The sequence below is a fragment of the Pelobates fuscus genome, chromosome 1 (assembly GCF_036172605.1).
Source record: "Pelobates fuscus isolate aPelFus1 chromosome 1, aPelFus1.pri, whole genome shotgun sequence".
In the NCBI taxonomy this organism is placed as follows: Eukaryota; Metazoa; Chordata; class Amphibia; order Anura; family Pelobatidae; genus Pelobates; species Pelobates fuscus.
This window is the reverse complement of record NC_086317.1, coordinates 202,497,569-202,569,657: the sequence shown is the minus strand read 5'-3', so window position 1 is coordinate 202,569,657 and position 72,089 is coordinate 202,497,569. Positions and strand designations below refer to the sequence as shown.

The following is a 72,089-nucleotide window of genomic DNA, read 5'->3' as shown; positions in this document are numbered from 1 at the left end:
TGGCGGCGAGATTAAGCTGGTGTACCGGGGCTATACAGGTTTGGGCCTAGGAGCTCGGGTGCAGTGCGACCTACTCCATTAACTATCAGGCCACGCCCCCCCCCGACGTTTTGTTTTGATCACAACTTATACAACTGCCTCAGTCCTTAAGGGGTTAAAGGCAGCTAGAACTTTAGCTTCAACTGGCCAAGTGCCGCAAAACCAGTTGAAGATGTGGCATCAGTCCAAATAGCTGGAGGGGGGCCCGCCCCTTTAAATGCTGCAGCCGCCTGAGCGCTCTCTTAAGAGCGCTCAGGCGGCTGCAGCTTCTCACCTCCCCTCCTCCGTAGCGTGGTCGAGCTGCTGTCCGGTCCGCGATGCCCGGCCGGAGTGATAGGAAGGTGCTCAGTGTGCACCTTCCTGTCAGTCCGGCCGGGTACAGGAAACAGAAACTCCTGTTCCGCGCGGAACAGGAGTTTCTGTTTCCTGTACCCGGCCGGACTGACAGGAAGGTGCACACTCAGTGTGCACCTTCCTATCACTCCGGCCGGGCACCGCGGACCGGACAGCAGCTCGGCAACGCTACAGAGGAGGGGGTGGGTAAGAACAGAGAGGGAGGGGGTGGGGGGAATGAACAGAGAGGGAGGGGGTGGGGGGAATGAACAGAGAGGGAGGGGGTGGGGAGGAATGAACAGAGAGGGAGGGGTCTGGGGAATGAACAGGGAGGGGGGGAAGGAACAGAGAGGGGGGAATGAACAGAGGGGGGGAATGAACACAGAGGGGGGGAATGAACAGAGAGGGGGGGAATGAACAGAGGGGGGGATGAACAGAGAGGGGGGGAATGAACAGGGAGGGGGAATAAACAGGGAGGGGGGAATGAACAGAGAGGGGGGGAATGAACAGAGAGGGAGGGGAGGGGGGTAAGAAGAAAGAGGGAGGGGGTGGGTAAGAAGAAAGAGGGAGGGGGTGGGTAAGAAGAAAGAGGGAGGGGGGTGGGTAAGAAGAAAGAGGGAGGGGGGTGGGTAAGAAGAAAGAGGGAGGGGGTGGGTAAGAAGAAAGAGGGAGGGGGGTAAGAAGAAAGAGGGAGGGGGTGTAAGAAGAAAGAGGGAGGGGGGTGTAAGAAGAAAGAGGGAGGGGGTAAGAAGAAAGAGGGAGGGGGTAAGAAGAAAGAGGGAGGGTGGGTAAGAAGAGAGAGGGAGGGGGGTAAGAAGAGGGAGGTGGGGGTAAGAAGAGAGAGGGAGGGGGGTAAGAAGAGAAAGGGTGAGGGGGGAGAAGAGAAAGGGGGGGTAAGAAGAGAAAGGGAGGGGGGGTAAGAAGAGAAAGGGAGGGGGGTAAGAAGAGAAAGGGAGGGGGTAAGAAGAGAGAGGGAGGGGGTAGGAAGAGAGAGGGAGGGGCGTAAGAAGAGAGAGGGGGGGTTAGGAGAAGAGAGGGAGGGGATAAGAAGAGAGAGGAAGGGGGGGTAAGAAGAGAGGGAGGGGGAGTAAGAAGAGAGAGAGGGGGGAGTAAGAAGGGGTAAGAAGAGGGGGAGGGGGAGTAAGAAGGAGGTAAGAAGAGGGGGAGTAAAAAGAGGAAGGGGGAGTAAGACGAGGGGGAGGGGGGAGTAAGAAGAGGGGGGAGGGAAGAGTAAGAAGGGGGAGGGGGGTAAGAAGAGGGGGGAGTAAGAAGGGGGTAAGAAGAGGGGGAGGGGGGAGTAAGAAGAGGGGGAGGGGGGGAGTAAAAAGAGGAAGGGGGAGTAATAATAGGGGGGAGGGGGGAGTAAGAAGAGGGAGGAGTAAGAAGAGGTGGGAGTAAGAATAGGGGGAGGGGGGTAAGAAGAGGGGGGAGTAAGAAGGGGGTAAGAAGATGGGGAGGGGGAGTAAGAAGAGGGGGAGGGGGGAGTAAAAAAGAGGAAGGAGGATTAAGAAGAGGGGGGGTAAGAAGAGGGGGAGAGTAAGAATGGGGGTAAGAAGAGAGTGAGGGGGGAGTAAGAAGAGGGGGGTAAGAAGAGGAGGAGGGGGGAGTAAGAGGAGGGCAATTGCCCCCTCCCCTGTCCGCAGGCACCGTGCGGACAGCCGGCAGGGGAGGGAGGAAGAGAGGACCCGGGAGCTCAGCCTGCAGCTCCTCTGGGACCTTCTTGCACGAGCACAGATCGTTGCCGCGGTTACCACGGCAACGTTACGGCTCTTGCGAGAGTAAACTCTAGCCCTGGAGCTACGGGCTAGAGTTCACTCTCAACACTGTGACCACCAGGGATTCCTGGTGGTCGCAGTGGTGAGAGTGAACTCTAGCCCCATAAACACACTGCCCCCACACACCATACACATTCACACACTGCCCACCATACACCCACACACACCATACACATTTACACACATTGCCACACACACACATACACTGCCCACCCATACACACACAGCCCCCCATACTAACATTGCCACACACATACACAGCCCCCTCATACACACATTGCCCCACACACCCTACACATTCACACACTACACCCCCTCACACACACTGAACCTTTCACACACACTGCACCCCTTACACATTGCACCACTGCTCCTATACCCTACTACAGCCTCATATCCCAGCAGACCCCAGGTAAGTTGTCAAACTGTTCTTAAACGGTTTGACTACTTACTCTGAAAGGGGGTCCGGCCCTCCTGGCACCATAACGACTACACAGGGCAGTAGTGGTTATTGTGCATGGATTATTTCTTTAAATAATCTACAAGTGCCCCAGTAGCCAGCAAGCCAGCCGGCCAGCCAGCCAGCCAGCCCACAGGCCGGCCAGCCAGCCCACAGGCCACCAGTTAGGCTTACAGCCAGCAAGCCCACAGCCTGCCAACCGCAGCCAGCAAGCCACAGCCAGCAAGCCAACAGCCTGCCAGCCGCAGCCAGAAAGCCAACTGCCTGCCAGCCACAGCCAGCAAGCCCACAGCCTGCTGGCAGTAGCCAGCAAGCCCACAGCCTGCCAGCAAGCCCACAGCCTGCCAGCAAGCCAACAGCTTGCCAGCCGCAGCCAGTAAGCCCACAGCCTTCCAGCAAGCCCACAGACTGCCAGCCAGCAACAGTAATTAAGGTAAGAGGAGCTAACTTGGCCTAGGTATCAGCGAGCTATGTTGTGTTGCTATATAGGAACCAGAGTGTTGGAGAGACCCCCCTCCAGGCCCCATTAGACTCCATTGTAGTCTCTAATGGGACCTGGAGGAAATTCTTTCTAACACATTCTCTAAAGGACACTGAGATAGCCTCTGCTAGAATGCTCCCCCCCCCTTCATGGCCCATTAGCCCTCAATTGTAGTCTCTACTGGGGCCTGGAGGCGACTGTTTCCAGCAGGGACACTGAGATGGCCTCTGTTAGAAAGACCCCCTTCCAAGCCTATTAGACTCCATTGTAGTCTCTAATAGTGCCTGGAGGGGATTCTTTCTAACACACTCTCTAATGGACACTGAGATAGCCTCTGCTAGAAAGACCCCCCTCCATGGCCCATTAGCCCTCAATTGTAGTCTCTACTGGGGCCTCGAAGGGATTATTGCACTTTTGTTCCTTGTGTCTAAAGATTGTGTAGGGTGTGGCTGGAGGCGGTGCATGGAGGCGGGACATGGGTGGCGCTTGCTGCGGAGTATGGGTGGGGCCTGTAAGGGGGCCCTTGATTTATTTTGCCCGGGGGCCCTGAGGGTTCTCAGTCCGCCCCTGCTCTGCCACATATTAAGGTCTGCCATAGCGTGGGTATCTAAGACAGTTATGTTATCTTCATCAGGGAGTTTGGATAATAAACAGAGTAGCCTGGATATAAATGTATGGCCTTGAGGGATAATCCTCATAGCAAAGTTTAGGGAGCCTAGCATAGATTGAAGTTCCTTGCGATTGTAGCCTTGTTTAATAAGATTTTGGATGTTATCAAAGATGCCAGCAATTTTCTCTTTAGGGGGGCTGAATAGCTGAATACCTAGGAGCCAGAACTAGCTGAATTTTATCTGTTGAATTGTTCTCTATTGTAAGAAAATCATCCAAATAATGAATGACTGATGGACATCTCCATGTATTAAGTAGTAACCAGCATAATGTCTCTGCGAACATATCAAAAAGCATGGGGCTGCTCTTTGATCTAAACGTAAGCCTGGTGAAGAAGTAGTAGCTGTTTTTCCACTTGATCCCATGCAGATGCCATAGGGCTGGTTGAATGGGGAGGAGTTAGAAGGCATGTGTAATGATAGTTTTGCTTAACCATGTTCCGGTTCCTGCTGAAATAGTAGCCTCGATGGCATTGTCTATAGTAGTGTATTATAGTGAGAATTCTTTCAACGGAATTAACAAATTTAGGCTTGGCATAGTTGTTAAGTAAGGGGCAGTAAATCAATTTCTAAATGTCTTGTATTTAAAGTTTTTCCTATAGCAATCCCTACAGGGTTAGTTCGCCATACAGAAAAGGAGGGGACATTAAATGAGCCCCATAGGACACCTTGTTCTGATTCTGCAGGAAAAACAGACTATTCTGTTCCGGGAGCACCCACAGGTGGCCAACTGCTTACCACTTGGGCTCCCTGTTACACTCTATCTACTTGCGGCTCGCTGGGTCGCAAAGATATTAATTGCGGGCTGCGAGTTTGACATGCTTGGTCTACAGAGCCTCGTGTTGATGGTAGGCCTAGTATGGCTGGAGTCTTGGCCACATTTGCTGCCTCCAGTCTGTTGTTTATCTGGCCTATTGAAAACAGTACAGAAGACATCATGGCATGTAAATCTGTAAAAAATGTTAGAACTGGGCCCTTCCCCGGCATCAGTATTATCTGTATTTGTTTTTATAAGCAGCTTTCCTGGCTGTAGCTGGGAAAGGAATGTATCTCTTCTGAGTTCAAAAGTAATTTTTGGAATGGTCCAAGATCTAATGGAGGTTGAATTTGCTGATTCTTGCCTCCTACATGGAGTACAGGCCCTAGCAGGAGTGCCGGGAAGAGATAGAAGCATAGAATGTGACGGCAGATAAGGACCATTGGGCCCATCTAGTCTGCCCAATTTTCTAAATACTTTCATTAGTCCCTGGCCTTATCTTATAGTTAGGATAGCCTTATGCCTATCCCACGCATGCTTAAACTCCTTTACTGTGTTAACCTCTACCACTTCAGCTGGAAGGCTATTCCATGCATCCACTACCCTCTCAGTAAAGTAATACTTCCAGATATTATTTTTAAACCTTTGTCCCTCTAATTTAAGTCTATGTCCTCTTGTTGTGGTAGTTTTTCTTCTTTTAAATATAGTCTCCTCCCTTACTGTGTTGATTCCTTTTATGTATTTAAATGTTTCTATCATATCCCCCCTGTGTCGTCTTTCCTCCAAGCTATACATGTTAAGTTCCTTTAACTTTTCCTTGTAAGTGTTATCCTGCAATCCATGAACCAGTCTAGTAGTCCAGTCCAGTCTGAACTCTCTCTAAAGTATCAATATCCTTCTGGAGATACGGTCTCCAGTACTGCGTACAATACTACAAGTGAGGCCTCACGAATGTTCTGTACAATGGCATGAGCACTTCCCGCTTTCTACTGCTAATACCTTGCCCTATACAACCAAGCATTCTGCTAGAATTTCCTGCTGCTCTATTTTTGTCTGCCATCCTTTAAGTCATCAGAAATAATCACCCCTAAATCCCTTTCCTCAGATGTTGAGGTTAGGACTCTATCAAATACTGCCCTTGGGTTTTTACGTTCAAAATGCATTATCTTGCACTTATTCACATTAAATGTCAGTTGCCACAGCTCTGACCATTTTTCTAGTTTACCTAAATCATTTGTCATATGGCCTATCCCTCTAGGAACATCAACCCTGTTACATATCTTAGTATCATCAGCAAAAAGACATTGCTTACCATCAAGACCTTCTGCAATATCACTAACAAAAAATATTAAAGAGAAGCCCATGCTTCGAATATACTCCATTGACTACAACCCCTTTGTTGCCTGTCATTCAGCCACTGCCTTACCCATTCAACAATATTGGATTCCAAACTTAAATATTGCAGTTTATTGATAAGCCTTCTATGTGTAAATAGTGTCAAAAGCCTTACTGAAATCTAGGTAAGCAATGTCTATTGCAGCACCCTGATCTATTATTTTAGTTGCCCAATCAAAAAAATCAATAAGATTAGTTTGGCATGATCTCCCTGAAGTAAACCAATGTTGTCACTGATCTTGAAACCCATGTGTTTTTAGATGTTCAACAATCATATCCTTTAACATAGTTTCCATTACTTTCCCCACTACTGAAGTAAGGCTTACTGGCCTATAGTTGCCCGACTCCTCCCTACTACCTTGTGAATGGGCACAACATTCGCTAATTTCCAATCTTCTGGGACTACTCCTGTTAACAATGATTGGTTAATTAAATCTGTTAATGGTTTTGCTAGTACACCACTAAGCTCTGTTAATAACTTTGGGTGTATTCCATCAGGTCCCATTGACTTATTTGTCTTTACTTTTGCCATTTGAAATAGAACCTCTTCCTCTGTAAACTGAGGCCCATTTCCTTCATTTTCATCTGTAAATACTGAACAAAAATATTCATTGAGGCAGTCAGCTAGACCTTTATCCTCTTCTACATAACTTCCTTCTTTTGTTTTTAATCTAACTAATCCTTGTTTTACTTTCCTTTTCTCATTTATAAATCTAAAAAATGGTTTGTCCCGTCAAACATAAAAGATGTATACCTTATGGACAGCTTAACAGCTAGGGTTCGAGGGTCTATGTCACGATTTAAGAAAATGTGGGAACCTTGGACTTCTAGCGATCTAACCTAAGTGAGCATCAGCACAGATAGGGTGCGACCGACCTCACCCCAACCCAGTAAGAGATAGGCCTCAACAGGATCCCAATTAAAGTGGGATCATACAAAACACGCACCAACATTCTCCAGCCTGATGAACCCCCTCTAATACTTTTATCTCTTTCTTTCTTCCTCTCCTTTTCTTTCTATCTCTCTCTGTTGCTTGTCAGGTGGGTAACTTGGCCCGATAGCCAATTCCGAACGTCATGAATAAATATAGAGCCCCACCTATCCTGACTCAGCGGCAGCCGTAGAGGAGACAGGTGCCATGAGCCCTACCGGAAAAGTAGACGGATACATAGGCTTCCACAAGCACTGTTGAGAAGTTTGGTTACTTAGTTTATGAACTATCGTTACAGTTGTATATTACATTATATAAAAATATAAAAATAAAAAGCAAACAAAGGTATCTTGACAAACCGGAAGACTAGGCCATATATGACTGAGATGCACCGTGGCATGTATCAATACCAAGAAATCTGACTGTAATAACATAACTGTGGCAATGTATACTGTTCACTATGTATATGTCAAGCGCTTCAATCATAAATAAAGTATTTAAAAAAAAAATGTTTTGTCCCCTTTTTTACTGACTGTGCTATTTTCTCTTCTGTGTGTGATTTGGAAGCTCTTATAACATGCTTTGTCTCTTTCTGCCTAATCTTATAGATCATTCTGTCTTCCTCACTCTGTTTTTTTATTATTACTAAATGCTAACTTTTTGTTTTTTAGTATATTTGCCATATCTGCGGAGTACCACAGTGGTTTCTTGAATTTTTTGCTTTTACATGAAAGTGCAACTTTTAAAAAATCCCATTTCTCTTGGACTCCATTTAAATTGCTCCAGGCTGATAATGACTTTTGATTTTGTGTGGTATGACTCAATCACTGTTCTTATATTAAACCACACTGACTGATGATCACTGGATCCTAAACTTTTACCTACAATAATATCTGATACCAAATCTCCATTTGTTAACACTAAATCTACCAAATTCATACGTAACCCAAATGGACTCAATGTTCGCTTCACTAACTTTTATTAGGCTAGATTTTATGCTATCCTTCACATACAGGGCCACCCATCCCCTTTCTTGCCTTCCCTGTCTTTGCTATATAAAGAGTACCCTGGTATTGCTATGTCCCAGTCATTTTTCTCATTATACCATGTCTCAGTAACAGCGACTAAATCTACATTACCAGTTGCCATTATTGCCACAAGTTCATGGATCTTATTCCCTAAACTGCGAGCATTTGTAGACATGACTCTAAGCCTATCATTTTTTTATTTTTTTTTCAATTCTTTATTTTTGTTGTGCAGGTAGGTACATGACATTTCAAACGCCACAACAGCGTACATATATATTCATATAGATTGAGCAGTGGCATGAGTGCGCATTTTTTTTTAAATACAAACAATAAGAGTAAAAGGAAGAACAAACATTGCAAGAGATCACAATAATGCTAATAATGCATCATGAAGCACAGGTTTAGGTTAGATATGCATGAGTAATCATCTGATGAGTAACGAGATATAACGTGCGTAGATGCATTGTAAAGTTTAAACACAACAAACCAATTAAGCATAGGGTATGAAGAATAACCACTAATTGTAAAGTTTGATATCGAGAAAACACCCTTAGCTAGGCTTATTAAGTATGATAAACGCGGTAGGCATGGTTTAAACAGTATGTGTATAGTTACATGCTATGTATACAGAAGTGGCTGCGTACACCACTGGGGTCGAGCCCTACACCGCAACGGTATCTATATTATTCCATTTCACACAGGTGGTATCCAAAACATATATGTTTAGTTAGACACATATTTCCCCGGGCCCAGACACGTCAGTGTAACCCTCCCCTGCCCCAATTTAAGGTACAGCATTATCAGTGACAGATCCCCGCAGTCCCGGTCTTAGAGCATGTGAAAAACAGAGCAGTTTAAGTGCTATACAACGCCGACATGCTTGGTGATTCACATATGTGAAACCATATTTACACGTGGGATAGTCATTATAGAGTAAACCTCATGTTGGTCGTGTTCGTCTGGTAGCGTCCATGTAGGTGTCGGAGCTGACACGGAGTAAGGGAGCTGTGTTTTGCCCCTCTGCGGAGTCCTGTAAAGGCTGTCAGCCCACCCCGTCCTTCAGCTTTAATGGAGAGTCCATCTGTGTGGGACATTGGGCTAGTATGGCGTCTGAGTGGTGTTGTGGTGGGTAATCCGCTTTGGTCTCTGCTTCGTGGGTGTCCTCGTTAGGCTTAATGTGCTCTGGTTGCAAGTCGGTTGTCTCTGTGCCTCGTGGGCTTGTCGGAGCTGGCTGTGATACGCTGTACGGCAGTCTAGGAGCACCGCGCGGTGCCTTGCCTGGGAGACCCACTCCCCGATGCATCTGGAAGGTAGGTTGTTGGTTGCTGGGTGTCGGTTGGCTGCAATGCGCTGCGTTCTCTGGCCCGCTACCCTTCTCCTTTTTCCTATTTCGGGCCTGCCCCTGCTCTGGAGCCTCGATCTTGCGTTGCCCCTGGGGGGTTAGATGTCTCGCCTGGGTATCATGGTGGGTATTTGCTTGTTGCAGTGGCAGGCGCCGAGCCTTCGTGCGCCTGGTTGTCTCGTTGCTTGCTGCAGGCTCAGGGAGGGAGCTTTTCATCCCTCTGGCATCCGCGCACATGGCGTCCGCCATCTTGACTGGTGTGTTCAGGCCCCGTTTCATGGTGTTAGTGTTAGGGTCTGTCACAGCGGTTTCGGCCCCAGGGTGTGGACCGGGATCACCCCCACCGGTCCAGAGGGGGGGGAACAGGGCCGTGACCACACAAGTTTGGGCCCCGGGCTGGGTTCTGTTGGGCAGGACAGTGGGGCAGCGGCCGTCTTACCACCGGAGTAGGCCCCGATTGGGGCATCGATGCCCGCTCCTCCTGGGGACTGCAGCTCGATGAGCCAGCCTCACCCTGGATCCAGTATCCCCTTTGCTTCGGCGACCGTCGCTGGTGGTCGGATTTAGCGTTTAAGTGCATATTTTCAGGCTTAAAGTTTGGTGGCTTGCAGGAGCTGAGTGTATATGCGACCATCCAGCTTGGCGGTCCGGCCCCGCCCCCCTAAGCTTATAATTTTTTAACACACTTGCTACAGGCACCTTCTGTCCTTGTTTTGTGAGATAGATCTTCACCCAGATCTAAAGCGTGAGACATGCTACAAGAGAACCACAATTAGAATATATTAATTTGTACTAGCTTACTGACTAATTCCAAATTCGTGACAGGTGGGGCCCTGCTAGGTGCCAAGTAGCTTGAGAGGCTCTATGTGTTGCCTTAAGGGAAATTTGAGGCCACCAAACAATGTGGCAGGGTGTAGGCCTCTCAGTTACACATATGAACTGGCTATGAAACCAGTCGAGTGCTAGCTATGATTTGGCCCAATGGGCAAAATATGAGGATCTCTAAGCTAAGGCATGGAAGGCCTAGAAACCTGTACTATTGGGTACCTAGCTTTACCCTATAACTTTGTCTAATTATAGAGTAGGGGGTTGTAATGAATTGAATAAGTAGTATTAGAAACGTACCTGTAGTTAGGTTTATATTGAATTTTGCGTATGGAAGTAGGTCAATAAATTGTTTCTCTGGTCTGAAAAATGAAATGTATACATACCCTAATTATACCATAATCTACACTTTAACACACCTGTATTAACGTACAAAGAAATTAAAGGGACACTATAACCACCAGAACAACTTCAGCTTGTTATATTTGTTCTGGTGAGTCCCTTTAGGCTTTTTGCTGTAAACACTGTCTTTTCAGAAAAAAAAGTGTTTACATTACAGCCTAGTGATAACTCCAGTGGCCACTTCTCAGATGGCTGCTAGAGGTGCTTCCTGGGCCAGTGCTGCACAGTGATAAGTACCCCCATTCAGTGTCTCCACCCTCTGCATGCAGACACTGAACTTTCCTCATAGAAATGCATTGATTCAAGTCATCACTATGAGGAGATGCTGATTGGCCAGGACTGTGTTTGACTTGTGCTGACTCTGCCCCTCAACTGCCTCAAATCCATCTGGCTAATGTAGTAGTGGTAACTGGTTTGTATGGTTTGGTATATGAAATTAACATTTGTCCCGTTCCGGAGGATTGAAGAGGTGCTGTAACCTCCACATAACGGAGTAGCGTGTTGACAACACAGAGGCGAGGAACCGCCGGGAAAAACGGATAGGACACAGACTTAGAATCAGTCTTAGTCCTGCGGGAAACCGAAAACGTAACACCGACGGGGGTTATAGAGAAGCCATCCACGTAGAATGCCCGAACGTCCGAAACACGACGGATGGAGACCAGACATAACAGCAGTGTAAGTTTGGCTGCCAATTGACGGAGCGAAAGGGCCGCGTTGTCCGGCCAGTCACGGATGAAACGGATAACTACATCCACATCCCATAATTGGTTGTATTTTGGAGCTGGTGGTCTGGCTAATTTCATGCCTCGTAATAGCCGACACACTAAGGCTTCCTGGCCCACTGGGGCACCGTTAATAGGAACATGAGCCGCAGAGATAGCGGAGCGTGTGACATTAATAGATCTGTATGATTTAGGTTGGACAAGAAATTTAGTATGGTCGGGATAGGTGCAGTAAAGGGATCGAGGTCCCTTTCCATACACCAGCGGTCCCATATATTCCATGCTGCCATGTAGCTACGTCTTGTACCTGGTGCCCATGAATCCCATAGTAGGTCTTTAGTAGTTTGCTATAGGCCTGGGATTGCCCAAGATCCCCTGAAAGAGTCCAAACTACTAATTCTAGGCGTTCTTGCAGAATTAGTGGATGAGGTTCCCCTCTCGGGTTCGTGAGGAGCATGGGGAACGTTGGTATGACCAGTGGGTGATCCTGCGACAATGCCAGTAGATCTGGGAACCATAGAAAAACATGTTACTTGCGCTCTATCCTTTATGGTTTTTACTGTGTATTGGGGCTGATGTGTACTGTAGTCATTGCAGCCACCCAGTAGTGATGGGAGTTGAGCGCAGGACTTTTCTTTCTGCATTTGGATCTGGGAACCATGCCTGACTTCTCCATAGAGGTGTTATTAGTATCAACGATGTCTGGAACGTGCGTAGTTTGTGTAGTACCCTTGCCAGCATCGAAAACGGTGGAAACGCATATGCTCCGACCGGGGGCCATTGTTGCAGAAATGCATCTACTGCTTCGCTCTGTGGGTCTGCTAGCCAGCTGTAGTATCTTGGTAGTTGTGTATTCGTGCGTGAGGCAAAGAGGTCTACATGTAGAGGTCCTCTGACTGCTCTTACCCAGTTGAAGATTGTTGTGTCCAGGTGCCAATCGCTGTTGTCCCGCCAAGGACGTGAGAACCAATCTGCTGTGAGGTTGTCGAGACCCGGTAGGTATTCCGCTTTGATAGTTATGTTGCGGGGAAGGCAAAAACGGTATATGTCCTTTGTCGCTTCTGTCAAAGCTCGTGACCTGGCTCCCCCCAGGCAATTTATGTATTGGACTGCAGATATATTGTCCATGCGTAAAAGTATGCAGCAATTGGACATATTTTTGGCCAGACTGCGGATAGTGAAAGAGCCTGCTATCAGTTCTAGGCAATTGATATGTAATAGCTTTTCTTCTTCTGACCAAGGTCCTCCCGTGGATGCCTGTGCGCAGTGGGCTCCCCAGCCCCACAGGCTGGCATCCGATTCTAGAATGAAGTCCGGGTTTGAGCCGAATATGGCTCTGCCGTTCCAGGCCTCCATGTGGAGGAACCACCAATGGAGTTCTGACCGAACTTCTGCAGATATCTTGATCCGGTGATCGTAAGAGTGTCCTCGTCTTAGGTGGTGAGCTTTTAGTCTTTGCATGGCCCGGTAGTGAAGGGGTCCCGGGAAGATTGCTTGTATCGAGGCCGACAACAGTCCGACTATCCTGGCCAGGAGTCGTAGAGGGACCGTGTCTTGTCGTAGGAACCGTCGTATCTCCTTGCGAATGTTCGCAATCTTCGATTTCGGAAGGTGTAGTGTGCATGTGACCGAGTCTATCTCGAATCCGAGAAATTGGACGGTTCTTGATGGAGAGAGTGATGACTTCTCTCTGTTCACAATGAAGCCTAATGATTCCAGAAAGTGCATTATAAATTTAGTCTGCGATTGAAGTCTGGATGCTTCTTCGCAGAAAATCAGTAAGTCGTCCAGGTATATCAGGCAGCGGATACCCATGGTCCTTAGATGTGCCATGGCTGGTTTCAGTAGCTTCGTGAAACACCACGGGGCTGAACTGAGGCCGAACGGAAGGCATGTGAATTGGCATGTGCGTTCCCTGTAGTGGAATCGAAGGAAAGGACGGCTGGTATGGGCTATCGGGACCGATAGGTAAGCATCTTTTAAGTCCAATCGAGTGAACCAGTCGTGTTCCTGGAGCAAGTCTCTGAGAAGATGTATGCCCTCCATTTTGAAATGTCTGTAAGTGACGAATGTGTTTAGTTGTCGCAAGTTGATGACGGGTCGAAAATCTCCCGTCTTCTATTGGATTAAGAATATGGTGCTGATAAAACCCGTATCGTCTGGGGCGAATTCGACTGCTCCCTTGAGGAATAGGTTTTGGATTTCGTCGTCTATGAGCTTCACTTGCTTCGCCGACGTCCGTATCGGTGTTGGGCGACGTGTTTGGATGGGTGTGTCCGTAAAATCGCATATAGCGGCATTTGTGTTGTGCCCATTCCCGGATGTCGTGGGCGTCTAGGCTATTGCCTCTAGTGAGTGCTCCATCCGCTAGATATAAAATTCTGGCTAGTGGGCCCAGCATGTCCAGTAGCTTGTCTTGCGAGGCCTTGAGGCCCTTTTCAATGCCTTTACGAGGGTCATGGCCTGCTCGGGACATGAATAAAACCACAGTGGTATCGAATTCTGGGGTGTGTGCAATCTTGTCCGGCAGTAAGAGTCTCGGGCATTCGGCCCTTAGTCTTGCACGCACCTCCCTTTCCATAGGCTGTCTCAGCCAAAAATGGATGAATTGGGTCAGGTGGTCCGGCAGACCCTATTCTGACGACCTAGGATGGCGGATTGTACGGGGGTCGAACATAAGCTTGCCTTGGGGGTCTAGAAAAGAGCCCTCCTCCGTGTTATCTGCCTGCATGCGAGACTTTCTTAGCCCGTGATGGGTGTCTCGCTCATCGACCAAGTCAGACCCAGGGTCTTCGCGGGGCATGTCCTGCTAGTCCTCCTCCTCGGAGAGAGAGTCCTCTGCTCTCCACTCATCCATAACCTCCATTGAGGGTGGAGGAGTATGTTCCTCCTCGTTGGAGGATGTCATTGGAGGGGTTGAAGGACCATTTGGGTTTTGGACCAATAATTTGGCTATAGCCTTCTCCATCGAGGCTGCCACCGCTGAGCTAATCGTCGACTGAAAGTCGGGTGGGGTTGGTTGTGAAGATTCGCTCATTTTTTTATGGCCGTAGATTTCTCTGTCTGTGGAAGACAGAATAGGTTCAGGTACCGAAGTATGAGAAGTAATAGTAGTAATCACAATAATGTGGTTTTCCACTTACGGCTGGGGTTCACCCAGTGTATTTAATAGACCCAATCTGGTGATTGATAGGTCTGTCTGTGTATAGCACCGGTGCCTTTGATAATGGGATAATGAGGGGGTCACCCTCAGTGAGACCGGGATGAGCGATCATAAATATGGACAGAGTCCGTTTCGGCTGTATCGCCTTATAATGATATGGGGTTCACCCAATTATCATAGCCCAGAGGAGACCTACTGCAATAGGTTCCGTCTCCGTAGAGTAGGAGAAATTTACGGGTCACCCCAGTCGTAGTGTGGAGGGTGCCTGTAATTTACACGTGCAATATAATCTAGGGGGGTCACCCTGAATTGTTTATGGCACTGGTGCGAGTATAGCACACGTCTGGGGGTCACCCAGCGTAGGGGGGTCACCCCTTCAATATTAGTAAATAATGTGCTTATGGGGGGTCACCCCAATCAGAGGGGTCACCTCTGGAATAGTACACTCTAGAATGATGGCACTGTTAATTGATAAAGAGTGTAAACATTTGGTGCTTAACTTGAATGAGGGTATTTCACCCTATGCTGCCATAACTGGCAGCTCCTATATGGGCAAGCTGTAGCTGATGCTAGATTGATAATCACTATATTTGCGTTTGGCTGAGAGTAGTGGTACTGGGGATGAGCAAAATACATAGAAAAAGACCGTTTGAATCACGGTCTTTCAGCAGGTAAAATGGCCGACTTGGATCTCGCGGTCCGCGAGATCCAAGATGGCCGCCGTTCGCGCCTAAACTGAGGTGCGGTCCGCGATCGTTTGAAGCAGCGATCGCGGGCCACCAACGTGAACCCAAGTGCCCCTAGCTCCCACCACCCGCTCAGAACCCCCAGAATCACCAATGTATTCCCCTGAATAATATCGCGGAGGAAAGAAAGGGGCTGACCGGATAGAGGAGGGTGAGCAGACAAGAGAGCAGGGCAAAGATATGAAAATTAGTGTAAGAAAACACACATTAATATAAAAATTTAAGCATCTACTGAAAACATAATAGTAATAAATGGAAATATTAGAACAAGGTTAGAAAAAATTACTCTGACCTGTGCCTGGCTGGAGCAACAAAGAAAGAGGAAATAGAACGCCTGTCAGAGACTTATATACATAATGTGCTGGACTCTGATTGGTTAAAACTTTTTTCATTTGATTGATTGACTTGTGCTGCTGGAGGCATAAAGTAAAGAAAGTTTATGCAAAATAGGAAGCCTCCTGTCATGTAATAAAATTAAAGAGTGCATAACCTGTCATACTAAGAATGTTGTATCACTTGTCCATGCGGATTAAAATATATTGGACGCACAACCCGTAAGTTACATATAAGGATAAGTGAGCATATTTATAACATTGCTAGGGGATATGCACAACATCAAGTTTCTCTTCATTTTAAAGAACACCACAACACAGACAGCTGATTTTATTTAGTCTGGGACAGACAGAACTGAGGTGGATTTTTGAATTAAATACTCTCATTCCATATGGTTTAAATAACGATTTCGAGTTGTGCCATTTTTTTATAGACACATATACCACCTGCTTGACGTCTGTGACTTTAAACTATTTTTTAATACTATTTTTAGAATTTTGAAATGTTAGGATTTTAGTGCAAATATTTTTAAATACTTTTTATTGCACACTTTGAGATTATCTAAAATATGTTGGCAACTAGGTATAGAATTATATAGAGGATGTCAATATTTCCATCCTTTTTTCCCTGTTCTGTTCCCCTGTATTTTGCATTCACTTTTCTTATTCACAAAAATACTATGACTATATGTATGATAAAAGTAAAGTTGGTATATATCATCTGAAATGAACACTAACTATATGTTTATTTCTCCATGTTTTTCCTATATATTCATATTTGTTTATTTATTTTTTTACACTAGGTTTTACTATGTGTTTATGGTTTGTAGATAGATATAAATTGTTAGAGTTTTTATAAGGTCTATGCTAACACTCAATTTGAAGACATACACGAACTATGTAAATTTGTACTGCTGTTCCATCCAATCGGGTGCATTAGAAAGACGTTATCAATAGCTCTTAAATACCCACAAAAAACATGGTGGGATCATCACATTGACATCCTGAGGAAGCCAATAGGCGAAACACGTAGAGGCAGTGACGTAGCGACATAAGCTACACGGTGACGTAATCTAAGTGGGCGGAGTTATTGGAAGCCCCGCGGATTTTAATTTCTGCCTTTGTACCCACGATTGAAGAAATATCTTGTGAAGAGCACAGTGCACGTCCACAACAACTGAGAAGCTCGGTGAACATCTATCCGTGGAGGATTAGAGACTTCTGTAGTCGGCTGAAAGCAGCACACAGTGTTCCAGTGGGAACAAAAGGCGTTTGTGAGCAGCAGGCTTTCACTGGATATACTCACTACCATTTTCCTGTAAGAGGCTCCATTAATTTTTTTTTTTATTATTTTTTTTTTTCCTGTACATGAAAATTACAAGCTGGTGTGATGTGCCACAACAGCACGCATATATTAATCATCGAAATTCTCAATTTGGCACTAGAAAACTGCACTTTTTGTTTTTTGTTAACATTTTGGTACAAGCTAGACACATTTTGTATGCATATAGTGAAACGAGGACACAATAAACCTATGTCAGTACACAACGATAAAACAACAGGCTAAACTCTAAGTGCTCTAACTAAAAGCATGGGAGTGAATAGCCAAGGTGAGCATCTAAGATGTGTATGCACGTTAAGATATAAGATATAGATGCCTGCTTAACCAACAGTGGCAATGTAGGTATGTGCTAAGTTCACTCAGGGAACCACTGGGTCACATTTGTCTACAGTAGCACAAAGCTTCATGAAGGCCTGGTGCATAAAGAGTGCAAGGGGAGTAGTAATATGAGGTATCGGCAAGGCACAAGGTATTCTCCACATCGCGCCCACTGAAAACATGCTCTCAGTTCGCAGTGTAGGGCCTGTCTGCTGTGAGGCACAGTGTTGGGTGCTTTATCCTATGCCCAGTGCAGGAATGTCCCGAAGTTTGGCATTAGGGGCCTCTTCAATGGCACCTCTGTTCTGGGATTCAGCTCCGTCGACCCGGTTGGCGGCAGATGTCTGCCGTGCTGGACTCTGATTCTTGGGTCAGGTGAGGTGCGTGCGTGTGGGGCTTGTTTAGTAATCCAGCTCCTGCGTGTGTGGGAGCGAGTGCTAGTGCCGTACACCATGGTGCCGTTTTGCCGCCTTGTTGATCGCTTGTATTTGCGCAGCCGGATAGCTGCTCTGGGGGCTTGCGGCAGTGGATCGTAGTTGCGGTGCCGGGCGGCTGGGTGAATCCATGGGGCCACTGCTTCCACCGCTTGATAGTGACTCGCTCTGCGGTTGCGGAGTGCTGTCCAAAAGCTCCTACAGAGCCGGTCAAACGCCTCCATGGATTGCATTGGTGGCTGGGTGCTTGTGCTGTTTGACTTGGGCCTTTGCCCTGCCGCCATCATGGCTGTGCCTCGACAATGCGGTACCCCTGTATGCTGCATGGCCAGTAAATCCGTCATCAGGTTTGCTCAGTGTGGCTAGTGGAGACCGGGATAACCCCCACCGGTCCAAAGGGGGGTGGGGGGTAGGGTGTGTGCCGAGTCGCTCCGGGGTCATGGAAAGCGGCCGTCTCGTCCCGGTTCCAACTCCAGTAGGCCGCACCTGGTGTTCAGTGCCCCTGGCCCCGACGGACGTCGGAGTTGTATCCCTCGCTTCAGTGGTGCACCCCCAACACGGGTAGTGCACCCTGGAATGTCTGTAGGCTTCGTAGCCAATGCTATTTCTCCAGTTTTTGCCCGCCGGGCAGGAGCTCATGTAACCCACGTCCACTCCGCTTGGTGGTCAGGCCCCATTAATTGTTTTTTATACTACATATGAATATTGTTGTATTTATATAATAGTGTATTGGATAGTATTTATTTTTATATGCAAATGTAATAAATGCATTTTATTTATAAATGCATTTTATTTACTCCTATATTTGGTAGATTGCAACTCTCTATCAGTACTCAACTTTTGTGTCTCCTTTGTTTATTTTTTTTATTTATATGTGACCCTGAGCCTGTATATAAGAGTGATCTCAAGACAAAACCAAGGTCATTCATCATAGGCGATCCACCAGTATAAGTATAATTTGAAATTTGTATTTATGTGTCTGGTATTCGGGTAAGACACAGGTGTGAAGCTGCCTGATATTTTTATATTTATATCTATATGTATTATGGTGGTTGGGAAAGATATTTCCACATTTTTTATTTCCCCTCATCCTTCTTAGCGCTTTTATATTATTACTATTTTTTTCTTAATTAGATCTAAATTTGCAAGAAGTGTTTAGGATGGCCGTGCACATTACTTAAAGGGAAGTGCAACTAGTGCTGCATAAACCAAGTGATTTAATTCCAAAATGGCAGAGAATTGAGCAGTCTCACTACAGGGGCACTATCTATACACCCAAACTGCTTCATTAAGTAAAGCTATTTTGGTGACTATATTGCCACTTTAAGAATTTTGCTTGTTTCACAACTAATCTATTTACAGCAATGCCTTTAGGCATTTTTTTAAACCATATTTTATCAACCTTTCAATTTGAGAGATCACGGCATAGCTAGATAAGTGAGACATATTAAAATTAAGCTCTATTGATGCTAACATCTCTTAATCCATTTATTTATGTCCCCTTTAATGCCTGTGTATTTAGTAGTATTTAGTAGTGCTAATTATCAGGTTAGGAGAATATTTATAATAGAAAAAAAAAAAAAGGCCCATATGTTGTTCCAAAAAACTCTTATATAGACAGGAAAGCTCCAGCTAAACTTGATGTTGTGTAACTTTAAAAAATAACTTCTGTTGAGAAATCCTGAACAACTAGAATATTGCTGTAATCAGCTTCTAGATTATTTGCAGCTCTTTGAATACTTCATCTTTGAATTGGTATGAGATGAAATGAACATCCCTTGATAATTTTTCAGAGATGCCTTTTGGTTTAGAAAGTCTATGCCATTGGTTCATAATCGGATATTGTGCTGGGGAATATACTTCCAATTTGTTAAACAGATCTTCTAAAAATTCTTGTAGCGTTTCTTAAGTCACTTCCTCGGAGATGTTAAGAAATCTTTAATTGTGCCTTCTTGAATGATCTTCCAAGTCCTCTATTTTTAATTCAATGTCCATGAGCTTTTGTGCAAAAGCTAGTTGTGCCATTTTTAAAACATTATAATTATCATCCATAACACAAAACTTCTCTTAAAGAATATTTAATCTATCTGTCAATGCTCCAATCTCATTCTTTTTTTCAACTGTGCTTGATTTTTTTTCAGCCTTTAGTGTACCCAGCATAGAATACCCCAAAAATGTTCAATTCAACTGGGGAAACGTGTATTTTCAGAGTCAAATTGTAGGTTGTGGCTGATATTCGGAACTTTATGCTACTACAGAGTTCTCTCATTGTTCTTATAGAGCAGTTGGAGAGAAAAAGACAGATAAACTCTAATAATAAAAAATCTAATTTGTTAACTTTTTAAAATCTTTTTCAGACAAAAGTTTTTAGTCATAAAAAACGCATGACTGCTGATCCAGAGAAAAAAAAAACAACCCCCCGTTGCCCTCCATAAATAATAACACTACACCAGAGTTATGGGTAAGGGCAACGGCCACAGCTTTATTAATTTTAACACAGACCAGCTTTCCATCCAACTGCCAGCTGTTGAGAGACTTCTCCCAACAGGCAGATACCACTTATTTGTCTATAAGTTCATATCAGCCTGCCTACCGCCATCAGCCCTCGGCAGGCTGCGACTCCCCAAGTTGACTCATCCATTTATTTCAATTTCCAATGTGCTGGCCAGGAACACCGCCACCGCGATGTCGACCCTGTCCAGTCCCTCCTGTCGGCATCGCGCCCCCCGCACCCAGCGCCAACTCCACTCCCGATTGAAGTCCCAAATTAAAAATACCAAGCCCAATACTGGTTCAGTGGACCCCATCCTTCCGCATCAAATTCGTATTATCCCCTTCCAGCTCCATGTGACGAACCACTATGCCCCCGAGACTTCGAACAAACCTGGCAACCGTCATGTTCAATTTTCGCCGAGCCCGCTCAATCCACGGGTGTGCGGCAATGCCCGCCAACAGGGGCGCGGAACCATTTCAAACCAAATAAGCGTGAGGTCTCGCAAGAGCGCCATACATCTGGCCAAATCCTGCTTTATCATGCAGAGGAGATCCACCGTCCTAACCCAACCCAAATCATTACCTCCCGCGTGAACCACTAACGTAACAGGCCCTGAAACAAACCTCCGTAACTGAACACATTCCGAGAAAAAATGGCCCCAGGAGAGACCCCGAACACCACGCCACCGAACCCTGGCCACTTCAAAGGGAAAGCCTAAGTTCCTCCCGTAGGACCATTCCTCAGCTCTGCGAGCTACCCAATAAATATAGGAGTGACCCAGAATCCAGACAAAACGAGGGGAACCTACAAGAAAGAAAATTACAAAAGATGCGGCCGAATATATAACTTGAAACGACCCGACTCCCACCTGCCCAACCGCTTAATAGAGGCCTCTGACATCCCTAACATGCCTGCTTGAGTAGCTGCCCCAATCCGAAAGGAGTGCGCCGAGTAACCTGAAACGTCCACACCGACCGCCAATAAAGCCGCCCTAAGCTTAGCTGAGAACTGATACCGAGTTAATGGGGCCCCATCAGCATGAACCAACAAGGAGCCCACCCGGCCCGCACGAACTGCTAAGTACGATGCCAACAATCGCACCGGACAGGAGGGGCCGCTGGCAGCACGAATTCGCACCCAGGCACCCAACCCAGCACGGTCGGTTTTAGACCGACGAACCCGAAGATCCAGGGCCGAGGCCGACAGATGCACGTCCGACAATAACATAGGAGATAACGACCGTAGGTTAGGAGCCACCAGCTCCCCCACCCTAAACGCCCCAAAAAAACATAAAGAAAAGGCTACCCGAAAAAGTAACACCTCAAACTCAGAAGCACATACTTTCGGAAGAACTTTCAACAAAAACTCCAGCAGGTCCGCAGAGATCGGTCTACGACGATCCTTACCCCTTCGAAGTCTCCCAACACTTCAACACCCTCTGAATAATGAATTCTTTGGACAGATCCCTCCAACCCAGAAATCGAAAGAAAAAGGACAAGGCAGACATAGCACGAAACGCCACCGCACTGGACTTACCTTGAAACTCCAAAGAGGCTAGGAGAAGCAGAGTGGCTTCGAACCGGCCCTCCTCCGATAAAACCCCTTTAGTCCTATCAGCCAAGGACAGCCAGCGAGACCATACCTCCTGATAGGCCCGCCATGACCCCTGGGATAGCGAATCCGCCAACAACCGTCTCAGGCCTCCAAAGCCAGGTCCCATAAAGATGGAGGACAGGACCGACCCACTCGGTCTGCACCGGACGCCGCCTCTCAAAACCGGTCCCACTGAAACCGAGAAAGAGAGTCAGCCACCACATTCAATACCCCAGGAACATGACACGCCTTAACCCAGACATTAGAGCGTAAACTTAACAGCACTAAGCGCTGGAGCAGGGCCAACACCGGAGGGGAGGCAGAGGTAGCCCGCTTAATCACGTGAACAACGCTCAAGTTGTCAGTATGAAAAACGACAACATGACCTCGCAACTCACCACCCCAAAGTTCCAAGGACACCACAATTGGGAAGAGTTCTAAAAAGGTGAGGTTGCGCATGATATCCCTACCTTTCCAGCCCACCGGCCATGACTCCGCACACCACTGACCACGAAAGAACGCACCAAATCCCACGGAGCCGGAAGCATCCGTAAAGAGATCCAACGATGCATTGGATGCAGCCTCTCGGTGCCAACATGAGTGGCCATTGTAGGTGCCCAGAAAGGAACTCCAGACGTGTAAATCCTCTCGCATGCGATTGTTTACCCTGATGAAATGATGCGGTTCCCGAATACCGACCCATGGGCAGAACCCGACACGCAAAGGTCAGGTGACCCAAAAGGACCTGCATCTGCCGCAATTGAACCTTCTTAGCTCCTTTGACCCGGTCCACTAATTCTAGAAGAACCGTGAGCTTATCCTCTGGCAACCGAAAAATCATATTCACGGTATCGATTTCGATACCGAGAAATGATAGCACAGTCACCGGGCCCACCGTCTTATTTTCGGCGACTGGAACCCCAAACTCCTTAGCTATAGCCCGAAAGGAAAACAACAAGTCGACACATACTTGGGACCCCGCAGGACCCACAAACAGAAAGTCATCCAAGTAGTGCATAACTGAGATCCGACCTGATTGCTGAACAGTAACCCATTCGAGAAAGGAAGAAAACATCTCGAAGTATGAGCAAGAAATCGCACACCCCATGGGCAGGCACATATCGTAATAATAACTACCACGAAAATGGCAACCCAGGAGGTGGAAACACTCTGGGTGTACTGGTTACAGCCGAAAGGCAGACTCAATGTCTGACTTGGCTAGCAGGGAACCGGCTCCAGCGGCCCGAACCAGTTCCAAAGCCCTATCAAAGTATGCGTATCGAACCCGACACACCTCCTTTCCGATGTCATCATTCACCGATCCTCCAGCCGGGTAAGATAGGTGATGAATTAATCGGAAGGAGCCGGGTTCTTTCTTGGGGACTAAGCCTAGCGGCGACACGCGGAGATTGTGAAAGGGAGGAAAGGCAAAGGGGCCGGCCATCCGCCCCAGTTGAATCTCCTTATTCAATTTGTCCTGTAACCGATCCTCCATCCCGCGGACCGAGTTTAGGTTTTCCGCGAAACAAAAGGACTCAGACAAGACAAAGGGGATCCAAAAGCCCTTCAAAAATCCCCCTAACAGAACCGCCGCGGCACGTCTATTGGGATACCGGTCGAGCCACGGCCGCATCCTTGTGACGCTCACTGGAGTCCTCGCTCCTAGGTACGTCATCCCTACCGGTACCCTTCCCCGAGCTCTGTCTCCCTTTTTTAAAGCAGCGCATAGCGGGGTGTGCTCCTCCACAATAAGAGCATTCATGTCTAAAGCGACATGAACTGAACCATTTACACTGGCTTTCGTTGAACAGCCAGCAGACTCCTCTCTTGTGGCCTGCCGGCGTGCCACTGTGCACGCCGGCAGGCCCTGGAAAGGGAGATGGTGATGGTCTACACGGTGTCATCAGAAGTAGCCATAGGCTACCATCCTGCATGCTGAAGTCCATATCCGGGCATGCTGCCATTTTTTGCCTAAACTGTTGGTCATAGCGAAACCAACACTGGTCCCCATAAATCTTATAAGCCCCCCAGATTAAATCCAGATACCCAAATAGAGAGCTAGCCTTCTCTGGAAAACGACAGACTAAGATACTAGAATAAATATTAAATCCTTGAAGCCAGTTGCCGAATGTGCGAGGAATCTGCTTAGACTTTTCGCCCTCATGAGGATCCCCCCTACGGGGCCTGTCAACAGATTACCTGTCAGGGGGAACCAAGGACAAGAAGTCAATGTACTCTCCATTACAAATCCTGTCCTGCGTCTCCACGGGGATATGGACTCCCAGGGGGGATATGATACACCCAGGCAGACAAGGTCTAAACCCTCCTTGAACCCCCTTAGGTGCCTGCGCACTATTGCTCTGCGCCTGCGTCCCCCCAGACAACTGATCTAATACTGTGCGCAGTAAACTCACAACCTCCCTAGAGCTGCCCTGATCCCCAGGCAACGCACCCCATACGCTCGCGAAAGTCAACTCACCCCTGTGGCACAGGCGGCTCCTGCACTGTAGGCATGACAGCTTCTTCCTCCTCTTCTGTCCAAGAGTCTGCATCTGACTCTTCCCGAGCAGCACTTCTTCCCTGTGCACTCCTGCTGTCTGTCAGCAGAGTTGAGGATTTTCTGGTACTCCTGCCTGTCTCTTGCAGAGTTGCAGGGCTTCTGGCAGGGCTTCTGACCTCTCTTCTCTGTAGTCTGCCCCTCCTGCCGCTTCCGGCAGAGTTGCTGGGCTCCTCCGAACGGAACGAGGAAGTGGAGGCGGGGCCTGTGACGTGGCAGCTTCCGGCTGTGCCCGCGTCACGTTCGCGCCCCCCGGCGGTGCGTCCGACGTCACTCTTCTTCGCCCATGTGTCGGACGCGATGATGTCACTTCAAGTGTTACCGGAAGAGATGGCGGACTCCGTGACCGCACCTCCCTGCTGGCGCCATCTTGGGCCCTTGCCCCCGACACCATGACGGAGCGCCCGCGCCTGGCATGCACCTGGGGGGCCTCCTCTGCACGATCCGCACCGGAACTCCGCTCACCAACCCTCCGATCTCCGCCCCTGGTACCGGTTCTTCTCACAGGACTGGGGGATAACCGCGTCGGAGGCCTTGTCCTCCGGGCCCTCCGACCGTCTGCAGGGGGGGTCTTCAGCCGTCCTCTCCAACATCGTAGTACCCGAACTTCCAGCGACGCCGGCCATCACTGCATCCAGGGCGCCTGAGCCATGAGACTCCAGGTAAGCCTGCAGCATTGCAACCAGTGCCTCCTGGGACACCGTTGTTGAAGTAGATGCCATAGTGAAATAAGAACTACTGCAAACCTAACTAAAAACTGCTGCAAACCTAACTAAAAACTGCTGCAAACCTAACTATATTTAAATCACTAGGCCCTATGCTCTGGAAATTAAATTAGCAAATTCTCAATCCTCAATTTACTGAGCAACTGATAAGGCCCCTACTCTGCCCTGCTTTATATTTCATATTGCAACAAAGTATCCAGTATAGCCACCTCCCCCCCCCCCCCCCTTACTGCTGGCCTGCAGTCATGCCCTCTCTTCCTTTTCAGTCCAGGGAGATACTGAGATGGGCGAATATATATAAAAAACACCCGAAACTAACCTCTCCCTTAACCAGGATATCAGAGAGTGACAACAATAATAAAACAAAATGACATCAAGGAAGAAGGCAATATATATTTGGAGAGTTTGTGATACATACATTGTATTTATTTATTTCTTCTCAGTCTCTCGACTTTCCTCACTCTCCCCTCTTTCTTTTTGGTTGTTTTCTATCTTGTTTTCAACCATAAGTATTGGAAGTTATCAGAAGCATGCTCAAAAAATGGTGTTCGGAATTAAACCCCCAAACTCATTTTCCCCGGTTACATAATTCACAACAGAAGTGATTCTTCCAGAATCCGCAGGTAGCAGCACAATGTTTGTATTGGTCTCTGCTTTGCAGGATCGAGCTCCCTGCTGTTGCGGTCATGTTTCCCTCTTTGGTTTCCTGAAACAGCGAGATCTCAACATTCCCCACGAAAGATATTCCCCGCTCTGGTATCGATCCATCCACACCTCATGACTCACATGCCCCCTCTGGTTGAAGTTCCTAATTTTTGACAACAAGAACATTCAAACATATTGTGCACTTTGTACATCAGATGATCTTTTTCTTTCAAGTTGTCGAAGGCTGAACTTGAAGCAATCATTGTAACCTGTTTTTGTACATAAATACTAGATTAATGAATAATGCTATTGGAAAAATGCAAAGTATCTACCGTAATGTTAGTATATAAAGTTTTTATTCACTTTGATATGCTAGTAAAACACTTCAATTCAGCTGTGTATTTTGCAGTAATTTAATAAATATTTTGTCAACAAAAGATTAAAGACATAGATATTAGTACAGAGACTGGCCCTACATATGTTTGATTAGGGTTATCAGATTTCCACTGTTTACAAAACTTGCACTACATGTATGCTAATGGACAGAAAGGGTGCAAAAACCCAAGGGTGGCAAGGAGTCCAATGAATTTCAAATCAATCCGCTGACAGGTTTCCATCCATTTCTGGGATTTCTATGGGCACATCTTGAGCATCTTGGCTTACAGAGGAATCTAGTGTAGCTGGTGACTTTTTCTTGCACCATCCATTCATGCAAGATCTTACTATGGCCACGCATATGGCACAAAGTGTCAGCCCTATAGTACTGGAGTAAGGCTCAGTCCCTGACAGGTTTTCATCCACTTCTGCGATGTCTATTGGCACGTCTTGGGCATCTTGACATTCATTGTAGTCTTTTGGAGCCAGTGACTTTTTCTTGCACTCTCTATTCATGCAAGTTCTTACTATGGCCAACCATATGGCACGAAGTGTCATTCCTATAGTACTGGAGTACGGCTCAGTCACTGACATGTTATCATCTACTTCTGCAATGTCTGTTGGCACGTCTTGGGCATCTTGACATTCAGTGGAGTCTTGTGTAGCTGGTGCCTTATTCTTCCATAATCCATTTTTACAAGGTTTTACAATGCCCAAGAATACAGCACCAATTGCCATGCCTATGGCACTCGCGTAGAACGCAGAACCATAGTATTTTGTTTTGTCCACCAGCATACCTAAGTAAAAAAAGTAGAAACATTACTTTCAGCTATGTATTCTACTACAGGCATTTCTTGTATTTATATTAAACTAAACTTTTCACTCTCTCTGTACTTCCCTTAAAACTCCACAGTATTTCTGATCCTTCATCTTGTTACACAAGGAATAGTATCTGGCCTGATTTCTCAGGTGCCTACATTTATATCCGTCAAATATTAAAGTGCCTTATATTACTGGCATTTCTCATGACTTTTTAATCTGTTGTCCATTAATCCTCCACTGTAAGGTGCACATGCCATCAATACTTACAAAATATTTGGACCTGCTGACAGTTAGCCAGCTGTTTAAACAAACATTTCACAGAATTCTTAGCCTCGGTGTTGGTTCTATCAGCTCAAGTGATCCTGCTTTTTTGTATAAAAACAAGATATATAAAAAGTCACATCTTTCAGATTGCAGGACTTGCAGTGTTGCATAGCTCTTTCTGTTACTCAGAATAGGGTGACTCTGATCCTTGTAGACAATATATGATTCTGTTATCATTGCACCAAGAAAAAAGCGCAATGGAGACACTCCATTTTGCAGGTCATTGTCTCATCGTTATTATATATTTTGGAGGACAATGTTTAAAGCAGCACTGTCATGCCGAACGTACCTTTCTTTAATCGATTCCTCTTCTCTCCCTGTCTCAGGATCTGTTCTTCATTTCTTCCTGTCTGCTCTAGTTTTCTTTAAAACATAAGACAAAGTAGAGATTATTTGTCTTATGGAGGTTTCCTACACCTGACTATCTCTGAGGAACAAAGTGTGCTTCATTTCCGGTGGTCAGAGCAATTTTCCAACAATTTCCACCTTTCCTCCATGTTCCCGCGAACATTTAGACAGAACACCGGCAAAACTACAAAATTGCGTCCTAACAGAATGAGAACAGTTTCTCCATTCGTGTTAGGACGCAATTCGGGACTTTGTTCAGATTGGAATTTCATTTGAATGAATGAAATTCCGATCCTATTCGTGACACAGCTGCATCTTGCAGCCGCTTAGTAGATAACTCCCTAATTCCCACGGTATTAGGGAGCTATCTACCAAAAGGCTGAAAGACCTAAATTGTTTTTTCAGCCAAATTTACTAATACTAAGTAAAGGTTACTTAGTGTTAGTAAATTCTGCCCCTGCTCGCTATACCGCGAGTAGGGGCATGTCTATTAAACAGTGAGCAGCCTGTGGCCTGTGGATTTTTACTTGGCCTTTTTTGGGGCTGAAAAATGAAGATTTTAGAAAAAAGAAGACATCAAATGGTAAGTTTTATTTTTTTTACAGGTCCCCCCCTCATTGTTATTTAGGGCCCCCACCCGCCGCTCAGGGGTAGGGGCCGGGGGGAGGACAATAGGTCCCCCCCACATTGTTATTTAGGGCTCCCACCCACCGCTCACGGGTGGGGGCTGGGGGGAGACGCTAGGTCCCACCTTCAGTTTAATAGCCCCCACTCGCGCAGCACGGCTGGGGGCTCAGGAGGGCCCGTGACGTGCGAGTGGCTATTAAACTGACGGGGCTATTAAAATGACGGTGGGACCTAGCGTGTCCCCCCGGCCCCCACCCCTGTTTTTTTTGTGGGTTTTTTTTAACTGCGGTATAGCGAGTAGGGGCAGAATTTACTAACACTAAGTAACCTTTACTTAGTATTAATAAATTTGCCTGAAAAACCAATTTAGGTCTTTCAGCCTTTTGGTAGATAGCTCCCTAATATAATAATAATTCCGTGGGAATTAGGGAGTTATCTACTAAGCAGCTGCAAGTTGCAGCCGCGGCACGAATAGGATCGGAGTTTCATTCATTCGAATGAAATTCCAATCCGAACAAAGTCCCGAATTGCATCCTAACATGAGTAGGAAACTGTTCTCATTCTGTAAGGACGCAATTCGGTAGTTTTGCCGGCGTTCTGTCTAAATGACAGGACGTTCGGGAAAAGTGAAGGAAGACTTTGCGGGAACACGGAGAAATTGTGGGAAAATTGCTCTGACCATTGGAAATGAAGCACACTTTGCTCCTCTGCTGGTCAGAGATGGTCAGGCATAGGAAACCTCCATAAAACAAATAGTCCCTACTTTGTCTTATGTTTTAAAGAAAACTAGAGCAGACAGGAAGAAATGAAGAACAGATCCTGACAGAGGGAGAGAAGAGGAATCGATTAAAGAAAGGTAAGTTCGGCATGACAGTGCCGCTTTAAGGCTACTTGCCTTGCTTTTTTATAAACATTAGACACAGGGCTGGCTCTTAGCGGGTGCAGGAGGTGCACTGCAACTGGTCCCTCTCTTCCTTTGTCCCTGCTTTACCCAGACTGGCTAACATTGGCCGTTGCCCATTAGGCCACGATGGCCGTGGGCAGAAGCCCACAGGAGACATCAAAGGATCTCCAGTGCTAGCAAATGAACAGCACTTCATTGTCATGGGCCAGTGGGGAGATCAAGGATATATGATAACAAAAAATAAATTACCTACCTGTTAATGGGGGTCCCAACAGTGATATAAAACTTTGAATAAACACAAAGACTCCAACTGCTGATTCCATCTTCTCGATGCCAACAATGTCCTTTTCCCCTATTAGCGGGATGTAAGTCGCTGTAACAGCCCCCATCATGTAGCTGTAAAAGAAGCTACAGGCCATCAGTCCCAGAAAAGTATGAGCAAAAGGGATGGCAACAAGAGCTAGGCACAGCAGGATGACAAATATCAGTTCAATATAAATCTTATTAATTGGCTCCTTGTGCATGATAAAGCCTGCACTAATTTTTCCGAGGAGCTCAGCGATGGCCATGAGGATAAGAATGTGTGTTGAAAGTTCTTCAGCTATGCCCAGACTTACACTGTAAGGAATAATGAATAGGGGAGGTATAAAAGTGCCAAACACAGAAAATAATCCAAATAGTGTGTAAAATATAAAGCTGGTATTTTTCAATACAGAAAAATCAAGTAAAAGCTTGTCCTTCTTTTCAAGCTCTACTGGCTCAAGCATCTTCTCCTCCATGGACATGTCAATCACAATCTCTGCTTTTGTATTGGTTGCAGCATTCGTGCATGATTTAGATTTAGATATTTCGACTCCAGAATCTGTAGTGTCTATAGAAGTGAGCTTGTCTTTATTATCAAGCCTACAGGCAGAGTGCTTCTCAACTTCTGAAGGTTGTTTTGTTTTTTCTTCCGGTTCAATATTGATTGGCTGTAGCAAGAATCCACAAACCATGATGATAAGTTGCAGAGCTCCGATGACAAACAGGCAAACTCTCCAGCCCTTGTAATGCATAAGTGCAGTAAATGCTGAGAAGAAAAAGAAAAACATTAAAACAGTATGTAAGTGGGAAAAATGTAAATCTCACAATATGTTTTTATATTGTCAAAACCCTTGAAACATCCTACATATTAGCAGGGCTGGCCTTAAGCCTTTAGGCGCCCTGTGCGAAAAATCTTCACAGCGCCCTCCCCCTCTTCCCATCATTCATGTATAGTGTGTGTGTGTATAGGAGTGTAGTGATTGTATAGGGGAATTATTAAATTAATAATGATTTAAAAACAAACAGTTCTCCACCTCTTTTTCCCAAGAGCTTCAACAGCCGGCTCTTGCCATCAGCCCTTGTGCGGTCTGTCGTCTTCCCAACTCAACCCTCTTGCACGCTACGCCACGCCACGCCGGCATCGCGCCCACCCCCCCCTCCCCCCCCCGCAGACAGCGCAGCCTCAACTCCAACTCTACTAAACCCACGTTGAATATATCCAAACCAGTGGGAGACAAATGGACCCCGTCCCTCCTCATGACATTGGAATTCTCCTCTTCTAATTCCACGTGCCGAAAGACCAACCCTCCCAGCAATGGTCATATTAACTTTGCAACAGCAACGTTCTAAGGGCCTACCCATACCCGAAACCCACCAAGCTGGTCGAGGAATTATTTCCGACCATATGAGTGTCAGCTCCTGAAAGAGGGCGAAACACCGCGCCATGTCCTGCTTCATCTCGTGAATCAAATCAATTGACCGCCTATGGCCGATGTCATTCCCACCTGCATGGAGCACTAATGTAAACGGCCACGTAGCGACTAAGCTGAACGCACTCTGAATACATCTGTTCCCAAGACAAACCCCTCAAATAAATCCGCACTAAATCACATGGAAACCCCAGATTGTGCCCCATTGGGCCTAGCTGCCCAATATACATAGGAATGGCCCAGGTTCCAGACGTATCGGGGAGTCACGCCTGCGGAAACCGACAACAACAAGGACAACATGGAGAATAACAGGGAGTCGGTTACAACATATGAGGCCTAACATGACTGCCACCTGCCCAAGTGCTTAAGCGCATCCGACTGAAAACCAAACACACTGGCCTGGGTCGCTGCCAAAAAAAACATAACAAAAAAGCCACCTGGAACAGCAGAACCTCATACCCCGAAAAACAGACCTGTGGCAGAAAGTCTAACAACCAACACAGCACCTCGAAGAAGATGGGCTTTTCTTCCAACCCTTCAAGGCGCGCGCAACACAAAACACCTTTGTAGCATCCTGCCAACCAAAAAGGAAAGGGCGGCCAAGTGTCGATTTTTCGTGTGAGATTGTAAATACAGTTCAATACCGGCGCTGTGTATGGAGAGAGACAGGGATAGGAAGCTACATCTTATCCCTGCTTCTCTCTCCTGACTGAATAAGGTAAATGAGGCATGGAGGGGCAGCCTACAGATCAGGTAAGTGAGGCATGGGAGGGCAGCCTATAGATCAGGTAAGTGAGGCATGGGGGGGCAGCCAATAGATCAGGTAAGTAAGAGATGGGGGGCAGCCTATAGATCAGGTAAGTGAGAGATGGGGGGCAGCCTATAGATCAGGTAAGTGAGAGATGGGGGCAGCCTATAGATCAGGTAAGTGAGAGATGGGGGGAGGGCAGCCTATAGATAAGGTAAGTGAGGGATGGTGGGGTGGAAGGTAAAGCAGCACAAAGGTAAAGTAGAAGGAGCAGAAAGGAGCTGGAAAGGGTAGCAAGGAGTACAAAGGTAAAGTAGAAGAAGGAACAGCAATGAGCAGGAAGGGACATCAAGGAGCAGAAAGGGTCAGCAATAAGCTGGAAGGGGCAGAAGGAGCACAAATGTAAAGTAGGAGAAGGAGCAGAAATTAGCAGGAAGGGTCTGCAAGGGGCAGAAAGAAGCAGAAAGGGTCTGCAAGGGGCAGCAATGAGCAGGAAGGGTCTGCAACGAGCAGAAAGGGACAGAAGGAGCACAAAAGTAAAGTAGTAGAATGAGCAGAAAAGGATTAGAAAGAGAAAGGAGCAGAAGGGCGCAAAATAAGTAGAAAGTAGCAGAAAAGTAAAGGAGCAAAAGAAGCCAAGGAGGAGAGAAGGCAGTGTCAGAAGAAAAAGAAGACTGTGTCAAATGAAGGAGAAGAAAAGGAGATTGGAGCAGGAAGGACAAGTGAAGTGAAACCTCCACTTTATTCTGGACACCACATCATAAGGCTTTGGTACCTTGCGCCTGGCAGGGAAACTTTGGACCTTCTCATCTCACCAGGTAAAAAAAATATATCAGTGTTAATGTGTTCACTTTTATTCACTGAGTGTCAGGAAGCACAGAGTGCCGCTGGGTAGGGGTGTCGCTGATTGGCTAGAGAGGTCAGCTGGCACTCTAATGCAATCAGTAGCTCCCCATTCATAAAAAAGTAAAACATTTTTATGAACCGGGAACTGGCGATTGGCTAAGAGCGTCAGCTGACCACTCTAGTCAATCAGCAGCACCCATGCCTCACGTCAATCTTCACTTCCTAACACCAGGGCCAGATTAAGAGCCCAGTGGGCCTGGTGCTGACAATTATGATGGCCCTAATAACAAAATCTTATTGACCAAAAACACTAAAACAGTCCTACCTCCTAAGCGTCATATATCTGATGGAGATGGTGCTGGAGGGAAACTCATAGGATGCAGTTATGAGAAAACACATACCCTATGCTTATCTCACGCTTTCATCTTTCAAGTAATCCCATACCCCCTAACAGCAGTGTCCAGTAAAGCAGGAAGTCTATGGATGGGGTAAAAGGGTGGGCCACTGACACAAATCACACAACCAGAACTGCCGAAAGGGGCTAACATACACAAAAAGGGGCATGTCTGTGTCCCTATGTCTCCCAGTCCCATAGTGTCTGTGTCCCCATGTCTCCCAGTGTTCCCATGTCACTAGGACACTAGGGGACATTGAGAGACATTGGGACACTGGGAGACATGGGGACACTGAGATACTAGGGATCACTGGGAGACCTGGGGACACTGGGTGAGTTTGAGACATGAGGGGGCACTGGGATATATGGAGCACTGAGACACTGTGATGCATAGGGGACACTGTGATATATAGGGGACACTGGAGGCTTGGTTTTGACCTGCTTAAATCTATCACAGTGAGTGCCTGAGATTTTTTTTTTTTTATACTAGAAGACACTGAGACACTTGGGGGCCCTGTGAGACATGGGGACACTGGGAGACTAGAGGATTCTGAGAGACTAGGGGACACTGAGACACTAAGGATACTGAGACACTACGGACACTGAGAGACACCAGGGACACTGGGAGACATTGGGCACTGAGACACTCTGATACATAGGGGACACTGGAGACTTGATAAAGACCTAGGTACATGTTGAAACATTATGGTGTCCAATAAACCTGCTTAAATCTATCACAGTGAGTGCCTGAGATTTTTTCTTTTATACTAGGGGACACTGAAACACTGGGAGACATTGGGACAAAGAGACACTGGGAGACAAGGGGACTTTGGGAGACTAGGAAACACTCAGACACTATGGACACTGGCATACTATGGACACTGAGAGACACCAAGGACACATGGGGATACTGAGACACTAGGGACGCTGGCTGGGAGACATGGACACTGGGAGGGCCCCATGTCTCCCAGGTCTTAAAGCTGCCCAGTGTCCCCATATATCTATGTGTCCCCCAGTGGCTCTATGTCTCTCAGTGTCCCCTAGTGTCTCAGTGTCCCCATGTCGCCCAGTGTCCCAATGTCTCAACGCCCCCAAGTCTCTCACCGTCCCCATGTCTTGCAGGATGGAGCTGCTGTCTGGACTCTATGCAGAGCTGCTCCCCGCGGATCAGTGAGTACTGTAGTGAGAGGCAGGGAGGTAGATGCTGTAACTCCTTATCCCTGCCTCTCTCCACACAAACAGCGACCCCTAGCCTGGCCGGCGCTGGTATTGCAGAATAATCTCTGTTTATACTCAGACAGACATTTTTATTGCCGGTATTACTGCAATACCGGCACCGGCTAGACAGCCTCAAATACCTGAGAAATACTTCTGAGAAATACCTGGCAACGATAAGAAATACATGAGAAATACATGGCAACCCTAAGAGTAGTGGGGAGTAGGGCTGTAGCTCCATCAGCCCCAATGTTAATCCGGCCCTGCCTGACACACTGTTTCAGAAGCAGAATACCACTGAGCGACCTGGAGATCTGGATCTGGAGGAAGCCTTTGGGGTTAAACCATTTGAGAGCGGTTTAACCCCTTAAAGGAAAGAGAGCACCCAGGAGCTTCCTGGCATCATAGCCTTTTCATTTAGATGAAGTTGTTATGGTGACCAGAAGGTTCATTAACGTTAATTTGCTTAAAGGAACACTATAGTGTCAGGAATACAAACATGTATTCCTGACACCATAGTTGTTAAAACGCTATTCACCCTGGCTTTATGTGATAATGACTACGCCCCTTCCTTTTCATGACACTGTCAAAAAGGGACCAAGCATGGATGTCATTACAATTATATAGGGGGCATAGTGTGTATAAGGGATGTAGCGATTGTGTGCATACAGGCTGAAGTGTGTGTGTAGAGGATTCAGAGTGTATATGGGATCTAGTGTGTGTGTGTGTGTGTAGATTAGACGATCCAGAGTTGAGTAAGGGATCTAGTGTGTATCTGGAGCGCAATGTGTGTAGTGGTGCAGTGTGAGGGGCGCTGTTGGGTGTGCTGTGTGTAGGATGCAGCATGTGTGTGTCTGGTGCAGTGTGTGTGTAAGAGGGGTGCTGTGTGTGATGGTGTTCTTATCTGCCGTTACATTCTATGTTTCTAATTTTATTTGTCTGTTAACTCACTGAGGGTTATTTTAGATTTGATATATGTGTGTGTGCTGTGTGAGGGTGCTGTTAGTGTGTGTGTGTCTGAGTGTACCGTGTGTGTGTGTATATGTTTGAGGGATTGTGTCTGTGTAGAGGGTGGGACAGACTTAAATATATATATATATACAGTGGGACCTCGGTTTACAAACGCTTCGGTTAACATAATTTTCGGTTTACAAATGAAAATCCATTGAAAATAATGCCTCGGTTTACAAATTTGTTTCGCAATACACAATTGCACCTGGGAGGTTTATAGCACCGCCCCCTGCATGCTGGAGCCCGTGGGTAGCACGTGGCGTCGAGTGTGAAGGTATTGGAGCGGCTTTTACATCGAGTTTTGGTGTCATTCTGGAAATTGTTTGCAGTTGTTTTGGGACTTTTTGGTGCATTTCTCAAGCGGTGGAAAGGTAGGGAGCTGAGCTTTGTCGTTTGCATGCCTTTTATTGTGTGTTCTGCATTGTGGGTTGGTTTCCATGCCAGCTCATTTTGACTTATTTCTGACCTCCAGAACGGATTAATTGATTTTTAATGCATTCCTATGGGGAACCGCGTTTCGGTTTACAAATGTTTTGCAATAAGAAATGTCCCAGAGAACGCATTAAATTCGTAAACCGAGGTCCCACTGTATATATATATTTTAAATTAAATAAAAAACAACACTTTATACTCCCCCCTCCCATGTTACCTTTAGCCTGGGAGGGGGGGACCATGCTGCCATCCTCTAGTGGTGAGAGTGAACTCTAGCCTGCGAGGCTAGAGTTCACTCTCGCGAGATCTGAATGTTGCCGTCGTAACCGCGGCAACACTCCGATCTTGCGAGAGGAACCCGGCGGAGCTGCAAGTTAGTTGCTCTCTCCCTCAACAGCCGGCGGCCGCTTGTTAGTGCTAGTAAACTAGTGAGGGAGATCTTTGATCTCCCCATCGGCCAATGAAGGCACACAGCAGGGCCGGCGCTCGGATAGCGCAGGCCCTGCATGGACCGGCAAGAGAGATCCTGTGATTTCCACTGCCGACCTCAGCCCATGGCCATCGCGTCCCACCGGGCATTTGCCCAGTATGCCCAATGGCCAGTCCAGGCCTGGTGACCAGTCATCCATTTCAAAAAGTGTCTTTAAAATGGCCCTGTCAACTGTAAAGTGTTTTCATATAAAACTGATTTTACAATTTTGGGTCATAGAACCAATTTTCAGCAGACCGCAGAGCACAATTATATGGATAATGACTGAATGCTAGTGAATTGCAAACCTAATAACAAAAATAGCCAAGTTTTCACTATAAATTAGGTTTTCTTTTTTAAATGTAGTTTTCAATTTACTACAATCCAGAGTTTGGTGAGTAAACCCAACAACAAACAAAATCATTGTAGTGAATTCAGGATTAAATCTGCAAATTAGGAACAGTGTTCCAACTTAATAATAATCACAGTTTGGCTATTTTTTATCTAAACGCTGTAAATTCCGCTTCTATTTAATCATTGCTCCTTGTTAGTGAGTAAACCAGAAACGAATACTAATATGCAGGGCCGGCCTTAGGGGTGTGCGAGCAAGGCCCCATGGGAGCAGAGGGCGCCATGTGGCAGACACAGCTCACACATGGCTGGCCAGAATTCTAAAAAAAAAAATTGGCGACGGGGCTGGGGCTTACCGTGCGGCGCAGGTGGAGCTAAAAGTGCCGGGTAACTGCTGCAGCAGAAGCAGGAAGGAGTCCCTGCTTCCCCAACAAACAGTCTCCAGGAGCTGCATTGCCTCCACAATGAACAGAGGTAACTATGTGTGATTGTCTCCCTGTGTGTGTCTATATGAGTGTCTGTGTGTATGACTGTCGCCTGTGTGTGTGTGTGTGTGTCTGTCTGTCTGTGTGTATGGCTGTCTGCCTGTGTGTGTGTGTGTGTGTGTGTGTGACTGTCTGACTGTGTGCCTGTGTGTGTGTGTATATGACTGTCTGCCTGTGTGTGTGTGTGTGTGTGTGTGTGTGTCTGTGTGTATGACTGTCTGCCTGTGTGTGTGTGTGTGTGTGTGTGTATATGACTGTCTGCCTGTGTGTGTGTGTCTTCCTGTGTGTGTGGCTGTCTGCCTGTAAGTATGTGTGTGTAAGACTGTATGTGTGGCTGCGTGTGTGGGGCTGTCTGCCTGTGTGTGTGGCTGTCTGCCTGTAATTGTGTGTGAGTGTGTTTGTGCCTGTACCTGTGTGTTTCTGCCTGATCCTATGTATGTGACTGTCTGCCTGCGACATATTTTTATCTGAATTAAATACCCATCACACACAGCCAATAAACCCAGCACAAATATCACATACAACCAATACACGCATATCACACCACACACAGTTAATATACCCATTACAAATATCACACATAGCATACATATCACATACAGTCATCACACCTATCACATACACAAACAACACAAACATTACATCATATTATAGTGAGATGTATTACAGTGGAGCTCTGGTATAAAAAATGCACATTACTCTGTGTTTTATAGTTAGAGAGCTCGGTGATACACTAATAGACACATTACTTAGAGTCCTGATCTATAGGCTGCCCCCCATCTCTCTCTTACGTGATCTATAGGCTGCCCCCCCATCTCTCACTTACCTGATCTATAGGCTGCCCCCCCATGCCTCACTTACCTGATCTGTAGGCTGCCCCCCCCCCCATCTCTTACTTACCTGATCTAAAGGCTGCCCCCCCATCTCTCACTTACCTGATCTATAGGCTGCCCCCCCATTTCTCACTTACATGATCTATAGGCTGCCCCCCCCCCCCCATGCCTCACTTACCTGATCTGTAGGCTGTCTCTGCAGGCTTGGAGTTGCTGCTCCCATGCGGATTTAGTCAGGAGAGAGAAGCAGGGGTAAGATGTAGCATCCTATCCCTGTCTCTCTCCAAACACAGCGCCACCTACTGGCCGGTATTGCACTGTATTTTCAATCTCACACGAAAAATAGTAGAACAAGCTGAAAAATCCAGGACGCCCATGGACAGAACCTACCAGAGAGCACTGAAATCCTAATGTTGTATCCATGTTATATCCAAATAAAGTGTGTATCTTTCTAATGTAATTTTTCCTATTTCGAAATAGGTGAACTGTAAAATTCCTTAAAGGGACACTATAGTCACCCAGACCACTTCAGCTCAATGAAGTGGTCTGGGTGCCATATCCCTCAGGTTTGAACCCTTCAGATGTAAACATAGCAGTTTCAGAGAAACTGCTATGTTTACATAGCAGGGTTAATCCAACCTCTAGTGGCTGTCTTCCTGACAGCCGCTAGAGGCGCATCTGCGACGCTGGATATGAAATTTGCATCCAGCGTGAAGAACGTCTATAGGAAAGCATTGAGAAATGCTTTCCTATGGACTGTTTGAATGCGTGCGCGGCACTTGCTATGCATGGGTATTCCGCTCCACTCGGGAGCTGGTGTCGGCGGGGGAGAAGAGGTCATCAGCGCCGAGCGAAGCCCAGCGCTGGATTAAGGTAAGTAGCTGAAGGGGTTTTAACCCCTTCAGCGCCAAGGGAGGGGGACCCTGAATGTGGGGGTACCCTTAGGGCACTATAGTGTCAGGAAAACAGGTTTGTTTTCCTGACACTATAGTGATCTTTTAAGTCAGCAATGTCTTCAGTTCAGCTACTCTGGCATCAAATGTTTATTCACTAAACTATGAACTGTCAGGAACTCATCAGGGAATTGCACATTTAAGAGCAGAATGAGTTGGAAAAATAGTTGATTTTTTTTCTATTTTAGTTATTTTTACCTAAATATAGTAATTTCCTGGTCAATTCCTGTCAATACACTATTAAGTGAATAGCCACTGCCCCATCCCCTGCACCCACATCTGGTATGGTGTGGGAGACGTTTAAATGGTCCAGCTGGTTATTTTTCCACCATCCTACCTCCCACTCATGCATCAGGTGTGGAGTAATAATATAGTTGATAGGCAGTGAACAAGGCATTTGTACAGCTACACTATCCCCTTACCCATGGGCATCAAGTGGGGGCTCGCAAATAAAGTAAAAATACAAGGAGGAACATGCCATTGCCCCCTCATCCCCTTCCATTCCCGCTCGGTGCATGAGATATTGACAGTTGAGGAGCAGAAGCTGACTGCTCACCATTTAGCGGCTGTGCCCTCACCAGTCAGATGGCAGGATAAAAATGATCTGGGTGTCATATTGCCCTCCATAGTTATTTATTTATTTTTTACCTCAAACAGAGGGTGACAATATTTGAGCCTACAATGGCCTTTTTCAAGTGATAAATTCAAGTGTGCAATTGTTCCTATATTTACATAGTGCAATGATGATATAATGCATGAACAATAATAAAATCATTTAATTACAAAAGGCATTATCAAAGAAGAAAACCTACGTCGCCTGCAGTCACATGACTGCTAACATTGTCCCTCCCTATGTTCGCATAGGGAGGGATGGGGTAACCGGTCATGTGACTGCAGGCATAGTAGGTCTCACTTTTGATGAGGTAACGACAGCTGAGCAGTAGATGGCTGCAGGCCCTTAACAGGAAATTCCACAGCAGGAACATATAAGTGACAGATAAGATAAAAATCATATAGTCTGTTTGTTTTTTCCTGTGGTGGCTGAATGCTGGCCAGTCTCCAGATACATAAACATTGCACTGTCTTGGAATTTTTATTGATTTTAATGTTGACTACTAGAGCTGCAGAGCTGCTAGGATACAGCTGCCATTTTGTTGCACCCAGACAGGTTAAATAGGGTGGACTTTCAAATCGACTTGTAGGTTGTATTGCAAAATTCAGACATTGATAAATCATGTAAACAATGTCTGAATTTTACATTCCCCCAGCTGTTTGGTAATCTGATCTGGTCCATGTGCATCTGAATTTTACAATTGTCCTGTTGGTTATCAATACTTTAGGGAGGGCAAACACTAGTTAATTATAGATCTTACCTGTAACAAATACAATGACTGCAAAACATTCCCCTGTGGTTGCAACGGAAATAACCAGGGACCGGCGCCTGTCAAAGTACTTTAACAAAATGGTGAGGCTTGGGAAGAAACTTAGGCTGTAGCCAAGTCCTAAATGAAAAAAAATATATATGTTATCGAGAATTAACATTGGAACAGAACTGCTACCAACTAGCTGCACTCAGATTCTTGGTAGTAAGCTTAATTGTTACGGCAAACTAATTGTCCATTAATCTTTTATTTTTATATAATTATTATTGACCAGATCTATCATTATTACTGACTATAATACTTACATTTAGAATAATGAGACATTAGTTAGTGAGTATAGCAGTGTTGGAGGTTTCTATCTAGGAACTTTTCATAACATTTCATAAAATTTTCATAAAATTTGTCTCTTTCGGGGTTATTCGTTTAGCTCAAAATTTTTCACAAATAAAATCCAAATGGCAAACCGAGGCAAAAATAGACCTGGAAATATTCTCAGACTCCGCTGTAGTTACAGCCTCAGTTTTTCTATTTTGATTTGTGAATTTTGTATAAATTATAATACATTTCCTCATATATGTCTATAATTTATGATTATAAAACCTTTTATTATGTTTAATCCTGGCTGGGGCTGTTTATTTTTATTTTTTTGTCATCCAATCTCAAGGGGTCCTTGCAACTATTAAGTCTGAATGGCCCATACTGAATGGGACGAATCAATCTGATGCTATACAGGGTCATTTGGAATGAATAATAATTAATGTGATGACTGGCTAGCAATGGTTAACTGCTGCGCCAGTGACGTTTTTTTTTTTTTTTAACTATCTGCCCACTGATTGCTAATGCTGCCATCAGGCAAATACTAGTACTTCAAATTATCATTTACTTGGAAAAAGCAATTATGGTCATGGAAGAGAAGAGGGATCCAGGGGTGTTGTAAGCAACAGGCAAATTGAGTTAACTTCAAATGAAGAAAAAGAGAGGGAAAAGGTGGGTGGGTAGAGGGTTGAAGTAGAAGTGGGCTGAAAGTTGAAATCCTCCCGACACTTTTACTGTCCCGTTGTCCCTTTGGGTGTGAGTTAAATGAAGACCACCAAAGAATAAGGAGGCAGGGGTAGGACTGTCAGCTGGAGAGAACCATATTGCTGTGAAGACTAGACTAGACTATACTAAAATATGTTTCAGTTGATGTGACTGAATCAAATTAGTTTTACTCTAAGCCCGAATTAATCAATCCATCCAGGATTTATCTGTGAAGTTTTATTAATTTAACACGTTTACTAAATACCTATGTGTGGTTCAGGCACTTAAAACATAAGTACTAGATAAGTATCAGGATACCCCTAGGTTGGTCTTTCTCAGACTAAAATCACATGTCACTCACCATGTGTGAAAGGAACCCTATAGGGTCAGAAACACAAATGTGGATTCATGACCCTATAGTGCTAGAAAACACACAGCCCCCCCTTACACACACTGTCCCCCATACACACACAGCCCCCATACACACACTGTCCCCCATACACACATTGCCCCCAATACACACACACCCCTCCATACACACACAGCCCCCCATACACACACTGCTCCCCATACACACACTGCGCCCCATACACACACACTGCCACCCATACACACACTGCCACCCATAAACACACATAGCACCCAATACAAACACTGCCCCCTTATACACACAGCCCCCCCTTACACACTAACCCCCTTATACACACACACTGCACCGCTCACACAATAACACACTGCTCCCAATACACACTGCACCCTTTACACACAAACACACTGCTTCCAATATACAAATTGCTACCCCATACATACACTGCACCCCTCTGACACGTGCACTACCCCTCCATACACATACTGCGACCCTCACACACACTGCACCCCTCACACACATACACACTACAGCCCCTATCCCGGCAGACCCTGGGTTAGTTATCAAACGTTTTTTTTAAACGGTTTGACTACTTACTCTGGGAGGGCGCCACAGCAACTCCTGGCACCAAAACCACTATAGAGAGCTGTTGTGGGTATTGTGCCTGGATTGTTTCTTAAAATTATCTTCTGGATCCGCCACTGATTCCAGGTACAATTTTGTATGATTTGGGACTGGTGCTCTTACCTGACATAACACCAATTGTGATGCACATTATGTAAATATTAGTTGCAAATGCAGCTGCGATCATGCCAACACTAGAAAGAAATCCTCCAGCCATGACAACAAAGCGATGTCCAAATTTATTAGTCAGGATAGTGGCTATAGGAGCTAAAATTAAATAGATGATGCTTTAGTACCTGTAATTAAAAGTGTGTTCCATAACAAATCTAAATACATTTAGGGGGTTATTCACTCAACTGGGAATTGCAAATGTTAATGAAAATTATAGACTTTTTTTTATCTTGCAATTCCTTTGACAATTTTCCACCATTCCTAAAATATAATTTTCCTACATAATATTTATATGTTGGTTATTACCTTATCATTGAATTGTGGCTTGGCCAACCTTTCTAAATCATTCCTAAAGTTACAATAGTGAGTAATGTTGTATTTCCTCAGCTGTCTTGAAATTGTCACAATTCATTGGCTTTCTCACTTTCCATACTACCATTTACTAGAAGAGCACTTCCCAGGTCCAGTCCACATTAAAATCAGTCTTGGCAGTGGTGACCAAGATCCAAGATAAATTCACTGAACTAACAGGCACTCAGGACACAATTCAGAAAAAACAACATTATTAAAGGGAAAATCGAAGCATTAAAATGTAAAGGGGCACTCCAGACCCCTAAAATATTTTCACTTGCTGAAGTTCTTTATGTGTGTCCGCTTTTTTTTCATTTTACAAAAAGTGCAGATTTCAATAGAAAGTGACACTTTTAGAATTCACCTTGTTACACCCCTGTGGCTGTCAATCAGACAACAGGTCTTTTTATTTCCTGCTTGTTTAGCTCAGTGGAGCTAAACTCAAGAGGCAGGCAATAGCTCAGAGAACTTGCCTTTCAGTTACTTCTCATTGAGCTCCATTGGAAAGTCCGTTATTGGACAGGCACAGAAAATCTAGGTGGGTTTAGAAGGGGTGGGCTTGCAAAGGCTGCAGTCAATACATCAAAAGCTCTTCCCAGCGGTGTTTAGATAAGCCCCCAACAAAATAATGATATGCATAGTTAAATACATGCATGTTTTCGCTGGAGGTATACAGGGCCGGTGCAAGGATTTTTGCCGCCCTACCCCATATGTCCTGCCCAATATGTGACATCACAATGCTCTGCCACCCACCGTGTGCTTGTTAAGCCCAATTGACACCTGGTAATGATTTTCACCTCAGTGTTCTAATTGTTCGTCTGGGTGGCCGCAGTTTGTATGAACGACCACGAGGTGGTGGCCATCTTGTTCCCGCAAACACAGGCAGCAGTCTTTGGGTGTCGAGCTCATGGAACTAAAATTGGACACTGAAACACCCAAACACCACTGGACTTCCATCATCGCCTGCGTTCGTTTCTATACAAGCTGGAGGGGCCCTGTTCGGTGGATTCATTCGCATGGATGAGTTGAACAAGCTACACATTGTAATCATGGATTCGGTATATTATTCGTTTTTATGTTACCGAAGTTGACCGACCGCTAGCACTGATTTCATGAAACTATTTTGGGCTTGTGCGGTCGGTCAAAAACGGGACTTCCATTAAAAACCTGAATTCCCCCTCCCCTCCCCCCAGCTTAAAAATTTAAAAAACGCCCACAAATTGTTTTAAATGTATTTAGCACCGAGCAGTGTTTGTATTTTTTTTTAAATGTATGTAGCACCAAACAGTGTTTGTGTGTTTGAATGTAAGTATGTTTTTGTATGGAGTATGTGTGAGTGAATGTACGGGTGTGTTTGCACGTATTGGCATTTGAATGCAGGCGTGCATTTTTCTGTAGTGTGGTTTATGTAGTGTTGACATTGGTATGCAGGGTTGTATTTGTGTGTAGTGTAGGTGAAATGCTGAGATGTATGCACATATACACATATACTCATACACACACACATAGGTACATACATGCAGTTACATAGAAACACAGTCATACACAGATAAAGACAAACACTGACACACAGAGAGAGACACACAGGCACAGACACACATACAGATAGAGACACACATACAGACACAGTGATACAAACACAGACACACAAACAGACACACTGACACATACAGATACACATATACCAACACACATACAGATAGACAGACAAACAGATACACAGACACACATGTATAAGTAGTAGTGTGTTTGTATAGTGAATGCAGTGTGTGCTTGTATAGTGGATAATGGTGTGAGGGAGGGGGTGATGGTGTGAGGGAGGGAGGTGATGGTGAGAGGAAGGGGGCGTGATGGTGAGAGGAAGGGGGCGTGATGGTGAGAGGGAGGGGGCGTGATGGTGAGGGGGGAGTGATGGTGTGAGCGTGGGTGATGATGAGAGGGTGGGGTGATGGTGAGAGGGTGGGGTGATAGTGAAAGGGAGGGGGTGATGGTGAGAGGGAGGGGGGGTGATGATGAGAGGGGGTGAGGGAGAGGGGGTTGATGGTGTGAGGGGGTGATGATGAGAGGGTGGGGTGATAGTGAGAGGGAGGGGGTGATGGTGAGAGGGAGGGGGGGTGATGATGAGAGGGGGTGAGGGAGAGGGGGTTGATGGTGTGAGGGGGGTGATGGTGTGAGAGAGGGGGGGACGGACTAAATACCTTAATTCTCTGGTGGTCCGGTGGCCATAATATCTTGTCTGCAGCTCCAGTCAGCGCGCTGCCGTGGTAACCCGCAGCAACGCTCTGATTGATCAGATCTTGCAAGGCACACTGCGGAGTTGTAAATCGGTGTCTGCGATGGGCGCAGGAGGGGCATCGTGCCCTCCTGGTGTCGGGTCCTCGGTCAGTGACCCAGGACCCGACACAGTCTTCCCCGGGCACCCCCCTAGTGAGTGGCACCCAGGGCAGACCTCCCACCCTTTAGTACACAACCGGGCAGAGCAGCAACCATGGTGAGAGTGGTGTAGCATGGGATTAAAGAAGAGGAAAACATATTTTTTACAGTACTACATTTGCATTTTTAACATTAGAGTTCCCTTTTCCTTCCAGCCTATGAGCTGGTGTCCTTCTACCTGAGAGTGGTGCATAAAGGCCACATAAATGTCTGCAGGTAACATGCAGTTCTCAGGACCTTGTAGATCAAAGCATTTTCTATCCCTTCATATAAAAAGACTATTCCTTTAAACTACTTACCTGTGACTGTGAAGACAAATGCACAGATAGAAAAGATCCATGATACTTTGTCGTTACTTTCATGAAAGTAGTCTTTGAGTTCATCAAAGAAAATTCCAAAAGTATTGACGATTCCGTATGTGAAGGCTTCCACAAAGAAAAAGGCCACGGCAATCACCCAGCCCCAGCCTCCATCAGGCACCTTTGTATAAACATTGGGGCGCATACATTTCTTCATAGCAATCATGTTCGCCCTGCGGACACAAAGCCATAATACATCATACACATATTGGGAAAAATAGTTACATTTACCCATAGCATGTTATCTCTGAAGAAGCCACATTCTTTCGCTTTTCTAATCTCCATGGGCAGACATAGGATGGTTGTAAGACTAAATGGACACTCTAAGCACTATAATCACTGCAGATTATTTTAGTGGTCCGGGTGCGAAAACTCTACAGGTGCTGTCCATCAGTTTGCTGTCAAACCATTTTGGAGCAGTTAGACATAAATCAGGAATCCCTTTGCAGCCACATTGATAATGTAGAATTTATACTTCTGTAGCAGCAATGAGAACGTGTTATTGCCATCCAATGTCAGATAGCTTTGCAATTGATAATGCAGAAGTGTACTTTTTATATGATCAGAAGAGGCATGTTTTTGTCTCTATTACTCCAAAAAGGTGTGAGGGCAAATATGGAGACAATGCCAAACAAAATAATTACACCATTTATAAACAGCAAACCGTTGTAGTGGTTATGGTTCTTAGTGTCCCTTTAAATATACAAATATTCTTATTAATACTTGATGTTACGTCACATTAAAGTTTGTATGTTATTCTGAAAATACAGTAGTCAATCAACACAGATTTTCATTTTCAAATGATTTCAGTAAATGTACTTTGTGTAACATTCACACACTAATGTTCATCTTTCAAAGGTTACTGCCAGTGTGAATTGCCAGAAATGCAAAGTGATTAATTCTGGCAGAATTTTTATTTCCAATGACAGCCCGGAAATTTTTCAAATCATTACTATTGTGAATTTACTGGAATTCTCTAAGTAACATAACCATTACATTGTGCTTTACTAATTATGGTACCAGGATCCCTCCACGGTTACTAGTCGACTATGCTATTGCTGGGAGCTTCCATTTGCTCTTCTGAGTTAAACCCCGACATGTATGGCCAGCTCAGGCCTACAGCTTAGTAAGATACAGCTGAGTGCTTTATAGAGCGGGTTTAACTTTGTAAAAAGAGTTTCTGGCTTCACAGATGAGGAGACTGGCACCCAGGGCATTTCTGGCATTACACTACATTACATGACATTACATTACAGGGCTGTAGTGGTTATGATGCTTTCTGAGTGTTCATTTAAAATCCCAGGAATTCATACTTCAGTGAATAAACCTGTGAGTTATTAATTATAAGAGCCATTTATATATTAGCATAAAAATTAAAAATAGGAATGTTTAATACTAACCTGACCATTTAACAAATAGCCTCACTCTTTTCTCAAATCCGAGTTAAAGTTAATATTTACTTAAAAGTGATTGGTGAACAGGGTATTGAAGGCGTATGACCTATACACTGTGCAAGCAATGTGCAAAGCAAGGAGGAAATAAGGCTGTCTGCCCATGACATCACAATGTTTATGAGGTATGCAGGAAAGGCTGTCATAGATATGTTTAATATCTTCACTTTTTTCCAATGAAATGCTTGATCTTACTTTTTTCAAAGTCTGTATTTTATGGGTGGTCGTTGATACCCGGCAATTGTGTCATATGACCAATGCCCCTGATGTGAAATATTGTAATTCGCTGAAAACACGGTGCTAACAAAAACATAACTTTGATTCCAAATGTTTTTATTAAATTTAGCTTGTGTCATTTTCCTCTATCAGGATTATTCAGTAAAGTGTGAATTGTCAGAATATCTAAGTGAATAACCCTGATTACTGCAATTCTTCCAAAAATTAGGACCTACAATGTGAATTTTGGTTGAAATGGAGACTCTGAGCACCATAACGACTACAGCATGCTTTACTTATGGTTATGTTATGGTGCCAGGAGTATTTATTTAAATTCCAGGAATACATACTTTAGTAAATATCCCTCTGGGTGATGTTGAATATAATAGCCATGTATATGCCTGCGCTTCCAACATGTTAGCTTGACAATGTGTGATTGATATGGATCTGTATTTTACATACAGGTTTCTAAATAAGAATTAAATATCAAAGAAGGTTTAATACTAACCTGTACATTTGCAAATAGCCTCACTCTTCTCTCAAATCCGAGTTAAAGTTAATATTCGCTTAAGAGTGATTGGTGAACAGGGTATTGAAGGCGTATGACCTATACACTGTGCAAGCAATGTGCAAAGCAAGAGGGGAGGGGATAAGGCTGTCTGCTCGTGACATCACAATGTTTATCAAATATGTAGGTATAGATAGATATGTTTAGTATATTCACATTTTTCCCCAATAAAATGCTTGAGCTTGATGTTTGTATTTTATAGCTGGTCACTGGAACCCGGCAATTGTGTCTTATGGCTAATGTCCCTCATAAGAAATGTTGTAATTAGCTGAAAACAGAGTGCAAAAAAAAAACAGAACTTTGATATAAAATGTTTGCTTGCCTGGGTACCTGTCACTTTTTCAATGAGAGCTGGAAGCTGCAAGGAGCTTCCATTAGTTCTCCTGAGTTACATACTGCAGTGCACGGCCAGCTCTCTGAGAGCGCCAGCCGAGTACTTTCAATCAATGTCTTGGAGGAGGTGACTGACAGCTGACTAGCACAGTTAATTTGTCAAACTGTTAGCAGGCTTACATTGGGGGCAACCAGGGCACTACAGACACAATAACCACTACATTGTGCTATAGTGGTTATGATGCTTGGATGATTTGTTTATTTTCCATCAATTCATGCTCAATATATATCCTTCTGTGGTATGTTGAATATAACAGCCATTTATATGGCTGCTACTAATTGTCATTTCAGCATGATTGCTATGATTGATATGGCTCCATACTTTATGAACTGGTTTCTAAATATGAATTAAACATTAAACAAGGTTCAATACCGACCTGTACATTTTCATTGTTGAACACTGTGTTGAAGGTTGATGACTTATGCATTGTGCATGCAGTGTGCACAACATGGAGACATAAGGCTGTCTTCTTTTGACATCACAATTTATAAGGTAGACTTGTGCATTCAGTTGCAGATGAATAGGTACTCATACCCAGGGGCGTATTAGCCGCGAGGCAAACAAGGCATTTGCCTTGGGCGCATTTTCCAGGGGGCGGCAAAAAAAGCCGACCCCAAATGCCCAAGGCAAATGTCTTGTTAGCCTTGCGGCTAACAGACATGCCGGCGGGCTGCTGGGCGATCGGGCGGCACTGCCTGGCTGGCGGCCGGCAAGGGAGCACTTCCCCTGAGCTGTCTGCTCAGCTCCCTCGCGCGCCGCAGAGTGAGGCTGGGAGGCGGAGCCGGAATATGACGTCATATTCCGGCTCCCAGCCTCACTCTGAGGCGCGCGAGGGAGCTGAGCAGACAGCTCAGGGGAAGTGCTCCCTCGCCGGCCGCCTGCCCACCCGCCCGCCCGCCAGGCAGTGCCGCCCGATCGCCCAGCAGCCACTGGACCACCAGGGAGGAAGAGACACCCCCCCTCCCCAGCATTCCCAAAGGTAAGGAGGCTGGGGGGGGGGGTTAAATTTAAAAAAAAATGTGTTAAAAATAAATTAAATTTAAAAAAATGTGTTAAAAATAAATTTTAAAAAATGTGTTAAAAATAAATTTTAAAAAATGTGTTAAAAACAAATTTTAAAAAAATGTGTTAATGTGGGTGGGTGAGTGTGTGTCTGTTAGTGTGTGTCTGTGTCTGTTAGTGTGTGTCTGTGTCTGTTAGTGTGTATGTGTCTGTTAGTGTGTGTGTGTGTCTGTTAGTGTCTGTGTCTGTTAGTGTCTGTGTCTGTTAGTGTGTGTGTGTCTGTTAGTGTGTGTCTGTTAGTGTGTGTCTGTTAGTGTGTGTGTCTGTTAGTGTGTGTGTGTGTCTGTTAGTGTGTGTGTCTGCTAGTTTGAGTCTGCTAGTGAGTGAGTGTGTGTCTGTTAGTGAGTGTGTTTGTCTGTTACTGAGTGTGAGTGTGTCTGTTAGTGTGTGTGTGTTTCTGTTAGCGAGTGTGTGTTTCTGTTAGCTAGTGTGTGTTTCTGTTAGCTAGTGTATGCGTATCTGTCAGTAAATGTGTGTGTGTGTATTTAGAATGCAGGGCGGGGGGAAAGGTTGGATGGGGGTGGCGCGGAGGGAGGGGTGGCGCCTGAGTTTTGTCCTGCCTAGGGCAGCACAAAACCAGGATACACCACTGCTCATACCGAATTTGGAGCGATTGGTGAGCCATCCAAATTCTGTAACTCAGATTCGCAATTTCACTGAATCATCAAATAAACAAAAAAACAATTAACGAGCCGTTTCATTTATTTTGTAAATTGGAGTTCCATCGATGACACCGCAATAATTTTTTTTTTTTTTTTTTTAAAAAGATGATTTAAAAAAAAGGTCAATATTTTAGTCTCCATGCATATATTTATGTTGTTCTAATATTTTATTTAGTTCTTGTCATGTTCAGGTTAGTAATCATAAGGGCAAGTCTGTTCATATGTTTATACATATACCTGTAGCATGTGTATGTATGTCTGTGTATGTAGGTTTATATATCCTAGCCAGCATTGGTTTTTGGCACTCTTCAGCCTTACCTTTATGGCAGCCATGGCACACCTCAGACCGCATGGCTACAGTTAAGCAGTCAGTTTCCACTTCTGACTAAGAGTAACTAAGAGAAAGAAAGCCACTTAATTTTCACCTTTCTCTTCAACAATAAGGTCCAATTTGACGAAGCACCTCACATAAGGAAAGCCAGTTCATTTTCACCTCCCTGCAATGTTATGGCCTAATTCCGAAAAAGCAACTTGCAGAAAGAAAGCCACTTTATTTTCACCTACATCTGAAAAGTAATGGTCTAATTTCACGAAGTAACCAACATAAAGAAAGCCACTTAATTCCCACCTGTCCCTGCAATGGTAGGGCCTAACTCTACAAAGCAGTTAACAGAAAAAAAAGCTACTTAATGTACAAAAAAATGTAAGGCTCTTTTCAACAAAGGTACTAACAGAATGAAAGCCAATTTATTTCTACCTCTCCCTGAAACGTTAAGGCCTAATTCCACAAAGCAACTAACAGAAAGAAAGCTACTTCATTTCCACCTCTCTCTGCAATGTTAAAACCCGGTTCCACAAATAAACTAACAGAAAAAAACAATTCAATTCCACCTCTCTGTGTAACATTAAGGCCTAATTCCACAAAGCAGCTAAAAGAAAGAAAGCAACTATATTTACACCTCTCCCTGCACGTTAAGGCCCCATTCCACAAAGGAACTATAAGAAAGAAATCTTCATTCCCACCTCTCCCTGCAACTTTAAGACCCAATTCCACAAAGCAACTAACAGCAAGAAAGCAACTGCATTTACATATTTCCCTGCAACGTTAAGGCCTAGTTCCACAAACCTGTATAAACTATCTGGCCTATTGAACTGCCATGCTGACTGAGACACTGCGTTACATTTTTTTTTTCTTTTACAATGCTGAAAAACTGAAGAAAAAAATATACAAAAGAAAGAAAGAAAGCCACTTCCTTTCCACCTCGCCCTGCAATGTTTAGGCTCCATTCAACAGAGCTACTGACTGAAATAAATCCTCTTTATTTCCACCTCTACCTTCAACATTAAGGCCTAATTCCACAAAGCAACTAATAGAAAGAAAACCACTTCATTTCCACCTCTCTCTGCAACTTTAAGTTCTTATTCCAAAAAACAACTAACATAATGAAAGCCAATTCATTTGGGCCTCTATCTAAAATAATCCCAGTAGATGGCAGCATAGTGAAGTTATGCACTTGTTCTGTTGTGTTAGTCTCTCTTGTGTTATGTCATTATGTGTGTGTACTGAAGGAAAGAGAAGTCCTATTTTACTACTATGTCTGAGAGCCATTTGTGAATATATAACATGCTGATACTCTAAACTGGTGATGAGGATGGGATGTCAGTAAATGGACACTGCAGAATATATATATATATAACGGAAATAAAACCAACCTGAGTGAGGAAGTAACACTTTTTTTGGGGAATTCTTTTATCTACAAATATCTCCAGCATGGCTTCTCTGGGACACATGGAGGAATTTGTTCCGGCTAATCCAGCCTCATGGTTCCCATATGCTGACAGGTTAGTGTTTTTCCTGGAAGCTAATAAGGTGGTTGATGCTATTCAGAAGAGAGCTGTGTTACTGAGTGTTATTGGATCCAAGACTTTTCATACTGTCCGCTAACTGATATATCCTGCTAAACCACAAGAATACTCATTTGAAGAAATTCTGGCGTTGTTAAAAAATCATATAGCACCCACCCCATCTGAAACAGTGAGGCGTTTCCATTTCAATAGACGAAATCAGAAGCCAGGTGAAAGCATTGCAGCATACATTGCAGAACTGCGCAGGCTGTCTGAAAATTGCAATTTTGGGGCCAGTTTAGAATCCTTGTTAAGGGATAGGCTTGTGTGTGGGGTGCTAGATGAAGCACTGCTGAGGAGACTTCTTGCAAGACATAATTTAGCTTTTATTATTGCACAAGAAGTAGCGCTCGCAAATGAGGCTGCATATGTCCATTCAAAAGATATACAATCCTCCTCCAGCAAAGATAATTCACCTGAAATAAATTAAAGGAACTATTTAAAGGAACTTGTTACAGTTGCGATGGAAAACACAGGCGTAATAAATGTCGTTTTCGAAATGCAGTTTCCCACACATGTAAACGTACAGGTCACATACAGACAGTTTGCCAAAGACAAGCCAGTGGAATTCAAACCCAATATAAAAATGTGCAAACAATACCAACCGCAGCGCACTCTGTTAATACTTCACATACCGTTTCAGATAGTGAAATGACTGCAGGTGTTTACTCAAATGTCTATGTGAATAAAGTGGAAAATTCGCCATCAGGACTGAAGGTTTACACTGAAATTATGCTGCAAGATGTTCCGTGCAATATGGAAGTAGATTCCGGGTGCACTTATTTACATTGTTATGGCCTCATAATTCTCCTTCAATAGTACCTTGTAATATTCATCTGGTGGACTACAACAAAAAGGCTGTGGATGTTAAAGGGATTTGTTTTATACCAGTAAAATATGGTAAATTCAGAGGACACTTACGTTTAACAATTACTAATGGACAAAGAGCAAGTTTGCTAGGTAGAGAGTGGTTTGAACTCTTAGGACTTTCATTAACTGGAGTTAATAATGTATCCACAGATATTTTACAGAATGTGATTGATAAATTTAGTGCAGTTTTTGAAGAAGTCTTGGCATGTTTGAAGGCCCTTCTGTTTCTTTTGTATTAGATTCAACAGTACCCCCAATTCGTATGAAGCCTCACAGAATTGCATTAGCTCTCAGACCAAAAATAGATGCAGAGATTAGACGTCTTGTGGAACAAGGTATACTTGAACCCGTAACACACCCAAAGTGGTGTACACCCATAGTTCCGGTGATGAAACCAAATGGGGATGTCAGAATCTGAGCTGACTACAAATGGACAATCAATAAAGCATTGCAAGAGCAGCCCTATCAAATTATAGCTTTTAATCAAATTTTTACTACTTTGGCAAAAGGAAAAGTATTTGCCAAGTTGGATATGGCTCAAGCCTACCAGCAGTTACCTGTGGATGATGAGGCCGCTGATGCACAAACGATAATAACACACAAAGAAGCTTTCCGAGCAAGACGTTTGGAGTTTCCATTGCTCCCGGCATATTCCAGAATTTAATGCTAAGGGGTATGCTATTTATGATTATGGTGTAACACTGTCCCCAAAAGATTAACTACTCTGCGTAACAGAGAATGGCCTGTCCTGGTAACCCAGTGGCCTTCCTGTGGTAGCCTTGATCCAGATTTAATACAGCAGGTTCACAATGTTAGAATTAGTATGCCAGGGCATTATGACTAGTTTTCTTAAATTGACTGTTGGGAACAAATTGTTGAGAAATAGCTAAAATGGATCAAGTTGTGTCACGAGGAACAACATTGCCTTTATGGTTGCCAGAACTCATTTGTCCACTAAGGCCCCTACTCCACCTATTTTGGACACCCCCTTGAATCTGATCTCCCCTTACCAACCCCCTACTCTTCCTCCCGAGCTAATACTGGTGTAGCTGGTGCTTCCACTTACCCACCTTAGATACCAGCTCATCTTTCTTGGACACACCTATTCATTTGCCTACCCCTACTGGTTCTTTGTACCCTGAATTGACACCATAACCACGGACATCACCATAACCACTGACATAGAACTATGACAAATGAGCCATGTGTGCCTTTAGTAACAGTAACTGAGTCTAAAATACACCTGTTCAAAGCGGTCAATGGTATAAACGTTGGAATACACTTTTACCCTTGTTTTGGTTGCCCGACCTGCCCCTCCCAGCCTTGTCCGAGACATCCCACTTACTTCACTGACTATTGATATGCCTGATTTGGCTTTCTCTACCCACCTATTGATCCCACAACCAGAAATTGTAGTCCAGTTCTGACTCGTATAACTACTGGTACCCTCCAATCCCGGCATTTACAAATGCCCCTCCGACTTACTCCTGGTCCAACACATATTGATGACAATGGCCAGTTGCAGTCCGGAGACCCTGTATTTATGTACGTTCCCTTTACCACTACTGATTTGTTTAATTGCAAGACCCATAACCAATCGTATACGAACAAGTCGCAGGTTATGGCAGATTTGGTCACCTCTATTATTCAAACTCATAACCCTTCATAGGCCGATTGTCGGCAATTATTGTTAACCTTATTTAATTCTGAGGAAAGGACACACATTAGTCAAGCCGCCATTAAAGCTCTTGAAGAAACTGCCCGTACCCAAAATCAGGTGAACCCAGTGGCTTAAAACCCCTTCAGCGACTTACCTGTATCCAGCGCCGATGTCCCTCAGCGCTGGTTCATGGTCCGCCCACGCTCCAACCGGCGGGGGACACCTATTGAGCATGCGCGGCCGCCGGCGGGGGAGAGCTAAATGCCTTTCAATGCTTTCCTATGGGGATTTCAGCGACGCTGGAGGTCCAAACAAAGCGGGAGGGCGTCCAGCGACGCTATAGCACAATTTTTGTGATTTTTGTGTGCTATAAACATGGAAGTGCCCTCTAGGGGCTGTCTACTAGAATTTTGCTTTTATTATTGCACAAGAAGTAGTGCTCGCAAATGAGGCTGCATATGTCCATTCAAAAGATATACAATTCTCCTCCAGCAAAGAGAACTAACCTGAAATAAATTTAGTGAAGAAGACTGATGTTAAATCAAAGGACTTTCACCACGCACTGATGTCACAGCTCCATTTAAAGGAACTTGTTACAGTTGCGGTGGAAAACAGCGTCTACTAGACAGCCACTAGAGGAGAAGTTAACCCTACAAGGTAAATATTGCAGTTTATGAAAACTGCAATAATTACACTTGCAGGGTTAAGGGTAGTGGGAGTTGGAGTTGGAGTTGGCACCTAGACCATTCCAATGGGCAGAAGTGGTCTGGGTGCCTGGATTGTCCCTTTACATTTTAACTTAAATATTGGGAATCAGTTAAAAAGAGAATTAAGTGTAAACAAATATTTAGTAGTTAGCTAATTTAAGGAGTGGGATATGGCAATAATCTTAAAGCTCACATGATAAAGTTAGGAACAAGATGAAACATAAACGGCACTAGAGAATTTTGTGGGGGGGGGGTTTATATTGCCTTCACAGAGGAAATTATGTCTTTATACACTTTAGTATGATTGGTGGATAGGGTATTGAGAATTTAGTTTAAGGGTATTGAGGCAGAAATATCAAGGAAGTCAAGTAGAAAGAGAAGAAAATGGGAGGTATGACAAGGAAGGGAAAAAAAATATCAAATGAAAAATAATTACAATTCATATTGATTCCTTAAGAGGGGTATAGTGTCTGGAATATAAACATATAAGTCTAGGGGGGGTGGAGAGGGGAGGGAGGAGAGCTCAGGAATATAAGAATCTAGATAGAGCTAAGATATAAGGTATACTGTTAGTACTATAACTACACTAAATCAACAGGTTAAAATGTTTTTTTATATATATATATATATTATTTTTTGGGCTCTTTCTCTTTTCTTTTTCTCTCGTGGTAAATTATGGATAGACAGACGTACTCCTCCACGAGGTTCATCCCAGGCCCCACTATGTGTCCTATTTTGAGACACAAGAACCGATCTTGTGGTTAGGTACATAAATCACCATTCGTGGGAAAGGCTGTCACCAACAAGAAATCCTTGTTTGTTGGGAGGCCATTCCATTCCAAATTGGCTAACAACCATTTAGATACACAGGGCCTAAACTCTCCCCATAAGAAAGCATTAGTATATGATTTTTTTCAGTAAAGAAAAGGTGGATGTGGGATTCCTGCAAGAAACACTGGAGGCAAATTGATAACGTTAAATGGGGTGGAGTTAGAGACCCAATACTACTACAAGCATCCACCAAAGATTGAAAAAAAGAGGCGTTGCTATTATTATCGCTCAAACTGTTAATTATTAATTACTGTATCAATATGCAGATACGGAAGGTAGATTTCTAATTGTTATATGTAAATTAAATGAAATTAAATATACTTTGGTTAATGTATATCTGGCAAATATTTTCCCAGTGGTGACTCTAAAAAATTTTTAGTAGAACTATTGAAGACGGGAGTTTGCCTAATAGCAGGTGACTTTAACTGTGTTTTGGACCCCTCTATGGATAAAAAAAACTTTCTAAGAATATGAGTGTTAATTGCTCTGTAGTTAAAATGGCCAAATCTCTTACTAATACCATGAATAAGTTCGACTGTTTTGATCTTTGGAGATCTTTATATCCTGAGAAGTTAAATTTTACTTTTTTTTTCTAGAGTGCATTTTTCTTATTCATGCATCGACATGGTTTGGGGAAACGCTATATCCATATAAAATATAGATAAGATTGATATACTGGACATACGTGGTCCGATCATAGTATTATTATGTGGTCCATGAAGGACCAATGGAAAAACAACAATAGAACTCCATGGAGGATAAATGATTATTTATTATATAATGCAAAAAGTTTAGAGTCCCTCAAGGTACAGATAGAATGCTTTTTTTGAAGAGAATAATCCTAAAGAAACCACTCACGCTAACAACTGGTGTGCCTTTAAAGCTACTATGAGAGGCAACTTTATACGCTTAAATACTCCTTTTAAAAAAGATAAAAGAGCCAACTTAATAACACTTTATGATAATCTAACAAAAGCCTCAAAAAAGAACAAACTAACTCCCTCTAGGACAAATTCTGCAGCAGTAAGTGAGATTCAAAAACAGATTAACCATATAATCATGTATAAGAACGCTAAGCTCTTAGGGAAAGTAAGATTGAAGAACTATTGTAAAGGGAATAGGGCGGACAAGTTGCTAACAAAGAAGTTGAGAGATAAAATCTTATCAAATAAAATCACTGGAATAGAAGTGGATGGAGTGGCACACGTTTCTTCTAAATCAATTGGAAATTGTTTTAACGCATATTATAGCAAGCTGTATGCCCTCCCTGCTAATGACAAGGGTATAGACAACGATTTAGACAACACTAATGTCCCGGTAATTTCTGAGAGTCAAAAGAACATGCTTAACTGTCCGATAACGGGCCAAGAGGTGGGGGAGGTGTCAGGATCCCGCGGGCGGCGGCGAGGGGAGGCTGCAGTCCGCTCGCGGCATTCACCCTCCAGCCGTCCGCGGTCCCCTTCCTGGCATGCGCTCGGCGGGCGGCATCCTCCCAGCCACGGATGCCGCCCGCGTCTTCCTCTACGTCCCCCAGCGGCAGCATGCATGACGCTGCACGCTGGGAGACCGCCCATTTTAATAAACGCCAGGGTCAGCCACCTGACCCGGCGTTAAAGGCACAGTGCCTCAATCACAGTGGGAGGTCTAGATATCTCCCACATGTGATTGTTAATTCTGATTGGAAATTATCCAATCAGAATTAACCTATGGATTTAAATACTTAGCTTTCCTGTTCCTCTCTGCCCTGTTGTGGTCTTTGCTTGCTAGTATTGCTACTGAATTGGTGTTACTCTCTGGTTACGTACTCTGGCTTGTTTATCTGACTTTGTGACTTTCTCCTACCCTTTCACCTCGGCTTGTCTCTCGTTATTCTGTCTTCTGGTTCTCCTTACTCGGCTTGTCTCCTGTCTATACTTTGTGTGCTTAGCCCGGCCACTCTAAGGTCCGGTACTGCACCTTTTCTGTGTGTGTGTTAGTGTGTTTGGTTCCCGGAATCGTGACAGGAGGTCATCAAAAATCTAAAAACTAAGAAAACACTGGGCCCAGGTGGATTCTCAAATCTCTTTTATAAAACTTTTGGAGAACTACTTAATAACCACTTAGCAGACACCTTCAATTATATAGTGAAATTGGGCCACTTTCCAAATGAAATGCTTAGAGCGAGCATACTACCAATCTTAAAGCAGAATAAAGACTCATGTAGAGAAGAAAGCTATAGGCCAATCTCACTTATAAATACAGATGTAAAAAAATTCTCAGCAATGATGAAAACCACGCTAGATAGCATTATAGATCAAGATCAGATAGGATTCGTTCCAGGACGAACCGCCTCAGATAACACCAGATGCATTATTGACATCTTAGACTGCCAAAATAAAAAATATCCCATTACCACTGCTGGCAGTAGACGCGGAGAAAGCGTTTAACAGGGTCGATTGGGTTTCTGAGTAAAGCTTTGTTAAAGTTTGGGTTTCAGGGCTGGATACACCGTCAATCCTGTCCTTGTATTCTTGCCCTTCGGCGAGGACAGTCGGCCCAAATATATGTACCGCCTGGTTCAAACTACACAACGGTACAAGACAAGGTTGCCTGTTGCCTCCAATCCTGTACGTTATATCTATTGAGATATTGGCGATTAATATTAGAAATAACCAACAAATAAAGGGAATTGCTACAAAACAAAGAGATATAAAATTGAAATTATATGTGGATGATTTGATCATAACCTTAACCAACCCTGCTATATCTATAAACGCTTTTATGAAGGAAGTAAAGACGTATAGTATATATTTCAAACTACAAAACGTATATATTTCAAACTACAAAATAAATGAGAGTAAATCAACAATTTTCGACATTAATGTATACAAAGAGAGTAGGGATCTTATAAACGCAAGATATAAATTTAACTGGGCTAACACTACCCTCCAGTATCTTGGTATACTTTTGACCAGAGATGTCTCTGATTTAATGCAGATACATTTTTTACGCTGTTTTAGGGACATGAATAAATCATTGAAAAAATTGAGACAGGTAGAGATTACTTGGTGGGGGAAGATGAACCTGATTAAGGCGTACCTCTTTCCCAAATGGGCATATCTATTCCGAATGCTCCCCTTAAAAATAGCTAGATCTTGGCTAGATATGATTCAAAATTTGGTTACTAACTATATCTGGAAGGGTAAGAGACCAAGGATTAATAAAACTTGTTGGCCCAAAAAATTAAAGATGGCAGTTTGGGGTTCCCAAGTATAAGGTGTATATATCTTGCAAATTCGCTCTTTCATTTATTTAGAACCCAGCTAGATAGCGTGAAAAAGGAAGGATGGTATCTTTTGGAAAGTGAGATATGTGGTATAAAAGATTTAAGCTCCATACTGTGGTTTAGGAGTACGGATCCCCAAATAATGTTAGTTAGAAAATCTAATATATGTTTGGACTCAATACTGGAAGGATAGAATTTCTTTATTAAAAAAGAAATGTGATATAGAAAATAAAATTCCCATAAATATTAAAATGATACTGATACCATACTATGTAAATGATTTATACTTAAAAAGGTGGATACAAAAAGGTATCAGTCGAGTAGACCAACTAATGGAGAATGAAACAATCAGACCCTTTCCACAGTTATCAAATAACAATTCCAGTTATCAAATAATGAACTATTCACATACTTGAGGTTAAAAAATTATATAAATCAAAATATTATTTGTGATCCCCATGAAAGTTGATATGTTCAGTGCTTAAAAATGTACAGGTAGCCTCATTAGCTACTAGTGGATTATTAAAATTAGAAGCTCCTTCTGTTAAACTTGCATGTCAAAAATGGGAAAAGGATTTAAATATTAAGAGGGAGGAGTGGTGTTCGTTGCTTCCCAGAGCATGCACATTTATTCAACCGTTTGAACCTTGCTGAAACCTTATTTAAAGTAATGAACAGATGGTACCTTGTACCATCTAGACTAGCTAGCATGTTTAATTCATGCTCGCCGATATGCTGGAGATGTAACAAGATTCTTGGCTCATTTGTTCACATATGGTGGGAGTGCGATATAGTGATGGAACTTTGGATTAAGGTTTTTGATATAATAGAGAATTTACTAAACAAGCCTAATCCGAGGTCTCCGGAGAATGCTATTTTGCATCTGAACAATAAAATATTACAATACATGGAAGCATATATATTTTTTCACTTTATGGTAGCAGTCAAAATAATCATAGCACGTAACTGGAAAGCTTCCACATACTTTTGTTTAGATAAGGTGATAACACAAGTTAACTTTCAACTAAATATGGAAGCACAATTATATAAGTCACAGGGAATGGATCCAAGGAGTAAAGATTTTAGTGAGTATTGGCTTGATAAAATGAAAGTATGAAAGGCAAGCGGACCCTGAGTTGAAATATAGGAAGAAGGTATATATGTACGTATGTACACATGGATGTGCACATTTGTGTACATCTAAGGTGGACACATGTGTCTATGAATATTTGCATATATGTACATGTGTACACACATTATAATGTCTTTATTAAGCTTTCAATTACGAAATAGGAGATCCTTCAAACTACTCTTTGTCTGTGTGTAGCTATGGTTTTTATTGTATTGTGAAACTGTGATAGAAGAGCATGTAACCACTCTAAGTTTGTATGTACCTAAGCTATAAAAATTTAGGAGAAGATCAAATATTGTATACAAACTAACAGATATATGTTGTTCTAAGTATACATAACACTCAAGCTGTATAAAACAGGCTGTATTGTGTATAAACGTGATACTATGTCAAAGTATGCCTTTTTGTATGCTCTTCTATTTATTTGTATGTATATATATTCGTATATCTGAATGAGACAAAATACAAAAATAATAAAAAATACCGTATAAATAATAAAAAAAAATTTAAAAAGAGAGCCTACCAACATGCTCTTATTACAGCAATGAAATAATAAAAAATACTGTATAAATAATAAAAAATAAAAAAAAAAAGAGAGCCTACCAACATGCTCTTATTACAGCAATGAAAGTAAGTGGGAAAAAGCCATCAATATGTCCAAAACCAATGACATCATACAACAATCTGACGAATCCCCTAGGTATGAGAGATTGCTTGAGTCGTACCGACCGTATACCTCTTTTAATCCTGAAGCCCCTGAAAACACAGCATTTGTCAGCCAAGCTTAGGGCGATATTAGAAGAAAGTTACAAAAGCTGGAAGGGTTGAAATAAAGCGTGAAGAGGAACGTAGGACGAAAAGGAAGATGGCTATGTTAGCTGTAGCTATTACAGGATTGGGCAGACAAGGTGGAGACAGAGGAAGGGGAGGTGAGATTAGGAATGACAGGCCACAGTTAGGTAGAAACCAGTGTGCCTATTGTAGAGAGGTAGGACATTGGAAGAACGAGTACCCACAGAGGGGATATAGAGCATGTTATAGGCAAGATGAGAGAAGGGGACGAGGAGATTATAAAGGGAATGAAGGTTGGGATAAAGGTGAGGTTCAGGAGTGTAGATATTACACTCAGACTCAGAGACCAGGAGATAGGGATTTTATGGGTCTGGCTGATAAAATCCTGGAAGACTATTGAAATAGACTGGGCTCCATCCCCCTTGGCTAAGAACAATAAGGGAAAAGAAAAGTGCTTTCATGATTGACACAGTTGCTGAATATTCAGTGTTGACCAAATTAGTAGCCCCTTCTTCCGGAAAGACTGTCACAGTGATAGGGGCTACAGGGAAAGAAGCTACCAGACCAGTTCTCAGCAATCGTACCTGTACACTAGGGGCCATATTGTTCAACATCAGTTCCTGAACATGCCTGAGTGCCAAATTCAACTTCTTGGAAGGGATCTACTTTCAAAACTTCAAGCGCAGATAACATTTCTACCCAATGGATAAACGTCCCTGCAGTTTAATAAATGACCAGGCATGTTAGCTGTACTGATGCCAAAAAGAAGAAGAATGGCGTCTGTATTCTGCAATAGTAACCCCGAACCCAAAGAGTGATGGATCATTATTTCATATTCGATGACTATGGACAGAAAACAATCCTCCAAGACTTGCTCGTAATATTCCACCCATACATATTAAATTAAAACTAGGAGCTCATCCTGTTAGTCTCCGTCAGTATCATATACCCCAAAAGGCCAAGGAAAACATACAGACATACTTGGACAAGTTTGTGAAGTATGGTATCCTGAAATTCTGTATCTCCCCTTGGAACATTCCATTATTACCCGTTCAGAAGCCAGGTTCTAATGAGTACTGTCCTGTGCAATATTTAAGAGCCATGAATGATGCAGTGGTCAACATACACCCAGTGGTGCCCAACACCTATAATCTGCTTGCCTTGATTCCTGGTGGTGCTATCAATTATACAGTTCTTGACCTCAAAGATGCCTTCTTTTGCCTCTGAGTCTCTGCTGAAAGCCAGTGCGTCTTTGCTTTCCAATGGGAAGATGCTATTACGGGATCAAAACGTCAGATGACCTGGACCAGGTTGCCGCAGGGCTTTAAAAACTCACTCAAAGTCACGATTTGCAAGACTTCCAATCCATCCCAGGAAAATGTGTACTGCTCCAGTATGTGGGTGATCTCCTAACAGCTGCAACCACAAAGGAGATGTGCCAACAAGCAACACATGAACTTCTTCACATCCTATGAAAGGCAGGATACAAGGTATCCAAGAAGAAGATTCAACTGTTCCAGTCTACTGTCAAGTATTTAAGATTTCATATTTCAGAGGGTCAAAGAACCTGAAAGAAAAGAAGCTGTATGCCGCATACCCACCCCACAAAAAAAAAGACAAGTTTGAGAATTTCTTGGTGCAACTGGATTCTGTCGGATATGGATTCCTAAATATGCGATACTAGGGAAACCATTGTATGGGGCTATAAAAGGCACATAATATGATCCCTTCTTGTGGACTACGGAACAAGAGAAGTCATTTGAGAAAATCAAAAAGGCACTCATGAGTGCACCAGCCCTCGGCTTACCAGATCACGCACGCCCTTTCTTCCTCTATGTACATGAGCAAAAGAAAATGGCTGTAGGCGTATTAACAGGCTGTTGCCAATGGGAATATGGCAACAACCTGTAGCGTACATGTCTAAACAGTTAGATGCGGTGGCTAGTGGTCTTCCACCATGTCTAAGAGCAGTAGCAGCCACAGTTCATGCAGTACAGACTCTATTGGATTACAAAGACAATCATTGGTTCAGTAACAGCAGAATGATCAAATTTTAAGCCATGTTATGTGAATATCCGAGAGTACACCTTGAGACTGTTAATAACCTTAATCCAGCTACTCTCCTGCCACAAGCCATTGAAACTCAACATGATTGTTTGGAAATAATGTATGAAGTCTTCACTAGCAGGCCTGACCTCCACGATTTCCCAATTCAAAATCCTGATATACAATACTACATGGACGGTAGTAGCTTTGTCAGACAGGGAATCCATTACACAGGGTATGCAGTTACCACTATCAACAAGGTGATAGAGGCACAACCATTATCAAAAGGAACCTCTGCACAAAAGGCTGAATTGATAGCGCTCACAAGGGCTTTGCAATTATCAGCGGGACTGAGAGTAAATATTTACACAGAGTCCAGATATGCCTTTCTGACAACCCATGCCCATGGAAGCACTATAAGCACTATATGCAGCTGAGATACTTCAATTGTTGGGAGGCAGTATGGCAAACAAAATAAGTCAGTATCATACATTGTAGAGCTACAAGTAGGTGTTTTGATGGCCATAATAATGCCTGACCACCTGCCAACGATGGAAAGCCAAGGACCCCAAAAGAGGTCCCGTGAAGTCGAACAGACTCAGCAGTACTCCTTACCTTGCAGCCCTCACTTCGAGAAGCTGAGGTGCCGTTGATGTGGAATTATTAAAAATCTTTATTGTACTTGTATTGAATTATTGTACTAACTCCATTTTAACTTTATACTGTGACTTCGTCCTCCATTTTGTCCTCCTAACCTGACTTCTTCAATCCTCCATTTTGTCCTCATGACTTAACTTGTTCATTTTAAAACTACATTACGTGACTGAACTTCTCAACCCAATTAATACAGTAGACAAAGACCGTGTTTCCTTCAAGGACAAGTACCAGGAGGTGCCGGCTACTCCTTAAGACTTGCTGGCTACTCCTTAAGAGCTTGTAAGATAGTACAGTTTGAAGGCCACAGAACACAGTAGTAATGAAATGTTCTATTCATAAGAGACCTTGCACCTGGACATAAAGCCTGATATCACTGACCGTGTAAAATGACGCTTAGGACCCCCTTGTCCCCCACCCGTGTCCAGAATAATCCCACCTCTGATGGGTGGGCACGGGACTAACCTCTTAATTTTACTAACCAATAGGTAAGACACTAACTCCGTCACTTAACAATTAATCCAATTGATGATGTTTATTTGCTGATATTCTAATAATCAATGATGACGCAAAATGCCTCTTAAAAGGGCCTGCGCGCCCGCTTTTACGGCACTTGCCAATAAACTTTCTCGAAGTTATTTTAACCTGAACCTCGTGTGTCAGACTTAATTACTTCAGCGTATATACGCAATTTAATTTTATTGATTTGGACAGGAACAGATAGACTTTGAACATTTTGGTTTACTTTCAAAAAGTACCATAACAACTTGGCGCCCAACGTGGGGCACCGGGCTATGTCCGGCCGGTGAGCCGTCCTAAGGAAGACAAGGGTGGACGGAGGAATCCAGGGGGAAGGAAGGGAGACTGATCACCTCCAGATACACGGTAGAGACTTCTGCAGAGCCACCGGTACGTTCCGGCCCCTTTGATTGACCCGTCCACGTGTCTGTGACTGCTTCCCGGGAGGACATCAAAGACAGGTAATATCTTGCCCGGTGTCTCGTTACTCACTTGTTTACCTGCATTTTAGTCTATCTGTTGCCTGGGTGTGTTTGAATTGTGTTTGAATTGTTTGCCTGTTTCCCCATTTTGAGATAAAGGGGGGGTGGACCTGCAGGGGTTTTGCCTGGGGTTCTGTCTTGCTTGTTTTCCCCTTTTTGGGATAAAGGGGGGTGGACCTGAGGGGATTTGCCTGGGTCTTCGGTTTGTCTGTTTATCTGTTTGTATTTTACCTCTTTTGGGATAAAGGGGGGTGGACCTGAGGGGATTTGCCTAGGTCTTCTGTTGCCTGTTTTACTCCTTTTAGGAACCACTGTGCTGTGGTTGTAGGGAAAAAGGGGGGTTGACCTGTGGATGTGTTCCTGGGGGTCATCTTTTCCTGTTTAACTCTTTTAGGAGCCTCGTGGCTGGGGCTGTAGGGAAAAAGAGGTGTGTTGGATCTGTGGAGATTGTGTAGACTCATAGTTTCCTGGGGATCCTTCTTGTGCCACTTTGATAGCCTAGCTAGCTTCTCTGTGCACGTTACTCTGCTTGCAGAGTGGTGGTACCCTCCAGCTTTGAGCGCTGAGCTGGAGCCATTCCAATTTTTATTTTTGTGGTGTGTGAATTCGGGCAGGCATTGCTGTCTTCATCACCACGGAGTAGTGGGACTTATAAAGTGGGTCTTTATGGGGGCACTACAAGAGTGAGGGTAGCGCAGACACTACGAGTGGGCTGCTGTGACGAGGGAGGCATATGGATTTCGGACCGGTGTTAGCTGTTATCCTTGGCCGTTGGTAGTAAGATACTACGGGATTGAGGGAGGTGACTTTGGAGTAAGCACACGAGTAAAGGAAAGGAATTATTGTTGATTTCATTTGAATTGTGATGCATGCACTGTATTTCAACTGTATTGTTGTCTTGTTTGTTTAATAGGAGTCTCATGAACTCCTGTGTCTGTCTCTAAGGATTTTCCTTGCCTTTCATCTTTTCTGTACTTCCTATATTATTATACTATCCACTCCCATTCCTCTTGAAGGAGAAGTGATTGGTCACACACTTCTCACCTCGCTCCAATCCGTGTCTACCACCCCGGGTAGGCGGATTCAGTGACTAGTCTACGTTTTGGGAAGACGCACCTGAGAAAGTTTTACGGTTCTCGGGTGGCAGTCGAGCATTGTAGACGTTCTTGTTCCGTTTTCCTTCTCTCTCCCTATATCTAGGACGCTGGTATAGGGGTAAAGGGATTATGGGGCAGGATTTAAGCAAGCCCAATAAGGGCTGGTTAGCATGTGATTTGGTAGAAAACAGAGAGGGTGAGGAGATGGTTAAAGGTGTTGTAAAGATTGCAAAAGTATGTAAAATTACTGTACCAACGGGTGGAAGATTGCAACCAGAAAGTTGGCGTAAGTTACTGGCAGAAATGAAAGGCAAGCTTACAGATAATGGTTTATTAAAGACTGCTGAAGCATGGTACAGAGTAGCGAAGGCTATTCAGCTAGAAGGTTGGGTTGAGGAAGAAATAAATCACAAGGGTGTGAAATTGTTTGTGTATCATCAGAATTGCGTTGCTGGGGTCTACCCTCAGCCAGCGCCCCAAAGTGGCGCCCAGGGGACGTCTATCCCCAAGGTTCAGTCAGCAGTAGGTGATAGCCAGCTGACTATGTTCCCCGCTCCCAATCCTCCTAACACTCATCCCGCCACCTCCCCTGTTTGCCCGGTCCTGAATTCTGATGGATCTTTCTTTTCCCCCTCCCCGTCCCTAACATTCCCATCATCCTCGTCCATCCCTACGCTACCTGCTGTACCTCCCACTAACATTTCATCTGCCATTCCTTCCCTACGCTCCCTCTCCGTTCATGACCCCCTCCCCTCCTCATCCGCCCAACTAACCACCTCTTCCACCCTCGCCCCGACTCCTCCCCCTCCCATCTCCACCCCAGTCCAATACCCCACCTCCTTCCCCTCCCCAGCCTGGCCCTACCCCTTCCCGTATCCCATGACTCTGCCCTATCCCGGATATCCACTACCCCTTCCCCAAGCCACTCCCCAGGTCCCGGTCATGCCCAGTCCGACACAGTCTGCCCCGGATGTGCCCTCTTCCAACATGGCCGCCGCTTCTTCCCTTAACCCTAATGTAGCACCTTCTCCGGCCACCAATATGGCGGCCCCCAGTTCGGCCCTGATGCCGGTAATCCCCGGTGACTACCTATCCCCAGGTTATGACTCACTAGCCACCCCTGCATCTGGGGCTCGTTCCCAACCACCGATCCTTTCACCTCATTCGGGCCCTGCACCACGCAAAAGAGCCAATATCATAGAATTCGATGATGACGAGATGGACAGGGTGTCCCATGTCTCATCGGAGCTTGCCGCGGGAGCCCCAACTCACCGTTCTATCGATGACCCTTTTGGCCACAAGGGTCGGGAAGAACTGGCCCCTTCTAAATATGTTGCCTTTAACCCCACTCAAGCTAGCGCATTAATGAAATCGCTCCCCGACCCAGAAAAACAACCTATGCCTTTTTACCGAGGGATAGTTCAAATTCAAAAGACTTATTCCGCCGCATGGCGTGATCTACTCAGCATTTGTGCTATTAAAGCAGGGGATGCCTATTGGCCAAGTATGGCCCGTCACCTCAGTACAGATCTGCTTTCCAGTGATGTTGATTACCCCTCCGGGGTAACCTTTTGCACCCAATTAAGAGAATGGGCTAAGGACAAACTTGCAGATCAGGCTGCTGGCCTTACTGATGTTGTTCAAGAAAAAGGAGAATCAGTGGAAAAGTTTCATGCAAGACTGTATCAAATGTTCACAGACTTGGGGTTCGATCTTACTGACAAAATTCATTCACAAATGCTGTCAGGTGCGTTTGTCCAAGGCGTTAAAGACTCTATACGCAAGGGAATTATTGCTGCACGCCCTGAATATAAGGTTGTTCCCCTGGATACCCTGCTTTTAGTCGCTAGGGGCCTAGAATCTGCCCAGACCCCCAAAAGGCCAAGCTCTGCTCCTCTTATGGTATCACGCAGTATCCCTGTTCCCAGGGGCACCAGACCAGAGGATAGCTTCTGCTTTAATTGCAAAGCTAAAGGTCATTTTAAAAGTGATTGCCCGGAACCCAAAAGAGAGATAAGAAAGCCATCCAGACCTGCCCCGGTCACTAAGACCGAAAAAGGGGTCCCAATAGTTGAGGAACCCGATGAATAGGAAACTGGCAAGCCTGTGTCTGTAACCCCTGTAATGGCAGTGTCTACAGGGGATAAGGGGGGACCACTTGCCACAGTGACTTTGCCCATTGAAGGCCACCCCACCACATTTCTAGTTGACACAGGTGCAGCCCGTAGTGTTCTACGAGAACAAGACTTGCCAGACCCATCTTTTCTGTCAAATATTGATGTCTCTTGTGTTGGAGTGGATGGCCAACCGAGACATAGCCCTCTAACAACTCCACTACGAGTTGGTTCTAGCCTGCTCGCTCGCTTTGTAGTATCCTCCACATGCCCAATTAACCTGTTAGGTGCTGATGTTCTCTCACGCCTGCAAGCATCCATCACCTTTACCCCGGATGGGCAGGTAGAAATGTTTACACCTCTGTCTGTATCAGACACTTCAGCCCTATGCTCTTTGCCTCTGATGCTGCATTTAGAAAAGCCCCGTGAGGAGACAGCAGAATTAAGGTCCAATTTCCCAGAGGAATTAAAAACACAGGTGCCCGCGAAGTTATGGTCCTCAGGCCCAGAGGACATAGGTCACCTAAATGTTCCCCCTGTGGTGGTAAAGCTTATTTCAGGAGCTAAATTACCAAGAAAACCACAATATCCATTAAAACCAGCACAGTCTGCTGCAATTTCTGTCCACATTAAGGCACTCTTGGAGAAGGGTGCCCTTGTCAAATGCAAATCTGAATGCAACACCCCGTTATTTCCTGTGAAAAAGAAAACTCCGAAGGGTGAGCCAGAGAAGTATAGGATGGTTCAGGATCTCCGTGCTGTTAATGAAGCTACAGTCCTGGACACCCCTCTAGTACCAAATCCTCATACTCTGCTCTCTGGAGTCCCACCATCTGCAAAATTCTTCACAGTTATTGACCTAGCAAATGCTTTTTTCAGTGTCCCACTGGACCCATCCTGCCAATATCTGTTTGCTTTCACTCATGAGATGCAACAGTATACCTGGACTGTCATGCCCCAAGGGGCACAAAATTCACCAAGTCAATTTGCAAAGGCCATGGCCACCATCCTTGACCCATGGCAAGCCGAGCACCCAGAAGTTGTTCTGCTTCAGTATGTGGATGATTTGCTGCTCTGTGGAGATGACATACCCACTACCGAAGAGTGCTCAATTAGTCTGCTTTGTTATTTGGCAGAACAAGGATGCAAAGCTTCGCTCATCAAGCTACAGTTCTGCCAACCTTCAGTAATTTTCCTTGGACACTGCCTATCTCAAGGTACCAGACATCTTACTCGGGACCGGGTAAGAGCTGTGCTGGATATTCCGCCTCCAAGGACTTCTAAGTCTCTTCATGCCTTCCTAGGCCTCATTTCCTACTGCAGAGCATGGATCCCAGAAGCCTCTCTGCTCATGCAACCTCTCTATGACGCACTTAAGTCTGACCCTTTCTGTTTAACTAAAGAAGCTATGGACAATTTTAATGCTCTCAAACGAGCCATTGCTTCCGCTCCTGCCTTGGGCCTACCTGACTACTCCAAAACTTTCAAATTGTTTGTCTCTGAAAGACAAGGCCACGCAACAGGAGTGCTCACCCAAACTAATGACTTAAGAGGCCGCCAGAGGCCTATTGGATATTTCTCATGTCAACTGGACATTGTGGCCAGAGGGACTCCTTCCTGTCTCAGGGCTGTTTTTGCTGCGAGAGAACTCATAGAGAAGACCTCAGACCTGGTCCTTGGCCACCCTCTGGTTGTTTTGGCCCCTCATGACATCTCTGCCATCATCAACCAAGTCCAGCTCAAGCACGTGTCTCCAGCCAGACACCTGCGCTTACAGTGTCATCTTCTTTTGCCTGACAACATTTCCATCCAAAGATGTCAGGTACTTAATCCGTCCACTCTTCTTCCACTTCCTGAGGGGGGTATCTACTATGGATTTATCACGGATGAAACCTACATTCACCTGCTCTGTGGATGTATCAAGAAAGTCATGCATCCACATTTGACATTTTATGAAGGTGAAAAACCTCTCTGTGAAGGCCCAGATCACGCCTTCTGCACCACGTGGTACAAACCAAACATTACCCCTGAACCTTGCTATGAAGATGAGCTTTACCACCGGACCGATGTAAAGCTTACTGCACAAGACTTCTATTGTGACTCTGACGGCAATAGTATGGTCTTGATCCAGCTACCTCAACAACTTAACTACCTTTACCGTCATTGGGATACTGCTATCCCACATATTCCTGTTACCAAGTTGAAGACAAGGTCATGGAATGATCTTGGGCCCATGGCAAAACTATGGGCCACCATGAATGAAGAACAGCTACAGGAAAATGGTATTGTCAAATACCCAACAACTGACCTTCTAGAAGCATGGCCACGCCATTTCCTGGAAAAGGAATTTCAAGATCTGGTCATAAAGAATGATTATGACCCAGAAAAACCTCATGACTGTTTTGAACAGATGAAAATGGAAACAGTGCACTTACCAACTGTGCATGAGAACCCATTACCAGATCCGGATTTTACCCTGTTTGTGGACGGATCGAGATATGCCGATGAAGGAGGAACATATCATACAGGATATGCCGTAACCACAACAGATGAAGTTATTAAATCATCATCCTTACCACCAACAATGTCTGCACAAGAAGCTGAATTACAGGCTCTGACTTCAGCATGCAAAATTTCCGAAGGAAAACGTGCCAACATCTATACAGATTCAAGATATGCTCTAGGCGTGGCACATGACTTCGGCCTAATTTGGAAGACTAGAGGATTTCTTACCACCGCCGGTACACCAGTCAAACACAGCACTGCAATCAAGGAGCTAATGGATGCCCTCCTACTCCCCAAAGAAGTGGCCGTTTTGAAAGTAAAGGCCCATGGGAAATTGGATACAGATGAAGCAAAGGGCAACCATTTGGCTGATCAGGCTGCTAAGTTAGCGGCCAGGGATTTGCAGGAAGTGGATGAAGAAGTGTCCGGACAAGAAGAAGAAGTCCCTATTTTTGCCCTGCAAACTCTTCCTACTGATTTGCGAATTTTACAAGAACAGCAAGCTGCAGTCACTCCTGAAGAAATCCAGAAATGGAAAAAGAAAGGAGCTGTCCAAAAGGACGGAATATATTACAACAACTTCAAATTTTGTCTTCCCAGAAATTTGTATCCAGCAGTTGTCCAATGGGCACATGGACCTGCACACCTGTCAAAAGAATTGATGGCCGCCCTCATACAGAAGTATTATGAAGCACCTGGAATCACAACATTGATCAATAGCTTCTGCAAGGCCTGTGTCATTTGTGCAAAATGCAATCCAGGAAGACCAGTTAAAGTACCTGCGAAACACCTGGCAAAGCCCATGTACCCCTTCCAGCGGATGCAAATTGACCACATCCAAATGCCCAAGAGTGGGCCCCATGAATATGCACTAGTAATAGTGGACATGTTCTCAGGCTGGCCAGAAGCCTACCCAGTGGCCAATATCACTGCAAAAACAACCGCAAAGCGCCTACTTACAGATATTGTATGTAGATTCGGACTCCCAGAAGTTATTGAGAGTGATCAAGGCCCAGCCTTTACAGCAACTGTGACTAAAGAAATTTGGACTGCTCTAGGGGTGACTCTAGCCTTCCATACCCCTTACCACCCACAAAGTAGTGGTAAAGTGGAGCGCATGAATGGCACCCTAAAAACTAGAATGTTAAAAATGTCACAAGAAATAAAGATGCCCTGGCCAGAAAGCCTACCAATAGCTCTATTTAGTGTTAGGCACACACCTAGAGGGAAGCATTCACTGTCCCCATATGAGGTTCTATTTGGGACAGCACCCAGACTAGGTTGTTATTATCCGCAGCAGTTGCAACTCCAATCAGATGTTTTAGTAGACTATGTAACTGAACTAGCAAATGTCCTAAACAAAATACATGCCCAAGTTTTCTCTTCAATTCCAGATCCCGAATTGGATACAGGTTCCCATAACCTACTTCCCGGAGATTGGGTCCTGGTCAAGAAGTTTGTGCGGAAAAATACCCTGGAACCAAGATTTGACGGTCCATTCCAAGTTCTCCTGATTACCGCAACCTCCGTCAAATTGGCCGGTAGGCCAAATTGGATCCACGCTTCCCACTGCAAGAAATCTCCTGCCCCAGAGGAAGCGAATATCGCACAAACATGTATCTCTGGTACATCTTCTCCTTAATTAGCCTTATGAAGGCCCAGCAAGTAGCCATTACCAAAGACATTAGTGGGTACACCTTCTGGTATAATTCATCATGCACCCAGGTGGCTACTTATACCTTTGACTACTGTGATATTGTAGAATGCCCATTTCCCACACCACAAATCCAGAGCATCTATAGAGATATCCCTCATTCGAAAGACCCATATGTTTGTGTAGTTGACAAACAATGGGGGCACAATTGTGATCACTGGGGGGCGGCGGGATGGAATGCCGGGCCTGCCTGGGGTTACAAACCAAAAAGTGCCGTATCTAAAGTAGATGATCATGGTAGATCCCTTCTCCAGAGGATGACTTTGAGAAAGCCCGGGGGGAGTACACCAATGAAATTAATTCTTAATATTGAGCATCCAAGCCCAACGGATGCAGACCAGTATGTGATGGGGATG

General features: G+C 44.6%; 1 protein-coding gene across 1 annotated transcript; it reads right to left on the bottom strand.

Moving 5' to 3' along the window:
• Nucleotides 1-25,844: 25,844 nt before the first annotated feature.
• On the bottom strand, nt 25,845-45,256 carry LOC134591124 (monocarboxylate transporter 7-like). The gene is made up of 5 exons (XM_063444446.1): nt 45,028-45,256; nt 41,897-42,040; nt 39,754-39,882; nt 29,164-29,979; nt 25,845-26,682 (listed from the first exon to the last, which is right to left on the bottom strand). Exons 1-5 carry the CDS (start codon nt 45,251-45,253, stop codon nt 26,105-26,107), a joined length of 1,893 nt encoding a protein of 630 aa, XP_063300516.1. The 5' UTR covers nt 45,254-45,256; the 3' UTR covers nt 25,845-26,104.
• Between the last annotated feature and the right edge of the window lie 26,833 nt (nt 45,257-72,089).

Excerpts from the sequence above, each read along its gene's own strand:
- LOC134591124 (XM_063444446.1), bottom strand. The coding sequence starts at position 45,253 with ATGATTGCTATGAAGAAATGTATGCGCCCCAATGTTTATACAAAGGTG. Across the intron at positions 29,980-39,753 it reads AGTCATTGTATTTGTTACAG|CATTTACTGCACTTATGCAT; the intron begins GTAAGATCTATA and ends TTTTCTTCTCAG. Across the intron at positions 26,683-29,163 it reads GTTGGGACCCCCATTAACAG|GTATGCTGGTGGACAAAACA; the intron begins GTAGGTAATTTA and ends TTTTTTACTTAG.